The 71,445-nt window shown below is 30.5% G+C and overlaps 5 protein-coding genes across 9 annotated transcripts; 3 read left to right on the top strand and 2 right to left on the bottom strand.

Moving 5' to 3' along the window:
• Nucleotides 1-26,926: 26,926 nt before the first annotated feature.
• On the bottom strand, nucleotides 26,927-34,971 carry LOC112756153 (uncharacterized). Of its 2 annotated transcripts, none has more exons than XM_025804612.3 (11): nucleotides 34,706-34,971; nucleotides 31,989-34,391; nucleotides 31,733-31,841; nucleotides 31,524-31,609; nucleotides 30,939-31,183; nucleotides 30,721-30,807; nucleotides 30,490-30,589; nucleotides 28,019-28,223; nucleotides 27,813-27,942; nucleotides 27,429-27,492; nucleotides 26,927-27,321 (listed from the first exon to the last, which is right to left on the bottom strand). In XM_025804612.3, exons 1-11 carry the CDS (start codon nucleotides 34,784-34,786, stop codon nucleotides 27,208-27,210), a joined length of 3,624 nt encoding a protein of 1,207 aa, XP_025660397.1. In that variant the 5' UTR covers nucleotides 34,787-34,971; the 3' UTR covers nucleotides 26,927-27,207. The 2 variants fall into 2 exon arrangements, with proteins under 2 accessions (XP_025660397.1, XP_025660398.1); XM_025804613.3 differs by having other exon boundaries at nucleotides 27,029-27,321; nucleotides 27,429-27,477.
• Nucleotides 34,972-35,232: 261 nt separating this feature from the next.
• On the top strand, nucleotides 35,233-37,101 carry LOC112756152 (uncharacterized). Of its 2 annotated transcripts, XM_072198436.1 has the most exons (4): nucleotides 35,233-35,662; nucleotides 35,785-35,919; nucleotides 35,994-36,088; nucleotides 36,857-37,101. In XM_072198436.1, the coding sequence occupies exons 1-2, from the start codon at nucleotides 35,259-35,261 to the stop codon at nucleotides 35,801-35,803; spliced, it is 423 nt and encodes a 140-aa protein (XP_072054537.1). In that variant the 5' UTR covers nucleotides 35,233-35,258; the 3' UTR covers nucleotides 35,804-35,919; nucleotides 35,994-36,088; nucleotides 36,857-37,101. The 2 variants fall into 2 exon arrangements, with proteins under 2 accessions (XP_072054537.1, XP_025660396.1); XM_025804611.3 differs by having other exon boundaries at nucleotides 35,785-36,088.
• A 10,221-nt stretch (nucleotides 37,102-47,322) lies between these two features.
• LOC112756151 (origin of replication complex subunit 2-like) lies at nucleotides 47,323-51,374 on the top strand. Of its 2 annotated transcripts, none has more exons than XM_025804609.3 (7): nucleotides 47,323-47,586; nucleotides 47,728-47,961; nucleotides 48,574-48,680; nucleotides 49,146-49,278; nucleotides 49,532-49,826; nucleotides 50,391-50,615; nucleotides 50,877-51,374. In XM_025804609.3, exons 2-7 carry the CDS (start codon nucleotides 47,821-47,823, stop codon nucleotides 51,071-51,073), a joined length of 1,098 nt encoding a protein of 365 aa, XP_025660394.1. In that variant the 5' UTR covers nucleotides 47,323-47,586; nucleotides 47,728-47,820; the 3' UTR covers nucleotides 51,074-51,374. The 2 variants fall into 2 exon arrangements, with proteins under 2 accessions (XP_025660394.1, XP_025660392.1); XM_025804607.3 differs by having other exon boundaries at nucleotides 47,370-47,609.
• An 8,803-nt stretch (nucleotides 51,375-60,177) lies between these two features.
• Nucleotides 60,178-65,415, top strand: LOC112756150 (probable protein phosphatase 2C 12). 2 transcript variants are annotated; one of them, XM_025804606.3, is made up of 10 exons: nucleotides 60,178-60,642; nucleotides 60,843-61,176; nucleotides 62,201-62,372; nucleotides 62,751-62,904; nucleotides 62,994-63,057; nucleotides 63,325-63,432; nucleotides 63,690-63,815; nucleotides 63,941-64,170; nucleotides 64,262-64,461; nucleotides 64,552-65,415. In XM_025804606.3, exons 2-10 carry the CDS (start codon nucleotides 60,970-60,972, stop codon nucleotides 64,581-64,583), a joined length of 1,293 nt encoding a protein of 430 aa, XP_025660391.1. In that variant the 5' UTR covers nucleotides 60,178-60,642; nucleotides 60,843-60,969; the 3' UTR covers nucleotides 64,584-65,415. The 2 variants fall into 2 exon arrangements, with proteins under 2 accessions (XP_025660391.1, XP_029149593.1); XM_029293760.2 differs by having other exon boundaries at nucleotides 60,205-60,389.
• Nucleotides 65,416-68,151: 2,736 nt separating this feature from the next.
• LOC112756148 (BRI1 kinase inhibitor 1-like) lies at nucleotides 68,152-69,887 on the bottom strand. The gene has a single exon (XM_025804605.3). It carries the CDS (start codon nucleotides 69,459-69,461, stop codon nucleotides 68,430-68,432), a length of 1,032 nt encoding a protein of 343 aa, XP_025660390.1. The 5' UTR covers nucleotides 69,462-69,887; the 3' UTR covers nucleotides 68,152-68,429.
• Between the last annotated feature and the right edge of the window lie 1,558 nt (nucleotides 69,888-71,445).

Below are 71,445 nucleotides of genomic sequence, written 5' to 3'. Positions count from 1 at the left end.
GTTAGGGTGTTATTCTCAAATGTGGAGCCGTTTAATTAGAGAAGTAGAAATCGAACTGTCTGATTTATTAGAGGTATAGAAACCGGACCGTCTGATTTGTGTTAAAAAGAATTTAAAAAAATTGATTTATAAAAAGCGGACCTTCCAATTTGTATACTTTTCACAATTTTAAAAAATACAAAAAATTATAATGTTAAAATATATCACTTCTTTTACTTCCATAGCAAAAAAATAGCCTATAGGTGAATTGCTCTTAATTTGCAAAATATGGCAATTCACTTTTTTCATGTGGATATAATAGGAACTATAATCTTTTTGAACAAATTTTTTCAAGCAAAAAGAACTAATTAGAACGTCAAAGTCTAAGTGACATTATTCATGTGACATATAATTAACATCTTCATTCTAGGTGCATTGAAAGAAGAAGAATTATGATTAATTAACATTCAAAGCATGACACCTTATTGGATAATGTCATATTAAGATGATCCTCGATTTACTAACAGAGACATTAAAGCCTTTGAAAGTTTTATATAAACTATAGTACTATGCCTTCCTATCCTAATGGTGAGTGAAAACAATAAAATTTGTTTCTTTCAATAAATTATATGTTGTTAAATGTTAACTTTAATTTTTTTATTCTATTTTATTAAATAAATAATGTAAGACTCAAAATTTTAGAAAATTTTATTATGAGCTGATTTTAAATTTATTTATTTATTAAAAAAATCATTTTTAAAAATTATTTTATTAAAAGTAATTAAATCAAATCTTGATAATTAAAATAAAAATTCTACTTAATTCTATAATAGTTGAATATTTTTCTATATTTAAATTATAGAATTTAGAAGTTATAAAAAAATTATATAATTTAATTTAAATAATTAAAATTTTAAAAATTAATACTTTAAATTTTATGAATAAAAAAATTTAATTATATTATCTTATATTTGAAATTAGAATATTTGATTAAAAATTAATTATTTTTTTAAAACGTGGATTGTTAGGGTGTTATTCTCAAATGTGAAGCCGTTTAATTAGAGAAGTAAAAATCGGATCGTCCGATTTATTAGATGTACAAAAATCGGACCGTCCGATTTGTGTTAAAAAGAATTTAAAAAAAATTGAGGTACAGAAAGCAGACCCTCCAATTTGTGTACTTTTTACAATTTTTAAAAAACACCAAAAATTACAATGTTAAAATATATCACTTCTTTTACTTTCATAACAAAAAAAATTGCCTATAGGTGAATTGCTCTTAATTTGCAAAATATGACAATACACTTTTTTTATGTAGATATAAGAGGAACTATAATCTTTTTGAACAAACTTTTTCAAGCAAAAAGAACCAATTAGAACGTCAAAGTCTAAGTGACATTATTCATATGACATATAATCAACATCTTCATTCTAGGTGCATTGAAAGAAGAAGAATTATAATTAATTAATATTCAAAGCATGACACTTTATTGAGTAATGTCAGATTAAGATGATCCTCGATTTACTAACAGAGACAATAAAGCCTTTGAAAGTTTTATATAAACTATAGTATTATGCCTTCGTATCTTAATGGTGAGTGAAAACAATAAAATTTGTTTCTTTCAATAAAATATATGTTGTTAAATGTTAATTTTAATTTTTTTATTCTATTTTATTAAATAAATAATGTAAGACTCAAAATTTTAGAAAATTTTATTATGAGCTGATTTTAAATTTATTTATTTATTAAAAAATTTATTTTTAAAATTTATTTTATTAAAAGTAATTAAATCAAATCTTGATAATTAAAATAAAAATTCTATTTAATTCTATAATAGTTAAATATTTTTCTATATTTAAATTATAGAATTTAGTAGTTATAAAAAATAAAAATTTTATATAATTTAATTTAAATAATTAAAATTTTAAAAATTAATACTTTAAATTTTATGAATAAAAAAATTAATTATATTATCTTATATTTGAAATTAGAATATTTGATTAAAAATTAATTATTTTTTTAAAATGTAGATTGTTAGGGTGTTATTCTCAAATGTAGAGCCATTTAATTAGAGAAGTAGAAATCGGATCGTCTAATTTATTAGAGGTACAGAAATCGGACCGTCCGATTTGTGTTAAAGAAAATTTAAAAAAATTGAGGTACAGAAAGTAGACCCTCCAATTTGTGTATTTTTCACAATTTTAAAAAACACCAAAAATTACAATGTTAAAATATATCACTTCTTTTACTTCCATAACAAAAAAAATTGCCTATAGGTGAATTGCTCTTAATTTACAAAATATGACAATTCGCCTTTTTCATATGGATATAAGAGGAACTATCATCTTTTTGAACAAATTTTTTTAAGCAAAAAAAACCAATTAGAATGTCAAAATCTAAGTGACATTATTCATGTGACATATAATCAACATCTTTATTCTAAGTGCATTGAAAGAAGAAGAATTATGATTAATTAACATTCAAAGCATGACACTTTATTGGATAATGTCAGATTAAAATGATCCTTGATTTACTAACAGAGACATTAAAACCTTTGAAAGTTTTATATAAACTATAGTACTATGCTTTCGTATCCTAATGGTGAGCGAAAACAATAAAATTTGTTTCTTTTAATAAAATATATGTTGTTAAATGTTAATTTTAATTTTTTATTCTATTTTATTAAATAAATAATGTAAGACTCAAAATTTTAAAAATTTTTATTATGAGCTGATTTTAAATTTATTTATTTATTAAAAATTATTTTATTAAAAGTAATTAAATTAAATCTTGATAATTAAAATAAAAATTCTATTTAATTTTATAATAGTTGAATATTTTTCTATATTTAAATTACAGAATTTAGTAGTTATAAAAAAATAAAAATTTTATATAATTTAATTTAAATAATTAAAATTTTAAAAATTAATACTTTAAATTTTATGAATAAAAAGATTTAATTATATTATTTTATATTTGAAATTAGAATATTTATTAAAAATTAATTAATAAATTAATAATTAAATAATATTTTTTAAAAATAAATTTAAAAATTAAATTAAATTTTAAATAAATCAATATATTTAAATTTTATTAAAATTACTAAACTCTAATTTTAACCCTAAATTTTTAAATAAAAAATTCTAATTTCCAAATTAAAAATCTTAATTTTACCTTAACCCCTACTGCCACTCACTTACCCTCTTTCCCTTATAAAACGCAACACACACGCACAAGAAAAACACACACACGGAAAAGAGAAAGAAAGGGGAGAAGGGAGTGGGGAGAAAGAAAGAAGAGGGAAGGGGGATGCGTGAGGGAGGGAGTTCACAGAAGAGAAGAAGAGCGCGCCTACTAGGGAGGGGCTACTGCCTCGCCGCCACCATGCTCTGCCCTGTCTTGCATCGTCGCCGAACCTGTCAAACCATGTTGCCGTCGTTCATACTCATCACTACCAGCTGTGCCGTCGCAGAGGAGAGATGCGCCAAGGAGAGAGGAAGACGCGAGCCACGCCGTCTCTAAGCTCGTTGCCGTCCACCATTACTGGCAGGAGAAGACGTGCGAGAGAGGAGCAAGTCGCGCGGAAGATAAGACCTGTGTTGCCGTCAAGCTGCTGGAGGCCGCGCCGCCACGCTCCTGGCTGTTGGAGAGCATCACTAACGTTGCCATTCCTCTCCCGCCGCTGTTGCTGGGGAGTTGAGCCGTGTCTCCGTCGCCAAAGTCACTGTCGAGCTGCTGCTGTCTGGTTCAGTTGTTCTTCAGTTACGGTAAGCATCTTCGTTCCAAAATCCTTGAAAATCAATATTCTGTTATGTTTGGTTAGACACTCTGAGATTTTGGTAACGTAAGATTGAGTTATGGTTGTTGCATGTAGCTTTTAGAGTTCCTGTTATTGCTACAAGAGTGGTTTGGGGTTGTGGTTGCGGCTGCCACTAATTGCGGGTCGAGAAAAAAGGGTTTCTTTGACTATGGGTTCAACTATTCAAGAATTGTTACAAGTTGATATTAATGCGAAAAGTATAGTTTTATGATTTTGCAAGTCTTATGGACTGAATTGAGTTGCTCTGGATGATTATTGTTAGAAACATGAGACTAAGCTGAAGAAAGTGTTTTGTGTGTTATTTAGTATGATGAAAAGTACAATATATAAGGGGTATATATAGGTACTGGAAGAATTAAAGTAATAAAAGTATAGAATCCTACAATTAATATATAGATATGCTATATAAATATAAACGATACTAACTGATCTAAATTGATTCTAATGATTCTCTAACATCCCCCCTCAAACTCAAGTGAGAGCTAAAGATACCATCTTGAGTTTGGATAACAAAGTCCAGAAACGAGTCGAGTGATGAGCTTTCGTGAAGATATCAGCAGTCTGATCTAGTATTCCAACAGCAATGAGACGAATAGCATCAATAAGGATACGTTGCCGAACAAAGTGACAATCAATCTCAATGTGTTTGGTGCATTCATGAAACACATCATTATGGGCAATCTGAATAGCACTGTAGTTGTGATAAACCCCATTTGTAGGGTTTATCTTGTATTGATTTTAGGGGATTTTATAACATTTTACCCACATTTATCCATTGAAATAGCATGGTTTTATAACTTCTCCTTTAATTGTGCTTAAGAGTGAAAACATGCTTTTTAGGACTTAAAATAGCTAAATCTAATTCTTCTTGATTCCATTAGATGCCTTGATATGTTTGTTAAGTGATTTAAGGTTTAGGAGGCAAAGCTTGGATCAAGGGAATGAAGAAAGAAGCATGAAAAGTTGGAGAACTCATGAAGAAATGAAAGAACCGGAAAGCTGTCAAGCCGACCTCTTCGCACTTAAACGACCATAACTTGAGCTACAGAGATCCAAATGATGCGGTTCCAGTTGGGTTAGAAAGCTAACATCCGGGGCTTCAAAACGATATAAAATTTGTCATAGTTGCTATACGTATGGTGGCGCGCACGTGCATAGTACGCGCACGTGCCGTTGCTGCCACCTGGTTCACTTAAAGCAAAACGTGGCCAGCGAATTCTAAAGCCTTGTGGGCCCAATCCAACTCATTTCTGATGCTATTTAACCCAAGGAATGAAGAGGAAAACACATGTTAGTTATCATTAGTTTAGTTTAGTAGTTAGAATTAGTTTCTAAAGAGAGAAGCTCTCACTTCTCTCTAGAATTAGGATTAGGATTAGGTTTAGTTCTTAGATCTAGATTTTAATACATCTTCTTCTACTTCTACCTTTCAATTCTTTGTTGTTACATTCATCTTCCTCTATTCTTTTGTTGTAATTTCCTTTATGTTGTTCTTATGCTTTGTTGTGGATCTACTTTTGTTCCTCCTATTCTCTTTCAATTCAATTAGAGGTAATTCATAATAATTGTGTTCATTTGATTTGTTGTTGTTTAATTCCTTGCAATTGAGTAGTGTAGATTTACTTTTCTTGCAATTTTACTATGCTTTCCTTTTATGCCTTCCAAGTGTTTGATGAAATGCTTGGTTGGATTTTAGAGTAGAATTTTATACTCTTGGCTTGGAAAGGTAACTTAGGACCTCTTGAGTTACTAATGTCCAAGTAATTGATGATTGGGATCCCTTAACTCTAGTTCTCACTAATTGAATTAGTGGAGAGTTAGGACTTATGGACTAGGATTGATATAGCTCATTTGACTTTCCTTTACTACTAGTTAGAGGATGATTTAATGAGATTAATCCTTGCCAATTCTCATATTGTGGTTAGTGATTATGATAGAGATCCTTGACCACCAACCCTTGCCAAGATCTTTTTAGGCCTTAGTTTACTTTCTTGTCATTTATCTTTCATGCTTCTTATCAAAACCCCAAAATAACTCACAACCAATAACAAGACACTTTATTGTAATTCCTAGGGAGAACGACCCGAAGTTTGAATACTTCGGTTTATAAATTTTAGGGGTTTGTTTTAGTGACAAACAACTTTTTGTCTGAAAGGATTAGTGATTAGTTTGGAAACTATACTTGCAACGAGATTTTATTTGAGAAATTCTATACCGTCAAAAATCCAAATCATCAGGTTGTCACAAAAATATCAGTAGGGGACGACTGAGGAGCACCCAAATCTTCGAGAAGCCAACAAATTGAGACAACCTCAGCAGTGGTGTCAGCGAGAGCACAGTACTCAGCTTCTGTGCTTGATCGATCAGTGAATGTTTGCTTTTTAGTACGCCAAGAAATAAACAGTAACCAGTAGTTGAATGACGATCAGTGGGATCACCAGCCCAATCAGCATCTGAGTATGCCTGAAGGGACAAAGAGGAATGGGCAGAAAAATAAAGACCATGAAATATGGTGCCTTTGATGTAGCGAAAAATGCGAAGAACTGCCGCACAGTGAGTAGTATGAGGAGCTGACAAGAACTAGCTAAGTACATGAACTGGATAGGCGATGTCTGGTCGAGTGAAAGTTAAGTAGACGAGTCCTCCAACTAGCTGTCGGTAAAGAGTAGGATTATCCAATATAATGTCATCCATAGGAGTAAATCGAACATTAGGCTCAAGAGGAGTAGACTGAGTGCGACTATCTGTAATTCCGACTCGAGCAAGAAGACCTGAAGCATATTTAGCTCGAGAGAGATAGATGTGATGCGTGAGCATCTTTCCTATATTTTCCTAATGAATTTGCATTTAATTTGTTGAATTTAATCAAGAATTAATTGTCTTTTAGCCACTATGAATGCTACTTTGAGTCGTATGCAATTATGTTTATTTTAGGTAGCATTCGGTTGGATTTGATGGAGTTTCCGCAGAAAAAGAGAAGAAGGCGAATGATGCTGTCAACCCTGACCTCTCTGCGCTCAAACCTAAATAACTCGAGTTACAAAGGTCCAATGGATGTGATTTTAGTGGCGTTGGAAAGCTAACTTCCAGAACTTTCCAGAGATGTATAATAGTCCATACTTCTTTTCCACCAAATCAGCAAGGTGGCGCCTAACTTGAGGTTTCTCAAGTTAGGCGCCAAGATCAATTAACTTCACTCACCCAAGGCAGCCAAGGTGGCGCCTAACTTGAGAAAGAGAGGCGTCCAAGGAGTTTTGCCAAGACTGCGCCTAACTTGAGATTTCTCAAGTTAGGCGCAATGCACAACAACAACACACAACCTTGGTGTGAGTCACTCAAATTAGGCGTAAACTATCTTCAAGTAAGGCGCAACACTCAACACTCCACGCCAAGACACGCTGCCCACTTAAAGTAAGGTGCAGCCTTTGCCAAGTTAGGCGCAAGCTCTTCAACTATCAATTGGTCCCAGTGTCCAACTTAAGGATATTCGAAGATTTATTTAGAGTTCTGATTAAACCGTATTGTAATTAAAAATAGGAAAAGATATTATTTAGTTTTAGGAAATATAATTTACATTAATTAGGATTGGATATAAAAGGGAAAAAGAATTATCCCTTTGGGCTCTTCTCCTCTCTTCTACCTCATTCCGCACTTTACAGTTTTTCAGAATTTTAATTTTCTCTCTAAACCATGAGCAACTAAACCTTCACTGTTAAGGTTAGGAGCTCTGTCTATTGTATGGATTGATACTATTACTCTAATTGAATTCTTGTATAACTTGAAAAAGCTCTTTACTTGAACAACAGCTTGAAAACAATTTCTCCTAAACTTCTAATTATCTGGACTTAACGGTATATGTGACATATAATCCTCTTATATTTGGGTAATTAGGGTTTCTGTGGCATATAAACTAGAATTGAACTTAATCCTCTAATTGGAATCAAGTGACCAAGGAATTGGCGGTTGATGAAGGTTAGAGGAGACTAAAAAGGTCTAAGGAATTAGGGTTTAGTCACATATAGTTTGCCATGAATTGAATCTCGCATGATTAAAATAGTTAGTAAGAAAAGTCAATCCAAAAGATAGATATCTCTGAAGCCTTAACTGTTTCTCCCATATACACCAATTTACTGCTTGCTTTTCGATATTCTGAATTATTGTTAATGCTTTTGAACCCTTAAAACACCATTTTATGTTTGTCTGACTAAGTAAATTACTCAATCATTGTTGCTTAGTCTATCAATCCTTGTGGGATCGACTCTCACTCACTTGAGGTATTACTTGGAACGATCTGGTGCACTTGCCAGTTAGTTTGTAGTTGTAATTTCCGCACCAAGATGCCATCATCAGTGGATATGACTTCTAGACCAAGAAAATAGCTGAGAGAACTAAGATCTTTCATCTCAAAATTATGGTGAAGGGACGCCTTGAGATCAGAGATACCATCAACATCATCTCCAGTAATGATCATGTCATCAACATACAAAAGTAGAAGAACAACTCCACATTCGCTTTTACGAATGAATCCTACAATTAATATACAGATATGCTATATAAATATAAACGATACTAACCGATCTAAATTGATTCTAATGATTCTCTAACAATTGTAATTGTTTGTATGGTGAAATTATTGATGGTTTAAAACGATTGATTATTTTGAGTTATTGATTTTATTAAATTGATGTTGCCGAATTGGTTTTCTTGAGATTTGAAAATGTTTTGTTATTGAAAATAAGTTTATTTTTAAAAAGATTTAATATTAAAATTTAGTTTAATTCTAGAAATGATTTGATTTTAGAAAAGATTTAATATTGGAATTGGTTTGGTTTGGAAGAGATTTAATATTAAAATTTGGTTTGATATTAAACCTGATTTGATATCAGAACTTGATTTAAAACAAATTTGAAAAAGATTTGATATTTGAAAACGGTTTGATTATTGAAAATAATTCACTATTTGGAAATGACTGAGAAGAGTTTGAAGAATGTTTGGATGGGACTCGAGAAGAGTCTGAATTTTAGAGGAGATACTGTCAAAATTTTTATAAAAATTAGAGGCTTCGTTTGAAGTGATTATTTAAAGAGATTTGGTTTTAAGGTTTATATATTTTGGGTTTGATTTATTTAGAAAATAATAAATTGATGATGATAATGACATTGATAAATAATGAATTAAAAGCATATGTGACTTACAAAATTGAGACAAATTGTTGACCCTCTGTATATAAGATGTGACCGGGTACTTTAACTCCTCGGATTTCTCCATGGACATGTATATATATATATGAATTTGAGATTGGGATTTTGTCTCTCCCATGGATATTGTTGAGTTTGGGGATGCGCGTATAGAGAAAATGCACAATGGTTAGCTACCAGGACATGTCGGGTTGGCTGTATAACTGACATATTAGCTCATCAGCCATAGGACAGGCATACATCATATGCATTTGTATGTTTTGTTTGAGTGTGCATTATTTTGATTTGCGTATTTGTTTAACTATGCTTATCTGCTATTTGCCCTACTTGCTGTATTTGTATCATATCTATATTTTTCTTGTTTATATTGTATGTGTGTGCAATTGAGAGATCCCTCATGCTGGTGGTGGTGAAGTTGAAGGTTATTTTCTTAATGTGATGATTTGATTGAGTTGGTTGGGTTGGGGGACCGTGATTGATTTCTGATTGAGGTTTTAGTAAAGTATGAAAAATCAAACTGGTTTAGCATAGACTTAATGAACTTATGCTTGGAACAAGTTGGTTATTCATACAATTTAGAAAACTGATTAAGATTTTCTTATATGAAAAATATGGTTTTGGATTTCTGGATAATTAAATATTGGTTTTTGAAAAGGTTTTGGATGATTAGCTTTTGGATTTTAAAAGATCCATAGGACGAACGATAATCACTGCCTTGAAATCAATTATTTTCTTTATACGTATCTTCTTATAACAATTCTTAAACCTTCTACAAAGAACCCTTTCGAGAACGATGTTTTCAACCCCTACAGCTTTATCTTTTCAGAACAGATGAGGAAGCTTGTGGAATTTTTGTTAAGTTCTTAGATATGCTGGTTTTGTTTGTATACATATGTTATAGATTTTTCTCGCCTTTATTATTATATTCTTGTAAGAGTGATATGAGTCATGACTGTAATAACACGTATGTATATAATATTTGTTTGTTTGAGTAAGAGTTTTGTATATATGTATATGCTTATTTGTTTTCAATTAAAAAGTATTTTCATTCTTAAAAAAAAAAAACAGAGATATGGTTTCGAGTCAAAGACTCCTATTTCATTATTAAATATATGAGGTCATCGTAATACTTCTCGCTATCAGAGTGGCGCAATCGAAAGCGTGATATTCTAATAGTAAGAGTGTTATAAAAAAACATAGAAGTTGATGTAGATATGCCTGATATTGTAATTGAGTCCACAAATAGCTTCTTTAAATATTATTTCTGAAGATGGTGGCTTTGGATTACCTATTTATAATGGAGATATTGAAATACTTAATAATGAATATGATTTGTGATGAAAATAGGTCTTTTGTTTTGTTGAAAATATATTTGTTATTGTTGTTTTTTTTATAATAAAATATTATGTGTTTGTTATTTATATGCATTTTGATTATTTTTAGTCATAAACTATTGAACTTTGATATTTAAAATTATTTGTAAATTTTTAATATTAAATTATAGATAATTTATTGTGTAAAATAATGAAATTTTAAATTTTATTAGCATAAAAATATTAAATTTAAATATTTAAAATTATATGTTAAATTTTTAATAATTTTATTTTATATTTAATTACACCCATTTATTGATCAATTAGATTGTTGCAATCTTAGAATTCAGTTTAATTTCATTGGTTTTTTTCAAGAAAGTAACCCGTTCGATTTACAAACCGAACCGGACCATTTTGTAAGAATCCAAAGCTAAAAGCCTATAACGCTTGGTTTATTTTTTATAAATCCCGCTAGGTAATTAAGAGGAATCCTACCAACTTCTGTCAATTTTTAATGAGCTGGACCAAAGCCCACAACAACAAAGAAAACACCCACCCAATTTTTCCAATTCACTTTTACCCTAGTTTAGAATTTCAATTCACCGTTTCACCTACTTTTTTTCTACCACCGTCGTTCTTCTCTTTTCCCTATACACTAAAGTTGCTGAAACACCGTCGTAGTCGTCGTTTTCAAGGAAGCTGATCACTGCTGCTTGTGAGCTTTTCTTGTGCAGCTCGTTGGTCTCGTCACCACTTGAACGAATGCAATCGTCGTCAACGTCACTTCTCATCGTTGCCGCCACAAGCTCAGGCATAGGTCAACGTAGTCGTTGCGAGTACAAGACGCTGCTGGTTCCCCATCCCCATACGTCGAGCCGACAACTCAATCTTCTATCGAGCACACCTCCCCTTCCATCAAACACGTTGCTGATCTTCCATCTTTCCTATTGTTTTTCGACATGTTAGTAGATTTTTAGTGTTTTGTTTTGTTAGTAGCGGATATTCTTGCATTTTTGTAGGATTGATATAATTAATAGAGTAAGTGGTTCATAAAAGATGTTTTTGGATTTTACTGAATGAATGAATATTGTTTTTAATTAGGAGAAAAAAAATTTAAAAATTAAAAAATAACTAGATTTACGGCATTTATCTTTTTTTATTGTCATTAATTTATTAGAGAAAAAAATTTAAAAATTTAAAAATAACTAGATTTAGGGCTTGTTTGGAGAGCTTCTAAAAAAATATCTTTTTTCGAGTTATCTTTTTTTAAAAGATCTTATTAAAAAGTAAAAATAATTTTATGTTTGCGTATTTCATACAAAAAGATATTTTTATTTATCAATTATATTTGGATATAACAATATAAAAATATTTTTTTGTTTATTACATGAAAAATATTTTTTTAAAGAAAAAAGATCTTTTTAAAAAAAGATGTAAATTACATCTTCTCAAAAAAGATATTTTCTTTTATTTTTCTAGTGTTTTTACTTTTACTACTAGAAATTTATCAAATACGCTAAAAAATAATTTTTTTATTAAAAAAAAAAATTTTTTTTTATCAAAATAATAATACCTAAACAAGTATTTAAGTCATTTCTCTGTGTCCATTTTCAAAAAAAAAAATAGAAGACATACGCCAAAAATACATGTTGCGAGTCAATGTGGACCGTGGCATATCCCAGCAGCTGATCATGAGTTTAGTGTTTTACAACAAATTCAGAATCGGAGATTTTCGATTTTTTGTTTGAGGGGAGGAATGGTGTTGAATGAAAATGTTAAGTGGAAAGACCGAAAGATAGTAGAATAAAAATTTATATACACATATTTTTATATAAAAGTAATAATTAAAAATTATTAATAATAATTTGATAAATATATTAAATTATTTAATAATTTTAAATTAATAATTTTTTATAAAAATAATTGTATATGAATTTTAATTTTAAAATAATTATAGGCGATATTTCAAAATTTTTCGATTTTCATCGTCGTCACTCTTTTCAGGTACATTCATACGTTTTTTACACCGAGAATCTTCCACCGCGAAGAGAGGTTATGAGAATCACAGAGGTTTTAGTTCATATATAACCACTTAACACATGCACAATACCAAAATTCGAAAAAACTAATAAAAATAGAAACTTTAAAAAAGATCACGTTCTTAAATTTTATGTCAAGCTTTAGTTTAGAAGAAAGTTTAAATTTTATGATCAAAGGAAGATTTTCCAATGCCATTGAAAGAACGAGAAAGAGAATGATCACACACTGACTTTTCAGTTTCAATGGTTTAGCTGTTATCGCCGCAAACAGGACTTTTGTAGAAAAAGAAATTTAATAAAAAAATATTACTAAACTACTAATAATGTCAAGAGTTCAAATAAAAAAAATAAAAAATCCAATTTTTCAAAATTTCTTTTCTTCGCAATTTCTATTTTTTTCTCTCTATCAATATATGCTTTGTGTCCAAGACAAAGGGATAAAATACGGTAGATAATTACTAATAATTAATGATTGTTGTCAATAGTTAGCACATTAATAGTTGGTTACCCATATTTTTCTTTGCGTTAATGGTTGTAAAACAGTAAAAGCATTCCTATTCATTTAAAAACTACGTGTCAAACAACTGCCCAAAATCTTTACAAAACCACGCATCCGGGCCACTCACACGTCACACCCATTATAAAACACCTCTCTTCTTCATCTTCTACTTCAATTTATATAGTCCAACCCCAAAAATCTCCTTAGCAAAATACAAATCCCTTGGGAGTTTAGGATGATTTGCAACGTCCATGCTTCTAAGTCTTCTTCTTTGGTACATGAAGGTAATTTCTATGCATAAAAAAAATTCATTTATTTCTTGTTGTTGCTTAAATACGAGATTTGTTGAGTGGGTAGCAAAATGGATGTTGAAACCAAGGATCTAAGTTAAGGGAGTTAAAAAGTTCAAATTTTGTGAAAAAATGAACTGAGTGTTGAAATTTCATAGTTTTAGTTTGGATCAAGATGTATAGTTTGAGGTTGGATCTTTATATAACTGCAAAAAGAATTTGAAAGTAGAGTTCAAACAGATGTATGTTAGACTTGTCTCCATGGAAGCAAATGTGTTGCACATGAGGTGTTTGAGAAAATGTGTGAAAAATTGAGTTAAATGAAAATAGTTGTTTATCGAATAACTTGGTGTTCGATAGTTACCAAGTAAAAATATTATTTGGTAATGTTGCATTTTTTCATGATTTTGATTGCCACTATTTTTGAATCTACTTATATTTAGTAATGACACTTTATTATACTTTTATGGAACAAAAATATTGAATGTTTATGGCATATTTGTGTATAAATATATGTATAATACTAAAATATAAAAAAAATTATAATGTTGATAAATTTGACCATAAAAAAATTAAAACTAACTTATAATCTTTTTCATAAAAGATGGGTAATATGGACTCCCTGACATTGTAATTCCAAATCTTCAAGATAATGAAATGAGTGTTAGCTTGTTGAGGAAGTTTGCTATTTAGTGTTGTTTGTTTTTGGGCCTTGGGTCCTATTTCTAATAAAAAGAAAAGATGGGCTTTCATAGATAAAGTTATCTAAACCCTAAAAATTTGTTATAAATTTTCAATCTACTCTTTTAAACTAACCTAATTATTCTCAATTCCTTTTCCAAATCCTCTCTTCTCTCATCACTCCACTTCCTCTACTTTTACATTGGTTTTCTTTTCACTTCTACTTTTTGGTTTTCTATGGTATCTTTCCGTTCACAAAGACTAATTCGTTGTGGTACTGAACTCCATTTAAGGATTTGTCGTTGACCAATGAATTACTGCATGCACAGGATACAGCAATGCCTCCTTCAACCCTTGAATTTCCCAAAATTCAACTCTAATTCTGCCATGAAGAACACCACCACCAATGATACCAACAATTTCAACATCACCTGGCACTCTCAAAAAGCTGACAACAATGACCACCACTCCTTCATGGTACAAGTTAATTTTAATTTTCTTAGAGATTTGTTAGCGTCTTAATCTTTTATGATTAGTTTTGATACTTTAGTCTATATATAGTTTAATTTATTTTTATTGTGTATTTTATTTTTTAATATATATTATATTGATTTCAAAAGTACACTGTGCTAGACTTTTATTGATCGTTGGCTTTTGTTTATGTGAAAACGGGTTGAATGTTTAAGCCTGATATTCTTATAAGTTCATGACGTGATTGAGTGATTATTTTGAATTTTGGATGTCACCATATACACTTAATTATTAGTGTACATGATGAGATAAAATAATAGTGTAAAATCTTTGTGATTTAAGTCTTTGATGATTAATTTTTTATCACTATATATACATATTATAAGGGAAAGATCTACACTTTTGTGTAATTCTCTTGATAGTTAAAGGATCCATCATGTGTCACCTTTGAGAAGATTAGATAGGATGCATGTTTTCAAGTACCAAAGCCTCACACAAATATTATCCTTCAACTATATGACCTCTTGAATTTGAATTTCAGAGGTACATATATAGTTATATTCTATTTGGTGTTCTAATTCTTTGTCTTGATCATTATATATACATATTATAAGGGAAAGATCCACACTTCTGTCTAATTCTCTTGATTGCTAAAGATCCATCTCGCCACCTTTGGTTAATAGGTGGAAAGAAAATAAGACATAGATACAAATAGACATAGACATAACCATACATAAATTTTTTTGTTTGTTTGGTAAATAATACATAACACAAGACATAAATCACAATTATATTAAAATATTAATATTATTCTTCTCTTTTCATCAACACCATATCACCGTAATACCACATCCACTATCTCCACTTTAATTTATTACTTTTCTTTAAACATTGGTGCAATCACTACCAATATTTTCAACAATTCAAATAGAGAAATAACAAAACTCATACATAGATTATTATCAAAAAAATTAAAAATAAAAATAAAAAAAAAGAAGAAAGTTATGGAAGGGAGAGAGAGAGAATTGTTGTCATGGGAGAGAAGCAAAAGACAGCATGTTGGTGAGAGTGAAGGAGAACAAGGGGAGGGCTGGGGAAGGAGGGTAGATTTGGAGAATTCACAAAATATTAATGGTAAAAATGAATAAAAAATTTGTGTCCAACATAAAAAAATCCGTGTCTCAACTTCTCCATGTCTCAATTTCTTGAAGAGACATTTAGGCTTCGTTTGTTTGCTGTCTTAACCAGCAATGGACAGAGACACAGACACAACAGCACATAAATATGAACATACACAAAATTTTTTATCATGTTTGGCAACATTATACATAACAGTACACTGGTTTATATAAATTTATCAAAATGACAAATTTATCCTTACTAATAACACCAATGTATCCACAACTACCACAATCCATAGCCACCATCACCATCTACTACCACCATCCACAGTCACCATCACCATCTACTACCACCAGCACTACCATTATCAGATTGATCATCTTCATCATCATCTAATTACTAAAAAATCACTGATAAATTTTTTAATAATCACCATTTGTCTCAAAAAAAATAAAAAGAAAAAAAAATAGAGAAGACAGAGGCAATAATCACATTAACCATAACCAAAAATAAAAAAAATCACAGGAGAATGAGGGAGACGGTGAGAGAAGGAGCAGAGGAAGGTCCTGCAATTTTCTGGGTCACGAGCGTTGGATGACGACATTGACTTGTTGTGTCGAGAGGGTTGGACGATGCTGCGACTCACTGTGGGTTGGACGGTGCTGTGACTCTGTGTCGCGAGGAATGGACAGCGAGGACGACAGATCTGTACAAGTGGCGGCAGCGATGTAGAGGCGGCATAGATCCGAGAAAGCCAACGACAGAAGAGCGCGGAAGAGACACAAATTTAAGAAAGCAAGAAAGAAGAGTGCAGCAATGGAGAGAGAGGACCGTCGGAGGCGGCATAGATCCGAGAAAGGCAACGACAGAAGAGCGCGGAAGAGACACAAATTTAAGAAAGCAAGAAAGAAGAGTGCAGCAATGGAGAGAGAGGACCGTCGGAGGATGGAGGCATGACGGCGGCAACGGGATCTTTGGCAGAGGAGAAGAATCTGGAGAGAGATAGAAGACTGACGGAGAAGGAAGAGGGAGTAGAGAAAGGGGTTAGGATAGGGTTGAGGTAGGAATAAGGTTGGAATTTTTGAAATTAAGTAGGGATAAAAGTGAAATAAGTTGTGTCTCAATGTCTTAGCTTTAAGGAGAGACACTAAAAACATGTATTCTGTGTGTATCTGTGTACCACCGTGTCCATTCAAAAATCGTGTCTTAGCAAACAAACAAACAGTGGACATGTACCACCGTGTCTATGTATCAGTGTCCATGTCTAAGCAAATTTTGTGTCTATGTATTAAAGGATACACAAAACAAACGCAACCTTAAAAAATTGTGTCTCTTCAACCAAACGATAGATGTGTGATAGATGTGTGCCACCATGTCTATGTACAGGGGTGTTCATGGATTGGATCCACTCCACATATCCGCGTGTTTATCTAAATCCTAACCAAGTTGGGTTGGTCTAGTGGTTAGCTCACTAGTCCGCTTAAGCAAGTGTCGGGGGTTCGAATCTCGCCTTGTGCATGCAGCAACCCATTGGCCAGCGGCAAACCCTTAAATGGAGCTCAGTACCGCGACGGATTAGTCCTTGACCTGCCGGGTTGGGGGATACCGTGGGAAACAAAAAAAAAAAAAAAAAAAAATCTAAATCCGACCCGAAAATTGCATATATGGATCCTATCCGCAAGGCTATCGAATCGGATCGGATCTAATCCGCACACTAACAGGATCAGATTGCGGATTTTGGGTAGGTATCTGCATATCTACATATTCGCGTATCCGCAAAAATAAAGAAATAAATAAATATTATTTTTATATTTTATTTTAACTAATACTTATCATATATGTTGTATTATTTTAATTATTTAAGAAAAATATGTTTAATATTATTTTAAGAGTAAACATATTTAAAAGAATAGAAAAAATGAAGACAAACAGAACACCCAGTTAGGAAGTGGATGAGATGGAAGATGGACAAAAGGTGAAAGACAGAAAAAGATCTAAGAAGACTATCCATGAAGTGGTCAAACGAGATTTACATGTAAATGGTTTTTCTATAGACATGATAGAGCTCAATGACGTCGTTTGATTCATGTACCCGATCTCATCTAGTGAGACAAGACTTTGTTGTTGTTGTTGTAGAAAAAATGAATTTTATTGATATTTTTTTAATAAAAATAAGCTTTTAAAAATATTTTTATGTTTTACGGATATATCCGATATCTGATATCCGATCCGCAGATCGGATCCAAGCTTAAAAAACTGCGGATATTGGATCCGATTCGATGATTTTAGTGCGGACCGGATCGAAATTTTGTCCATATCTGATTCGATTCACGTTCACCCCTATCTAAAGTCTCCCACAAACATTATTCTTCAATCACTTGGCTTCATGAATTATAGAGGTACATATATAGTTATGTTTTATTCTAACTCTTAGTATAAATTCAACAAGTTCTAATTCTTATGTTTTCTCTCTCATTGGCACTGAACATATATATTTTGTATTTGGTGTTTCTTTAGATAGCAAGCTATGATTTGCTTAACTTTCTTGTGGTATGTTTAAAATTTTAGGATAGCAAGTTTTTACTTACTTAACTATAGCTTGCTTGACTTGATTTTGGTATGTTTAAATTAGATGACTATGTTCCGTTTAAGTTTAATGGCAATTACTAGTTTGATTATATCTGGTATGTTTAAAGTGGGCGATTGAATATGTTCTATCTGATGATTTTACTAAACTTTGAGAAGGTGGTTGAATTAAAATGGTTTTAAACTTATAACTTTTTTTTTTTTATCAGAAATACAGAAATGTATTTATGTAGGAGACTTTTTGCGTTTTGTTTCTAATATCGGTAAAGAATAGAGAAAGGAAAGAGAGACATGTATCTTGAATTCTTGATTTAGTTTTCATGTCCAATGAAATCGACAACCAATCTCTACAATCATGGTAGAATTTCAACTATAATTAAATTGATTACCTGTTCCAAGACTAATGAATACAATACTAAGTGTTTTTTTTCCTTTTAGGTTTTAGATTATTTTTTTAATAGTTTTAAATGTTCATTTTCTTAGTTTTCGGATGTTCTCTGAATGCTTGTTTTCATTTTGTTCTAGATGTTTTTTATTTTTATTTTTTATGTTTCTTTTAATTTGGTTTTGAATGTTTCTCTTGATAATTTGAATTCACGTTTGCTTCAAAGAGAAAATTCAACAAAAAAGGACCCGAATGATTTTGAGCGAAAGATGGTGGTGGGCGGCATGAATGACTTCTGAGCGAGGGAAAGTGGTGGGCGGCACGGCGCAGCAGCATGATTTTGGACTGTGGTGTGTGGATTTAGGTTTTTTTTTTGAACTTCTTTTGCAATCCATATACTAGTTGGCTAGTATCCCAATCAGTTTCCTTGCAAAGTTGTTATTTATATTATTTCCAAAAGGTTAAGTTCTAAGAGAGTAGATATAGGTTTTGTTTGTGACAGAGGAGAAGAGAAAAAATTCAAACTTTTTCATAGGAGAGAAAATATCTCACAATGTTGCAATATTTTTTTATGTAGATCTCAAAACTAAAAAACTCAAATTTGTCTATTCAAAATTCTTTGTAGTCTGAATATTGACCCGACTTTTAGGTTTTAATTCAGCATAAAGAATATTTGTTTGTCTTTTATGAAGTGAGTTATAATTTTTTAGGGTAAAATATATTTTTTAAGCCTATGAAATTTGTCAAAATTTATAAAAATAATCCTAAATTTTATTTTGCTTCAATTTTGTCTCTAAGTTTTCGATTTGCATCAAATATATCTGTGGCAGCTAAACTTTTATAAAGTTTAGGACCAATCTAATAATAATGCATGATAATTATGTCTAATTTACTTGTGTTAAAAGTTGTTATTGTGAAAAGTCGTCAAGGATATATTTAATGCAAATCGAATTTTTTTAAGACAATTAAAACAATAAAATTTGAGAATATTTTTAAAATTTTTAACAAACTTTTAGAACAAAAAGTATATTTTACCCTAATTTTTTTATATATATGTAAGTATTATATAAGTTTTCCTCAAATGAAATATTATCTTCTGTAAAATAAGAAAAAGAAAAAAAAATGAACCTTAGTGATTATAGCCACTATAACCCTATTCCATTATTCAACAATTAATTTTTGGTATAACAACTAACTTTGGTTTGCCTTTTGTAGGTACCTGGAATGATGTGCTCCATCTTACCTAGAAAGCTCTACTCAACAGAAGAGAACAGAAATTTTCTTAGATACCAACTCAAGAAGTACATAAGATGTAGGATGATTTCTTAGAACATTTCACTTCCATCGATAAATTTCTTATAGAGATCTAATTTATTTCGACTATGTTACGTGTTGAAATATAAATACATGTTAAAATATAAATACACATTGAAAATAAATTAAACTACACATGTATTTATACATAAATACATTAGCAGTTGATTTTAGTAACTAATTTTAGTGTATTATATTTGTCCAAAGATTTAACTTTTTATTCTTTTTGTTGCTCATAGGTTTTACTCCTAGTGGTGACATCCTCTTCGAGTACCATGGGGTTCTTATTTTAAGGACGATTCTCATAGCCAAGATTGGAATTTTGGTTCCCTTTGTTGCGGTGGACTAGACACTTTACTACAAGAATAAACCTCAATTGGTAATTAACCATTCTTTTATTATGATTGAAAAAGCAATTTCATCATTTAGGTTGTTTGGAACACCATGGAATTAGAATTTTTTTATTTCAAAATCAAATTCTTTGTTTGGAATTAATGCGAAAAAAATTGAATTGATTTGTGAATTCTATAGATTTACATTATAATCAAATTCAAATCTCTTCATTTTTGTTTAAAGAATTTGGTTGAACGTGAAATAATTTGGTGTATTTAAAATGTAAAAGGTCATTCAGCTGTCCCTAGCCGATCGCACTGGCCGGCCCTGCCCTAGCCCTAGTTGATTGGACAAGCTGACTTCGTCCAATCCAGCCCACTGCGTTTATTGGTAGTGATGAAAAATTGTGTGAACCAAGTTGGGTTGGTCTAGTGGTTAGCTCACTAGTCCGCTTAAACAAGTATCGGGGGTTCGAATCCCGCCTTGTGCATGCAGCAACCCATTAGCCAGAACCTGCCGGGTTGGGGGATACCGTGGGAAACCAGAAAAATTGTGTGGTAAGTAGATGATAAAAATGTAAAATTAAATTATTTAAAAATATTATATGCATACAAAAAATCAGTAATGAAATATAAGCTATTATATATTTGTGTATAAATACATGTTTAACTCATTTTTAATGTTTAATATGTATTCAATACGCATTTAGTGACTGATTTTTGGCATACATATAACTAGTTGCAAATCACTATATCAATTTATGAATTAAATTAACAAAAATGTTATTTTCATACTGAAAAATCAGCCACCATATACACATACATGTGTATTTTTTTTTACAAAGATAAATGTCATTTTATTATTAAAAAAATAAAAGTATTTTCATAAAGAAGTACAAAAGAAATTAGGTTTCCAAAATCATCACCAAACGTGATTAGAAGACAGTTTAAGAAAGAGTAAAGTAAGAATAAAAGAGAAATAGTATCATCCATCAGGTATGGCTATGGAGTTCACATTGCCGGCTTCTTGCACTATCTTTGGTGCTGGGCTTATTAACTTCTCAAAGACACACTGATTTTTTGCTTTCCAAGTGTTCTAACATAACGCCGCAATGAAGAGGATCTTTTGTCTACCATCGATTTGAGTCGCTGCCTAAGATAAGTCTCGTTGCTACCAATTGGGAAAGGTCTCCTCTTCTCTCTGCCATAGGTAAGGGGTTATTAAGTTTAGTTTCCATATTATTGAAGACAGAGGCCATTGGACCAAAGCATGAGAAATTGATTATTTTTTAGCATGCATCTTGAGCAAGTGGCAGGGCTAGATGCAAAACAGCTATGGATTTGTTGCAACACAGAAAGCTTTTCATGAAGACTTCCACAAAAAAAAATCTTAATTTTATGAGGTAATTTGAATTTCCAAATGCTATTCGATACTCTATTATTTTGTATATTCTGAGGCCTCAGTGAAGTAGGAGAATGAAAGAACTCATAAGTAATCTTCTATCCTGACCCAACTTCATATATATTGGATTTTGTCCAGTATCAATTAACTTCATCCTCCTCTTTTGATGGTTTGATTGAAAAAATTTTATTGCATATATTAACCGAAAAAATTGACTCAATTAGGTTTCTGTTCTAGCTTTTATCAAGATTTAGTAGCACACTAACATAATACACTTGTAGGTTCGGTTGGATTGTGATTGCAACTTGAGGGACATTAAAGGAAAATGATGGTGGGAGCCAGGGATCTTGGAAGATGCGGACATTAGCATCAGAACCTATTTTCCATAACAAGCATTTTTCAATCACCTTGCACCTTTCAAGAACAGGTCTCCAGTCCCACAACGGTATGCTACCTATCTCTGCATGTAAGAAATCTCTATATTTGAAATATTTAGCTTTGAGCATTTGTGAAAGTGTAGATTACTTGCCCAATAAAACCAAATTTTGCTCTCTTAGGTCTTTGATCCCCAGTCCTCCGTCATTCTTCGGTCTCGTCATTGTGCCCTATTTAGCCCATACCATTCTTCGCTTTGTCTTTTTGACCCACCAAAATTACGAGAGCATGCTATGAATCTCAGTCAACATCGTGTTCGGGAGCTTGAAACAAGAAAGTGTATAAATAGGAATCGCTTCCCCTACCGTTCTCAATAGCGTGTGTCTGCCACCTGAGGTCAATAAACTTTTTTTTTCCAATCCAAAATCCTCTTCTGAACTTTATCCTTGATAGCTCCGAAAGTTGTTTTCTTTGATTTTTGAACTATGGAGGGCAGCCCCAAATATTTGTCTTGGGATCCAATATGTTCAATATTTAGTGTCTGCACAATAGCTAGTCTTGTGTCCCGAAATGTGTTGTGACTGAAAAAAATGGTCAATTTGTTCAAGTTGACTTTTTGTCCATTAAAATCCTCATAGATCTCTAACAATTCCAAAATGCTTTGGCTTGTATTAGGTGAGTTCTTGCAAAAAAAGATTGAATCATTAGCAGACAAAAGGTGATTAATTGTTTTGCATCTTCGATTAACTTGAACCCCTTGAATTAATTTGTTTTGCTCTGTCTTGTGTAATAAGAAGGATTTCACAAAAAAAGAAAGAGATATGGAGATAAGGGGTCACCCTGTCGGATGTCCCTATTTGGCCTAAAAAAGTCAAAAGGTTGACCTTCCACAATAACAGAGTAAGAAACAGTTGTCACCAATTCCTTAGTCTAGTTAATCCATTTAACGTCAAAGCCCAGCTTATTCATGATATACCATAAGAAATTCCATTCAACCCTATCATAAGCTTTGCTCATATCTAATTTAATAGTCATCTCATGATCTGCCCCACTTATCATATTTTTCAAATAGTGCATACATTCGTGGGCAATTAGGATATTATCTAAAATTAGTCTACCCTTGAGAAAAACACTATGATTTGGAATTATGATTTTATTCATAATGCCTTGAAATCGGTGAACCATAACTTTAGAAATAATCTTATACATAACTGAGGACAAACTGATCGGTCTTACTTGAGTCATGTCACTGGCATCTGCCACCTTTGGAATCAAACAAATTTGAATATGGTTGAAATTTTTTAAAATTCTGCCACTGTGAAAGAAACTTTACACTGTCTTAAAAACGTAAGCTCCAACTATATCCCAAAAAAGTGGAAAAACTTAGCCGTAAACCCATCATCACTAGGAGAACTTTGAGCATAAACACTGAGCGTAGCTTGTTTGAACTCGTCCATAGTTACCGGATTTTGGAGCCTACGGTTCATGGAAGCTATAATTTTAGGCTCCAAATCCTCTAAATATGGATTCGAATCCACAGAACAAGAAGAAGTAAAAATATCGTAAAAGTAGTATTCAACTACCTTTGCAATATTCTCCGGTTTCGATGTAATTTCATTGTCCCTCCCAACTAATCTCCAAATTATGTTCCTTCTCACCCTTGATTGAATTTTCTGGTGAAAGAATCTGATGTTCTGGTCTTTTTTTAGCCATTTGACTTTAAATATTTTCTTGCCAATAGCTCTCTTCTTTCATATATGCCAGCTCCAGCTTCTCTTCCAATCTAGTAATCTCCTCTCCCCATTGATTCCAGCCACCCACAACTTATCTAAGTTAGCTTGAAGATCCTCAATTTCTTTCTGAGAGTTTTCTTTGTGAGTTATCTACCATTTGACTAATCTTTGTCTACATTCTTTCAACTTTTGGGCCAAAGAGAACATAGCCGAGCCTACTACTTCCATTCGCCACACTCCACCAACAATTCTTGACATTCTCTTCTCCACACCAATGTTCCTGTTATTTAAAATGCCTTTTACTTTGCTAGGATTGGGGTTCGATTTCCATTAAGATAGGAGCATGATCCGAACCTGATTCTGTGAGCCTGTGCACCACTACATTCAGAAACTTCAGCTTCCATCCCTTCCCAATTAAATAGCGGTCAAGCCTCTCCTTCACCAACTCCTCTCCTTGTATTCGATTTGTCCACCTGAAAGGCCGCCCCACCATTCCAATATCCACTAATTCGTTGTCAATAAAATTAATGAATGTCAAAACGGTGGTTGCTGATTTTTGGACAACTTCTGAACAACTCAAATGGACACCAATGAACCCCATACCTCATTGCTTTCGAACCTCTTAACTTCAGCTGCCACAAAGAATTCTCCACTATTTATAATTTGAACATTGATGTTGTCCTTCCAAGCTAGCACAAGTCCTCTTGTCACTCCTGACGGGTTAACAATATGCCAGTTTTCGTAGCCGCATACCCGAAGATTTGCTTCCACCTGTCGAGATTGGTTCTTTGTTTCACTTATGAACACAATCTTGGAGGAGTGAGATTTACATATTCTTTTTAGGGGGTGAATTGTTAGGGTCTTTCCAAACACTGACAATTCCAAACTATAGTTCTCATGGCACTTGGATGCCATTTGTAGGCTGACACTACGGATGGCAACAGGTCCCCATGGGGGCGGGGACATGCCCCCCGCCCCTTGCCCCCAATATCTGTCCTCGTCCCTGTCCCGTCCCCACGACGGATAACAGGGACCTGGGTTTTTGCGGATTGAAAAAAAATAGAAAAAATTAAAAATAATTCTCAATTGTCATTACAAACATAATATCCAGTCCTTAAAGACTTAAATAACAATAACAACAAACATGAACATCCAACCATATTCATAAGCAACCAAACAAAGTTCATCACATCATAAAACCATAATTCCACCATCTCAATCTTCCTTTTATCCTGTAATGGTAGTGATGGTAGATTCCGACTTACTTGAATCCTACATCGACAAGAAAACAATTTAAAGCTAAAATCATATAATAACTCAATAAGTCAATAATATAAAAACATAGTGTGTTATATGCAATTTAATATTTACAGCAACATCTCCTTCAATGTTATGAATTGTGTAGCACTCAAATCCTATGTTAGTTCTGGTGCTAAGTTCGTTCCAAAGCCAATCTTGATTACACATTAGAGTCTCTAATGTGTCCGGGCGCATCCTGCTACGATGTGGCGTAACAAATCAACCACCCGTACTAAATGAAGATTCAGAAGCAACGGTAGAAATAGGAATCACCAAAAAATCCCTAGCAATAGCTTGCAAAGTAGAAAACTTCGCTCCATTTGACTTCCACCAGTTTAAAATATCAAAATCATGTTCAGTTTGTGGTACCGGTCTCTCTTCAAGATAATAATCCAACTCACCCTTTGTATCAATAAATGTGGATTCCTCCCTTACATGCGCAGCAAAATCAGCTTGTCAATCTTCATGACTGAATTTCCTCCCCTTTGAACTTGAAGGAATTGATAGTGGTGGTGGCATATCTAATTGAGCAATTTGGTCTCTCTCTCTTTCCTTTGTTGCATATTCTAAAACTAAATCTTGCACTACCTTTTTCAAATCAACCCTAATTACCCTAATTCAGAAATTCAGAATCAAATCAACCCTAATTAGAAATCAGAATAAGAAAATTTTGAACTCAGAACCTAATAATTACTATAATTCAGAAATTTAGAATCAAATCAACCCTAAATAGAATTCAAAATTAGAAAATTTAGAACTCAGAACCTAATTACCCTAATTCAGATCTTCATAACTCAAAACCTAATTACCCTAAATAAGAAATTCAAAATCAAATCGACCCTAATTAGAAATCAGAATTAGAAAATTCAAAACTCAGAACCTAATTACCCTATTCAAAAATTTAGAAATTCAGAAACCACAAGACTGACTTACCTGACGGAGGAAAGGGGCAGAACTAGTGAAGACTAGTGATTTGATGGACGAACGGTGAAGAGGAGATGACGACGACTGGCGACGAGTCTGCCGCGACGAGGAGAAGTTGACGTAGCCGCGACAGTGAGATCGAGACCTGCAGTGAGCGACCGAGCCACTTAGGGGTTGGAAGGCGGTGCTGAGGGACCCAAAGGGTGAAAGGTGGTGGTCGGCAGTGTTCGAGAAGGAGACAGGAGGGGCTGCAGGTTTGAACTTCGAGGAGAAGTGGAGAGAAGAGGAGACGAGACTGCGGCGCTGAAGACCCAGAAGGTGGGACGCAGTGGCCAGCGGTCGGCGGTGTTCGAGAAGGAAAGGAGAGGAGACGAGACTGATGGTTTCACCTTTGAGGAGTGAGGAGGAGAGGAGACATCTCGTCTCTATCTCTGAAGCAGTGAACTGAGTAAAGCATGTGAGTATGTGACGATTAGGTTTTCTCCAACAATGGCTCATATATATATATATATATATATATATATATATATATATATATATATATATATATATATATATATATATATATAAGGTTATTTTAGTCTTTTCATGTAAACAGGGATTTAACAGGTCTCCACGAGGCCCCCGCCTTATTTATTATACAGGCCCTGTCCCCCGTCCCCGCAAGTAGAAATTACCCTCCATACCTGCTCCCCGGCGGGTAAATGCCCCCGGATACCCGTCCCGCCGGGATTTTTGCCATCCCTAGCTGACACCCTTCACCCTGTAGCTTTCGAAACCCTAATAGGCATTGTTATTAGAAACCTTACCAGAGCACTATGTAACGAGCACTTTGAAGACAGTCTCTCCTATTAGTATATTCATTCATAAATACATGTATTATTTAATTTATTTTTAATATGTATTTTATACTACTAAAAGCTGATTTTGCTTGTTTATTTTAATATACACCTAATATTACCCAAAATAAAAACTGTCAAAACATAAAAAAAAACCCCTTAATTTCAGATTATCTAAAACCCAACAAAATTAACCCACTGGATGACATTTTAAACTAAAGAAATCTCCAAGATCGTCTCTAACAAAAATTATTCAACTTTTTTGAAATTAAGTAATAATAAATTCTTCATTGTGTCGCTCTTATTGAACATTTGAGTGTGTAATAAACAAAAACCGAGTGTTGCATCATTTTAATAAAGCATTGATTACAAGACTCTCCTATTCATATTTACATTCTTTACTCCCAATAATTATATTCATCCTTAGAGAGAAACATGGTCAAACTTTCACATTTCCAGACCCATTCAAAGTGGCATTTTTTTGCACCTATGAGGCTCATGTTTATGCAATATGATGCATGCAAGGAATGCACATAGTTACCTAAATTTACATTTTTGTACCCCTAACTTTGAAACGAAAATACTCCCAACCACCTCGTTAAATTCTAAAACTTTGTGTATTTTCTTCTTTTGTAGTAGCACTTATATGGTGAGCCATTATTACTGTCAGCTTGTGTTACAATAGAGCTCGGTGGATCCTCAGGACTTGGTTTATTCACCTAAGAGTCCAAATAAAATTCAGTGTTAACACTGAAACAAGATAACAAGATGAAAACAAGATGTGAATGAATCACTTATACAATTAAGAAGACAAAGATGAAAGTACCGGTGTGACTTGCTCAATGTCAATGGCACCATTACTGTAATGATCATTGCTTCCAGCACAATTACTGGAAAAATACAACATTCATTTAGATACAATACTATCATCATTTCTCAAAATATATACTTATTGGCAAGAATTGTAATAATGAATATTAACATATATCAAATCCACAAGACCCCATCAAAATTTAAGCCTAGTGAGGAACTTCAATTGAATGAATGCAACTAAAATTCCAAATTTCCAATAATATAGAGGGTATAGTGTTATGCCGAATGCAACTTCTTTGATCTCCTTCCAACTTGTTCTCCACAGAGTATTTGATGGATCTAATGCCATTATAATCTCATTTCATGTTAGGAATTAATAAAAAGAGATGATACATACTTGTGGATTTGTGAATTCTTTCTCTCTCCTTTGTCAGTTTCTTCTGCTTGGTGTAATACTTCAGATATCAGATCAGTGTCAAAATTTAACTTGTTTCCAGGCAAAACATGCTGTGTCCTTTGTTGGGACTCTGCAATATGAAACTTAAGGATGTAATCACTGGCACATACATTGCTATATAACAAGACACTTGGAAAGTTACAAACCTATTAACAAAACCGATTCTGGAGATGGAATCTTCAGCAGCTTCTGACACATGATGGTATCCTGAAAATCTAAAAAAGTATTGTCCAAGAATTGCGACCTCTCGAACTCTGTCATCTTTACAAAGCCAAAAGAACCAGTCCATGTGTCTACAACACTAGGAACAGCAGGCAAAACGAGCCTCTCCACTCCCAACTGCATGAGCGTCTAATAAAAGAAAATTCAAGTTAGAAAGAAGGATTCAATGGAACTTCAAATAAAGTGCAAACTATTACAAACAATAGATATGAAAAGATTATTTTTTTTGTTATTACGACAATACGTGATTAAATATCTGTAAAATAACTCAGCTCATTTTTGCACTATTGTCCTCTCCAGAATCATTTTGTGAAATTTAATAACAAATATAGAGATAAAGACTTAGAAAATTCAATACCAAAAAAAGAGAGAAAATTTGTTTCTTCCCTTTGTCCTAGGTTTAGACAGATCTAGAAAATACACTGTCCTTTATATCAATCTCCATATCCAAACACACTCTAGTTTCTCTGTGTTTCTATCTTTGTCTTCCCTAAAAACAATTGCAGCCATATAGATCTAACTCAGTGCCAAAGCATTCTTGTTTTCACAATTCTTGGTCTACTTTTTAATTCAATTATCCCTAGCCCAATTTTATTATCCAAAAATCTATCTTGATTCCACAGGGTGCTCTTCTGCATTAAAAGATTAATAATGAAGCATGATTATTCTTAACTAATGGGTTATGATCAATTCACAGTTTACTTTAGGTGTAAACTACAAATATTGTTTTCAAGTTTATTTATTTGTTAATTATCGTAATATTCTTTCCTATTTTCTAAAGAAATGCTATTTTGACTCATTGGTGAAGTTGGCCAAATCATAACTCTGCCGGAAAATCTTGTCATTTTTTACTATTTTGTAGCAACAGAAAGCCAAGGGAATAAGAGAGAAAGACAGAATAATTTTATCACTCAATTGGATTGTCTACACCTGGGTAGAAGTCAAAATAGCATTACTGAATTTTCTACTACTGTAATTCTCTATTATTCATTTTATAGATTCGCATATCTTGATTAGGGATGTACAAATAGGATTCCAATACGTCCAACCTAGATCGAATCTATATCAGATCGAATTTTACGGATAATATTCGATTCACTAGGCTATTGGATCTTTATCCAGTCCGATCTGCAAGTATATAGGATCGAATATCGGATATTGGTATATCATTTTCAGAAAACTTATTCCTTTTCCCTTTTTTATATTGGTTATCTTATCTCTACTATTTAAGAAAATAATTTTTGAAGTAAAACATATCCAAAAGGGAAAAAAATTCATGAAAAAAATTAAAAAACTTTTTTTATTTTGAAAAGCCTGCATATCCAATCTGATGTAGAAGTAAAAACGTGTATATTTGATCTGACCTAATATGATTTTTAGAGCAAATCAATCGAAATTTTGGCACATCTAATCTAATATAAAATGTGTACACCCCCTACTATTGACTCTTTTCAGCTTCCCTCATTATTTGGAAAATGAAAATTTTGGATACCAAATGAAACTTCAAGGAACCACCCTCCATTACTCCCTATCATTAACCACCTACTCACATCACACATTTTGGTCACAACCACCAAGAAGCATCATGACCTGCCATCAAAAACCCAATGCCCCGACACCAATTGAATGCATGCAATTTCGTTTATCCATCTTCTCCGTGCACCAAGGCAATCCAAGGGGTGGTTCAACTTCGACTGGCCAGTTCACTCCAATTTTGACCACAGTTGTCCAAGTTAATAACATTTCTGGTCCAACTAAAGAACCAAACTGACGAACTCATAACCATAAGAAAATCTGTACCCCCATCCAACAGAGTTTCTAAGTTGCCTTGTGCCAATAGTATTTTATGGAGTTGATGTTAATTTGTGTAGAGAGATCAATTTTGATGAGCTTAAAGCTTTATATACTTTAACTAAAGGTGTTATAAAGAAAAAGAACCAATATAGAAATATGATCATATCTTTCATGAGTCATTATTCTCTCTTTTCTGTTTCCTTTTTACCTAAAACCCACAATCTTAGAAGTGCCAGTGTGAAATTGTTTGTTTGGATCTGTATCACAGACCCAAATTATAACTAATGATTTACATGGTATTCAAAGTAAAATCTTCAATGTTTTTAAACAAATTCATCAGGATAGTTTATAAACCAGAAAGCTAAATGGATAAAAATGAGCATGGTATATCATCATGAGTAATATTTTTAGATTGGAATGAATCATAAAGTAATATTTGAGAAGTTATTCAAGTCTTGAGCAGTTATTTCCAATTTAAATGACACAATCAATCATAGGACAATATATTGTAGTGTTTTCTAACAAACAATAAAGGCTTTGCAATGAATGGAGGAGAGGAGAAAACTGGGGGTAAGGGAAATGTAGGTGCCTTGTGGCTTACCTTTTCAAGCTCATTCATCAAAATGCGGCACATTCCATGTCGACGATACTGTAATCTGGTACCAATAAGAGGCAATTCTGCTACCTTCTTTCCGTAAACCCTAAAAGAATTAAATAACAAACCAGATGACCAAAACATGAGACAGGATAGGTACTTGTAGTTCAAGATTTCGAATAGCAGTCATCAACCAAGCAAAGACTAGTAGTTGCGCAATACAAATCCCGTACTCACCTAACAGTTGCTGCACTTATCAGTTCTTCATTTCTCTCCAGAAGTACGGTATAGAAACCATGGAAATTCAATCGATTAAGTGTTGACCTATAAAGTGTACATGTTTACATATCAGGTATTGGCACAGAACTATAACAATGTAGCACAATTCAGTGGCAGATATCTAGTAATCAACAAAATTGAATGATACAAAAACGAACACAACGAGAATAACTAACCATCGACTGAATAAAACATCTTCCATGAGATCTCTGGTAGACGAAGGATCCTTTAGGGGCTCAAAACATTCATGCATCACTGAGAGTGCAACATTGAGTTTGCTGTAACTTTCTGGCAATAAGTAACCTTTAGTAGTACACGGATCACTACTCTCAGAGTTTATATATTTCACCAATGTCCAAGTTAGATTGTTAATGCCCACTGAAACTGGCTCTCCTAGTAGCTTATGGAGACCAAAATATATCTACAAAAAGTAGAGACAAGTATGTAAGGCAAAAGGCCTTTCCAGCACCACACATTTGATCATACAAATCTGAAATGATCATTAACTTGCTACTAGTAACTGATCATGATGATGCAGGCATTATGAGAAGATGAAGTTGAAGCAAATAAGTTTACCTAGATTAAGAAGTATTACCATAAAATCTAACATAGAAGTTAGAGAAGTTTACTAGGATAATTTATGCAGCATATCGATGACAAAATGCAATTTTTGTTTGAATAGTAAGAAGTAAAACAATGCTTCCAGTTAACATAATAGCATAGCATTAAAAAAATAAACAAATGACCTTTGATTAGTATACCTTTTCACAGTCCCTTCCGCAGAACCAGTTTTTACTATATCTTTTCGAGTTAGTTGCATATTTAGTTCTGAGGCACTTAAAGTGATCTGCATAAGGTTGGCATTGATGATAACAAAGCATTGCATCATTCATTTGCATAAGAAGGAAATATCAATGCATGACTATATGGGCAAAAATGGAAATTTAAGTAAACATAAATATTGGCTTACATTTATGTTCACACTGAATGCAAACAAGGAAATCTCCCTCCTCTTCTTCTATTTCACCACAAACTGCACATCGACATGATGGGCAAAACCAGTCATCTTCAGGAATGTTCTGTACAGGAAAAAAAATGAAGGCAGCAAGAGGAAACAATTCAGTTCCAAACAGCAATTGTTGAATGAAAGTGGTGAATTGAATTAAGATATCAATAACAAGATGCAACCAAATATGATGAGATTGAGGAAGAATATTATTAGTTACCTCCACACCTAGACATGTCACATGAAATGAAGATGGACATTGATCGCATAAAATTAGATTCCCACCATAGTGGCAAACAGAACAAATATTGTCATTCTCGCCTTTAGGAAAATATTTCGGTGGTTTTGCCATAGCTTCCCTTGTCATATGATCTTCCACCATTTTTATCAGGCAATCTAATAGTGATCTACCATCTTCTAAAATAATACTTGCAGCCGGTCTGCGTGTACTACAGCCACTAGCATGACTTTCAAAGCCAGCAAGACTATATACTTTCGAACAACAATTACACTTGATTCCATCTCTGCTTATTCTCCCTTCAGCTGAACAGAGCCTGCCTTTTGGCTTGTAAGAAACCTTAGACCTTGGCAACAGAATGTTGTTGTCTATCAACCAAGAGAGTACATTCTGAGGTTTCTGGTGTGACAAAGAAGGGGTAGACACCTTTTGCACCCTTTTATTTGATCGCAGCACGCGTCGAGGTAATCCATTTCTTTGGTGCTTAGATAAGCTGGGCTTTGTATTGTTCAAGAGTTTCCGCTTCCGACTATGGTTTGATCCACTTGAAGTTATGACTTCTGTGGGAGGTACCATGCGTTCCTCTCGAAGCCATTGGGACGCTTTCTGCAATAAATTGGCACTCCAAACCTGGTCAACATTATCCTGTGCATTCAAAGGTTGCATTCCGAGCTTGGTCCATTTATCAACATTTTGTTCAATACAATAATGGCAAGCTGCATGGAGTGTTGGGAGATTTCTTCCCTTGTCTGGAGGGATATACACAAACCCTTGTCTTTTATTTCTTGGGTTTGCATAGTGATAGCTCCATCCTTCAGCCAATAGATGCCTCTTTGCTTTGGACCTACCCACTTTCATGTCAGGCCCTCGCATTGCAGATCTATTCAAGCTATATTCTAAAACAGCTTGAGGACAAAACTCAGGTTCATCTGCAACTTCATCCACAGGAGACGACACAATTGGTGGCAAAATATTTAGATCATGACTCTTTTCTGATTGATCAATACAAATAGGTGCAAGATGATTGTCATCTCTAAGTTGCATCGCACTCTGATCCTGACTCTTTTCTGATTGATCAATAAGAATAGGTTCAAGATGATTGTCAGCTGTAAGTTGCATCATACTCTGATCATTTTGGGACGGCAAAGGGTTCTGTGCCACATACTTACAAACCCGACTGAGAGAGTAGTAAACACCCTGTTTATCAGGCGACCTATATCTGTACCTATAGCAAGTGTCGCTTGCTTTATGCTTTCTCCATTCAATTTCCCATCCAAGATACGCAAGATGTTTTCGTGCTTTTTCCGGGCAAGCTCTTTTAGGTGCCTGTGCATATTCTTCAATAGCATCAGGACATAACTCAACGTCAGACAATCTGAGAGGTACCCAATGTTGAGTTGAGCTGCGAAGCTTTCTATGTTTTCTTCCATTAAATACATCGCAGGATATTTCTTTGTGAAACTGAGTTGAGACCTCTTGAACAGGAATAACTGGTTCTTTCTGAGGGACAGTTTTGACCCCTTGATCCTGAATGGTAGGCCACTTTTGATCCATGTTCAACAAATTTGATGACTCACCTTCTTCCATAGGGAGTTCAGCAATCCCATCATCAGAACCAAATGCATTATCCGCAACATCCAAAGAGTTGGCCATATCAACTTCCTGATTGAAGTCAACATTAGCCGTAGATTCAACAGACTCCATCTCCGGTGTTTCTCTCAATAAACTCCTTGGAAGATCTAAGGAGGAGCAAACTTCTCCTAGTGTAAGCCTTAAGTAATCATCAACTACCTCCATTACCATTTCTTTCCATAACTCTTTCTCATTAAAAGTCCATTCCCTAATCTTGGCGAAGTCCTTTTTGGTCCTTACATCATACCAAACTTGCTTCACTGAAACTGAAATAAACATCTTCCTCTCATACTCCTCAAGAACTTCAAGAAAAACCCAGTTCCCTCTCGACTGCCACTCCCCAGTAACCTCATTCCAATCATAAGTTATCCGCATTTGATGAACTCCAATCTTCATCTCATCACCCAAATCCGGAAAATATACACTCCTCTCTGGCTTTTCATCACAGTGATCAAATATAACCCCTTCCCACCAAGCTTCTTCATGGTACACATCAACACACAGACCAAATTTAAGTTCCCTACTTTCAAATTCCCTCTTAGGAGGCACCGGCCTAATCCAACCACGAATGTTGCAATTTGAAGAGTCGCTATCGCCATCCAATACCTTCGGAACACTCACCTTTTCCACAAGGTAATTCACCTCATCATCAAGTAATATGTTATCATATTTGACATGGCGCTGCAGCCTCCCAGAATGGACAACTTTCCCCGGGTGCCATGATCCCTGAAAGCCTTCCTCCATGCTCCTGACCTGGAAAGAATTTAGAATTTTTTCAATCTCTATAAATCGAAAATTTTCAAACAAAGACAGAGTCATAGTCATGTTTCACAACAAGTAACTAAAAAAGAAAAATAGGCAAGTGATCATGATGAGAATTACTTTGCATGGAACAGCAAAATAAGAACAATGCACAGCATCAAACCTTCAATGGGAATATAATCATAAAAGCAACAAAATATGACAAATGTAGCTGAAAAAACCAATAAAAATAGAAACTTTAAGAAAGATCACGTTCTTAATCAAAACAAAAAAAAAGAAAGAAAGAATTAGGAAACCGAGTTCACCTCGACGCTTTCATTTACATCAAGCTTTCGTTTGGAAGAAATTTTAAGCTTTATGATCAAAGGAAGATTCTCCAATGCCATTGAAAGAGAACGAGAGAGAATGATCACACACTGGCTTTTCAGTTTCAATGGTTTAGTTGTTATCGCCGCAAACAGGACTTTTGTAGAAAAAGAAATTCAATAAAAAAAATATTACTAGACTACTAGTAATGTTAGGAGTTTAAACGAAAAAGTGGGAAAACCCAATTTTCCAATTTTTCTTTTTTTCGCGGTTTCTATCTTTCTTTCTCTATCAATATATGCTTTGTGCCCAAGGTAAAAGATAGGGTACCGTAGGTCAATTCAAAATTGAATAGTATCATTTATCTTTATCATTATCAATACATTTTTATTTTAATTAAAAAATAATAATTAAAGATAATTGTTACTAAAAATTAAAATTATTTTTTTTTTATTTCTATTGACAACAATCATTAATTATTATTTTTTAATTAAAATTAAAAATGTATTTATATCCATTAATTAGGATTTTGAATATTAGGAGTGTAACCTAATGAATATTTGCAACGTGAATCAAGGAGTCACGCCCCCCAAATTCTCTCACTCTTCTCTGGCTATCTTTGCGTCTGGAACTTACACCGTCACCGGAGCGCCGCCAACCACCGCCTCCCTCGTGATTTGCAACGCCGCCGACCGCCACAGAGCCGTTCTTGTCACGATTCGCAGCGATATCGACCACCACAGCGCCCTCCTCGTTGCGATTTGCAGCCTGCCACCACCGTATCGCCGTTCTCGTTGCAATTCGTGGCGTCGCCACCACTGCCGCAGCCCTTTCCCACATGATCCGCCACCACCACGGCAACTCTCCTCCCCTCGCGATTTGCAATTTACCGCCGCAGTCCTTCTCCTGGCGATTCACAGATCACCTGCTCTCCCCGAGGCATGCCCACCAACACGGTAACCAACGAAGTCCCTACAGGGTTGTTTCAGTTTTTTTATTTTTTTTTTTTTAAATTTTTCATATTTGAATGTTTTGGGACTTTTTGATATTTTGATATTTTTTTCCCGTAAAATTGCAGGTCTTTTTTACTTAAATAGGATGATTTGTAGGGATGGTATTATGCAAGTTACCTAACATATTTATTTCATATGAGGATTTTTCTCAGTGGTTTAATAAGCCATTTGAGAGTGTTTGAGATAACTCAGTAGATGAAGTAAGTTTTGGATAATGTTCTGATCTATTGATATTATGAAGTCTTCATATTTAATTGTCAACTTTATTATGAAGTCTTATGACAAGGCCTTATTATCCGAGGAGGAGAACCTCTTGATCATGAATCGTCTGCACCAAGGTTCATTAATAAGTTCAACTGCCTAAGATTAGTAAGTTACTGCTTCTAAGTTTTGTTTTATTTTTGCATACTATGATCTGCTTGTTCTATTCCTTTAGAAAAAAATAAATAGAAAAGAAAAAGAAAGACTTATGTGGCGTCTTATTTTTTGTCATATTTCATATACTTATTAAATTCATTTTAATTGTTTCTATTAAATAAAATTACGAAGATTTACATATTCATATTTTGGCTACTTATATATTTATCTTTTTTTACTAATTTTTAGTTGGTGTCTAGTTGTCAATTTGTCATTATATATATTCTTTCTTAAAAATCCAAAAAGTTAAAAGTTGAGAGCACTATAGTTTTTTATTGGTTGAGGACATATATAGAGTACAAGAATTATATCATGCTTTTACATTGTGACATAAGCACCAAGATAAAACCAAGTTCCTTAGTTGTTCTAGTTGTTATGTATTTTAATTTATATATTATTTTTGTTTTGGTGAATGCTTCTTTTACATTCAAACTATGTTTGTGGTTTTAAATTAACTCATATTTCTTTGTCTTAATTTTTGGTTTGTACTGCTGAAATTAGTTTATGGTAATTGTTAGATATAAAACCAGTTAACCTAAGAAATTAAACTATTGATAGTGCCATTTTGTATACTGGATGTGTCTATATTAGTAGTGAAAATGGAACTGTTTCAGTTGTTGTCTTTATTCGCTAAACTTAGATGATTGTGTTTGCTTTAGGGATTGTTTGGGTTTAGTTTTGTGTTTTCTGATTGATGTTTATTGTTTTTGTTTTTGGCAGATTATGAGAATTTTTACAAGAATAAGAAAATTTCGAAGGAAGAGGATAAAAAAGCACAAGTCCAAATAGATGTGTCTTTAATAGTTACAGGATTACTATAACCAAATAGATGTAACAAATAATGAAACTTACATTGATGTTAATATGTTTACATAGAAATTGAGTAGCTTGAAAAAATGATGTGCACATTCATATATACTTATAAAGTTTATTGAAGAATAAATTAGGTTCTTTGACATTCAAAATAAGAATTTAATAAATTTTTAAGAGTATAAATTACTTAATCTAAAAGATGTTGATAATCCAATAAAAAAAATATTCGAAAATTTAGCTAAAAATTTAAAATTTAATGGCAACTAGAACTACGATGACTATCTAATTAAAACCATCCAAATCCAAATCTCCAAATGTGATCATCAAGGTTTGATTGAAATAAATATATGCATAAGAACAAAAGCATATATTGACCCAAAAGCATATATTTAAATGACACTATTTAATTTTGAATTAACCTACCATATTCTATCCCTTGTCTTGGGCACAAAGCATATATTGATAGAGAGAAAAATATAGAAATCGTAAAAAAAAAATGAAAAATTGGGTTTTTCACTTTTTCGTTTGAACTCTTAACATTACTAGTAGTCGAATAAACGTTTTTTGATTGAATTTCTTTTTCTACAAAAATCCCGTTTGCGGCGGTAACAGCTAAACCATTGAAACTGAAAAGTCGGTGTGTGATCATTCTCTCTCTCGTTCTTTTTCAATGACATTGGAGAATCTTTCTTTGATCATAAAATTTAAAATTTCTTCTAAACTAAAGCTTGACGTAAATGAAAGCGTCGAGGTGAACTCGATTTCCTAATTCTTTCTTCTTCTTTTTTTTTTATTAAAAACGTGATCTTTTTTAAAATTTCTATTTTTATTGGTTTTTTCGAATTTTGATGTTGTGCATGTGTTAACTGTTAATGTATGAACTAAAACCATTATGATTCTCGTAACTTTTCTTCACGGTGGAAGATTCTCGATATAAAAAGTGTATGAGTGTACATAAAAAAAGTGGCGGCGGAGAAAACTGAAAAGCTAATTTTTTTCAAGAGCCTTTAAAATATAAGAATTTTTTATTTTTTTCTATTTTTGGTAAAAAGAGTTTATCTTTTTTCCCCTCGTGTCTTTGCCCTTATTGATTCTTTAAAATGTACTTAATCTTTTGTTTGTGATAACGTTTCTACAATTGGCTTGAATGTTTTCAACTACATTTGTCATATTTTGTTGCTTTCATGATTATATTCCCATTGAAGGTTTAATGTTGTGCATTGTTCTTATTTTGCTGTTCCATGATTATATTCCCATCAATAGATTATATTTATATTTTAATGTTTTGTACAAAATACTTAGGATAAAGTATATTTTTCGTTTTTAAAGTTTATAAAAAAATTTAAAAATATCGTTAAGTTTTATTTTATTTTAATTTTGTCCCTAAAATTTTGTATTTATATCAATTATACTTTTATCAGCTAAATTTTCAAAAAGTTTAGGACTAATACAGTAATAAACTAATAATGCATACTATGTCTGGTTTGCCTATTTTAAAGATTCTTGTAAAATTGTTACTAAATCGTTCTTACATTTTTTGAAAAATTAGCCGTTATGAGTATATTTGATGCAATTTGATAACTTTTTGGACAAAATTAAAATAAAATAAAATTTAGAAATATTTTTTAAATTTTTAACAAATTTTAAGAATAAAAAATATACTTTACCCAAACACTTAATATATATTTTAATGTACACTTTGGCTACGTTTGATTTTGAGAATATGATAAGATAAGATACTAAGAACAAAATATAAAAGGCAGGGACACAAAAATTAATATTTTTGTATTTTATTTGGTGATAAACTAAAATAAATTATAAAAGTCTAATTTATTTTTTTTTTATTTAAAAATTTTGAAAAAAATATAAGAATAAAAAATTAACAAAAATAATAAAAAATAAAAAATAAGTTATACCTTTTATTAGTATTTATAAACATAATATTTCTGTCAATATCTCATTTATCAAATATAATTTTATATTTTTTTATCTCTATTTAAATATCTATATTTATAAACAAATACACCCGTATATACTAATGTGTCTATAAAAAATTAGTGTCTTAACTACAGAATGATATGATATGAGCCACTTTTCATGACACTATCAAAAAAATATCCCTAATAACTAATTAACTATTATCTTATTATAAAAACTTTATCTAAAATAAGAAAAGTACATTATCTTATTACAAATACACAACTTAATTCAGTTTTCAGCGTTTGATTGTCCTATAAGCAAAATATCGCCTATAATTGTTTTGAAATTAAAATTTAGATATAATTATTTTTATAAAAAAATTATTAATTTAAAATTATTAACTAATTTAATAATGCATAGAAGGTTGTAAATATCGTTCAGCTAAATTTAGAAGGTTTAAGAAGCTTTATCATTTACTTACCGAAGTTTTTTTTACAATCTACATTTTCTTTATCTGGTTTGGAAAAGAAATATTCAGTTGATTTTAATATTTTTTTATATTAAAAAGAATCTAATTATAAAATTAAATCAGTCTAAGTACTCAATTGAAAGAGAAAAGAAAACAGGGATTTAATTATAAATTTTATAAAATTATAGGACCACCAGTATTGTGTTTGTTTGTTCAGAGACTGGTACTAAAATTTCTGTCGCTATTTCTAAAATTTCAGTATTTCAGTACCTCCAAAAAGTAGGGACACAAGAGACTGAAATTTTTAGAGATGGAGACTGAAAGTTTAATAACATTTTATACCTAAAATACTTTCATTTCAATTAATTAATTCCAATTTTACCCTTTGTGCAAATTAAATTAAAGTTTCATTCTTGTTTCAATTCTTGTCTCTCATTTTACACCAAATAGAATACTGAGATTTATTTCAATCCCTGTCTCTTAGTCTCTGTCTCTCCAACAAACGCTACCTAAGAGTTGTTCTAGTTGTTATGTATTTTAATTTATATATTATTTTTGTTTTGGTGAATGCTTCTTTTACATTCAAACTATGTTTGTGGTTTTAAATTAACTCATATTTCTTTGTCTTAATTTTTGGTTTGTACTGCTGAAATTAGTTTATGGTAATTGTTAGATATAAAACCAGTTAACCTAAGAAATTAAACTATTGATAATGCCATTTTGTATACTGGATGTGTCTATATTAGTAGTGAAAATGGAACTGTTTCAGTTGTTGTCTTTATTCGCTAAACTTAGATGACTGTGTTTGTTTCAGGGATTGTTTGGGTTTAGTTTTGTATTTTCTGATTGATGTTTATTGTTTTTTTTTGGTAGATTATGAAAATTTTTACAAGAATAAGGAAATTTCGAAGGAAGAGGATAAAAAAGCACAAGTCCAAATAGATGTGTCTTTAATAGTTACAGGATTACTATAACCAAATAGATGTAACAAACAATGAAACTTACATTGATGTTAATATGTTTACATAGAAATTGAGTAGCTTGAAAAAATGATGTGCACATTCATATATACTTATAAAGTTTATTGAGGAATAAATTAGGTTCTTTGACATTTAAAATAAGAATTTAATAAATTTTTAAGAGTATAAATTACTTAATCTAAAAAATGTTGATAATCCAATAAAAAAAATATTCGAAAATTTAGCTAAAAATTCAAAATTTAATGGCAACTAGAACTACGTTGACTATCTAATTAAAACCACCCAAATCTCCAAAGGTGATCATCAAGGTTTGATTGAAATAAACATATGCATAAGAACAAAAGCATATATTGACACAAAAGCATATATTTAAATGACACTATTTAATTTTGAATTAACCTACCGTATTCTATCCTTTGTCTTGGGTACAAAGCATATATTGATAGAGAGAGAAATATAGAAATCGTGAAAAAAAAAAGAAAAAATAGAAAATTGGGTTTTTCACTTTTTTGTTTGAACTCTTAACATTACTAGTAGTCGAATAAACGTTTTTTGATTGAATTTCTTTTTCTACAAAAATTCCGTTTGCGGCAGTAATAGCTAAACCATTGAAACTGAAAAATCGGTGTGTGATCATTCTCTCTCTCGTTCTTTTTCAATGACATTGGAGAATCTTCCTTTAATCATAAAGTTTAAAATTTCTTCCAAACTAAAGCTTGACGTAAATGAAAGCGTCGAGGTGAACTCGATTTCCTAATTCTTTTTTCTTCTTTTTTTTTTATTAAAAACGTGATTTTTTTAAAATTTTTATTTTTTATTGGTTTTTTCGAATTTTGATGTTGTGCATGTGTTAATTGTTAATGTATGAACTAAAACCATTATGATTTTCGTAACTTTTCTTCACGGTGAAAAATTCTCGATATAGAAAGCGTACGAGTGTACATAAAAAAAAGTGACGGCGGAAAAAACTGAAAAGCTAATTTTTTTCAAGAGCCTTTAAAATATAAGATTTTTTTTTCTATTTTTGGTAAAAAGAATTTATCTTTTTTCCCCTCGTGTCTTTGCCCTTATTGATTCTTTAAAATGTACTTAATCTTTTGTTTGTGATAACGTTTCTACAATTGGCTTGAATGTTTTCAACTACATTCGTCATATTTTGTTGCTTTCATGATTATATTCCCATTGAAGGTTTGATGTTGTGCATCAGTGCATTGTTCTTATTTTGCTGTTCCATGATTATATTCCCATCAATAGATTATATTTATATTTTAATGTTTTGTACAAAATACTTAGGGTAAAGTATATTTTTCGTTTTTAAAGTTTATAAAAAAATTTAAAAATATCGTTAAGTTTTATTTTATTTTAATTTTGTCTCTAAAATTTTTTATTTGTATCAATTATACTCTTACCAGCTAAATTTTTAAAAAATTTATGACTAATACAGTAATAAACTAATAATGCATATTATGTCTGGTTTGCCTATTTTAAAGATTCTTGTAAAATTGTTACTAAATTGTTATTACATTTTTTGAAAAATTAGCCGTTATGAGTATATTTGATGCAATTTAATAACTTCTTTGACAAAATTAAAATAAAATAAAATTTAGGAATATTTTTTAAATTTTTAACAAATTTTAAAAATAAAAAATATACTTTACCCAAACACTTAATATATATTTTAGTGTACACTTTGGCTACGTTTGATTTTAAGAATAGGATAAGATAAAATATTAAGAACAAAACATAAAAGGCGGAAACACAAAAATTAATATTTTTGTATTTTATTTGGTGATAAATTAAAATAAATTATAAAGTCTAATTTATTCTTTTTTTATTTAAAAATTTTAAAAAAATATAAGAATAAAAAATATAATTATAAAAAATACAGTTATAAAAAATTAATAAAAATAATAAATAATAAAAAATAAATTATACCTTTTATTAATATTTTTAAATATAATATTTTTATTAATATCTTATTTATTAAATATAATTTTATATTTTTTTATCTTTATTTAAATATCTATATTTATAAATAAATGCAGCCCAATATACTAATCTGTCTATAAAAAATTAGGGGTAAAAAACCCAAATAAACCAGGCTGAGAATTTTTTTACCCAAATAAGCCAAAATGAAAATTTTTTCAGTAATCAACCAATGACCATTTAAATGTAATTCGAATCAACATGATTCGAACTTGGATTGCATGTAATTCGAATCATATAGATTCGAATTACTCACTGACACTCAAAGCAACATAATTCGAATTCAGCTAATTCGAATTAGGCAGCAACATGTAATTCGAATCAAGTTGATTCGAACTACTTCCATGCATGCCATTCAACGTAATTCGAAGTGGATTAATTCGAACTACACCTGAATATTTTTTTAAAATTTTTTTAATAAATTTATTTAAATTATACCAAAAAAATATTTTATTATATACAAAATAATTTTAAAAAATTGCTTAAAAGATGTTAGGAGTACTATAAAAATTTGTAATGTCCTAATGACTTGGGATATTAAAGAAATACTCTACATAGTCAACAATAATTTAAAAATTAAAATAAATATAGTTATAACCACTATTTACCTAAATTACAAGAATATTACAAACTTTTATAGTACTCCTAATATTTTTTAAGCCATTTTTTTAAAATTGTTTTGCATAGAAAATGGCTTAAAATGGCTTAAAATACCCTTTGTTCTATGGAAAACAATTTTTAAAAAAATGACTTAAAAAATGTTAAGAGTACTATAAAAGTTTGTAATGTCCTAATGACTTAGGATATTAAAGAAATACTCTACATAGTCAACAATAATTTAAAAATTAAAATAAATATAGTTATAACCCGTATTTACCTAAAATACTAGAATATTACAAACTTTTATAGTACTACTAATATTTTTTTAAGCCATTTTTTAAAAATTGTTTTGCATAGAAAATGGCTTAAAATGGCTTAAAATGCCCTTTGTTCTATGCAAAATAATTTAAAAAAAGGCTTAAAAAATGTTAGAAATATTATAAAAATTTGTAATATTCTAATAATTTAGATAAATACTGGTTATAATTATATTTATTTTAATTTTTAAATTATTATTGACTATGTACAGTATTTCTTTAATGTTCTAAGTCATTAGGACATTACAAATTTTTATAGTACTCATAATATTTTTTAAGCCATTTTTTAAAAAATTGTTTCGTATAAAATAAAGGGCATTTTAAGCCATTTTAAGCTATTTTAAGCTATTTTCTATGCAAAATAATTTAAAATAAAATGGCTTAAAAAATGTTAGGAGTATTATAAAAGTTTGTAATATTCTAGTATTTTAGGTAAATACGGATTATAACTATATTTATTTTAATTTTTAAATTATTATTGACTATGTAGAGTATTTTTTTAATGTCCTAAGTCATTAGGACATTACAAACTTTTATAGTACTCCTAACATTTTTTAAGCCATCTTTTTAAAAATTGTTTTCCATAGAATAAAGGGCATTTTAAGCCATTTTAAGCTATTTTCTATGCAAAACAATTAAAAAAATGACTTAAAAAATGTTAGAAGTACTATAAAAGTTTGTAATATTCTAGTAATTTAGGTAAATACTGGTTATAACTATATTTATTTTAATTTTTAAATTATTGTTGACTATGTAGAGTATTTCTTTAATATCCCAAGTCATTAGGACATTACAAATTTTTATAGTACTCCTAACATCTTTTAAGCCATTTTTTAAAATTATTTTGTATATAATAAAATATTTTTTTTGGTATAATTTAAATAAATTTATTAAAAAAATTTTAAAAAAATATTCAGGTGTAGTTCGAATTAATCCACTTCGAATTACGTTGAATGGCATGCATGGAAGTAGTTCGAATCAACTTGATTCGAATTACATGTTGCTGCCTAATTCGAATTAGCTGAATTCGAATTATGTTGCTTTGAGTGTCAGTGAGTAATTCGAATCTATATGATTCGAATTACATGCAATCCAAGTTCGAATCATGTTGATTCGAATTACATTTAAATGGTCATTGGTTGATTATTGAAAAAATTTTCATTTTGGCTGATTTGGATAAAAAAATTCTCAACTTGGTTTATTTGGGTTTTTTACCCAAAAATTAGTGTCTTAACTACAGAATGATATGATATGAGCCACTTTTCATTACACTGTCAAAAAAATATCCCTAATAACTGTAACTAATTATACAACCCTATGAGGCAACTCCACCTTGCTCGTCCTTTCATTCCTTTTTTAGAAAGTTTTTTTATTCTTTACCTAAAATGAAAAAAGTACATTATCTTGTTACAAAGACACTCCTTAACTCGTTTTCAACATTTGATTGTACTATAAGTAAAATATCGCCTATAATTGTTTTGAAATTAAAATTTATATACAATTATTCTTATAAAAAATTATTAATTTAAAATTATTAAATAATTTAATATATTTATCTAATTATTATTAATAATTTGTAATTATTAATTTTATATAAAAATATGTGTATATAATTTTTTATTCTATCATCTTTCGATCTTTCCACTTAACATTTTCATTCAACACTATTCCTCCCCTCAAACAAAAAATTGAGAATCTTCGATTCTGAATTTGTTGTGAAACACTGAAAATCATGATCATCTGCTAGGATATGCCACCGTCCACATTGACTCGCAACATATATTTTTGGCATATGACTTCTAAATTTTTTTTTGAAAATGGACATAGAGAAATAACTTAAGTACTTGTTTGGACGTCATTTTGATAAAAAAAATTAATGAAAAGAAGATTTTTTTTATTTTTTAGCGTGTTTGATAAATTTCTAGTAGTAAAAGTAGAAGTACTAGAAAAATAAAAAATATCTTTCTTGAGAAGGTGTAATTTACATATTCTTTTAAAAAGATATTTTTTTCTTTTAAAAAGATATTTTTTTTCTTTAAAAAAATATTTTTCATGTGATAAATAAACAAAAAATTATTTTTATATTGTTATATCCAAACATAATTGATAAATAAAAAGATCTTTTTATATGAAATACACAAACATAAAATTACTTTTACTTTTTCATAAGATCTTTTAAATGAAGATAACTCTAAAAAGGATATTTTCTTAAAAGTTCCCAAACAAATCCTAAATCTAGTTATTTTTTAATTTTTAAATTTTTTTCTCTAATAAATTAATGACAGTAAAAAAAAAATTAATACCGTGAATCTAGTTATTTTTTAATTTTTAAATTTGTTTTTCTAATAAATTAATGACAGTAAAAAAGAAAAACATAAATGATATTATTCAATTTTGAATTGATCTACCTATTCAATCCCTTGCCTTAGGCACAAAGCATATATTGATAGAGAGAAAGATAGAAACCACAAAAAAAAATTAAAAAATTGGGTTCTTTTTTTTTGAACTCTTAACATTATTAGTAGTCTAATAGCGTTTTTTATTGAATTTTTCTTTCTACAAAAGTCCCGTTTGCGGCGGTAACAGCTAAATCATTAAAACTGAAAAGCGAGTGTGTGATCATTTTCTCTCTTGTTCTCTTTTAAAGATGGATGTTCTAAAGAAATTGGATATTGAGTAGATGTATATTTAAAAAAAAAACAATGAAATTTTTTATAATCAAAGAAAATGATACACGATTTTAATGGTGGGATTGAATAATTAGTGATGGATTATTCACCAATTTATAATATTAATATTAAGAAAAGATAAGATTAGAGTATCTAAATCAAAATAAAACTGCAAAAATTGAAGATAGAATTTTAAAGATGAGATAGATGAATAACAAGATAATTTCTAAAAACGAAAACAATATTGAAATAGGCGTAGTACACATTTCAATCGATTGGATAGCACATTTAAATCGATTGAATTTGTCAAATCCATATTGTTTTGGTAAATTCAATCGATTGAGTAACAAAAGCAATTGATTGAATTGTGAGAACTCAGGTTGTTTTGAACAATTCAATCGATTGAATTATAAAAAAAAACCACATTTAATTCACCATTCAATCGATTGGTTAATATGACCAATCGATTGATTTATGCGAAAACCATGCTTCCTTGCAATTTTCAATAGATTGTTCAGTAATAAACTGTAATCCAATCGATTGGATTTCAAGGAAACACGATTTTATGATTACTCACGAATGTCACAGATCAATTTTAATCTTTTAATCGATTGGAATAGCCAAAAAATTTATTAGGATCAATGGAAGATCTAATTCGTTATTGTTTTTGTTCTTGATTGTTAATAAATATGATAGATTTATGATAAAATAATTATTTATAAAATAAAAAATTATTTTTATAATTAAATAAAATATACGAAGTTAATTTGTAATTAAATTTAAAAAAAGACTATTTAGCAATTATTAAAAAAACTTAAAAAATATATTTTGTTATGAGACTATTTAATGGTCCAAACATTCTGAGACCGGTGAATTCGGTGCCTACTAAAATAGTATTCTATTGTAGTAAATAGTCATGAAAAGGAATAATACGAATAAAAATAAAATGAATAAAGTGAGAATTAGCATAACATAAAAAAATATAATGTAAACTAAATAAAAATTTAAAAAAGTAATCGCCAAATAATTTCAAATAATTAAAAGCAGTGTCAAATTCAAGTAAAAAACATATCCCTAATTATAAGCGAGTATGAATTGGGCACCATATCCCTTCCACTACTATGGAATCTATGCCATCATGTTACGAGCTGGTGAACCAAAAGAGAGGGCCATTTCTCAATATTCACAAATTTTATAAATATAAATCGTAATTTAGTATATATTTTTTTATTAAATATAAAAAAATTTAAATTTGTGACCTCTTAAATAAATGTGAAAAAATTATGCTATTTAAACTATAATTCATTGACAATCGTAATTTAATATTAATAATTAGTTAGTTTAGGTTTTTAATGGAATAATTTAGTAATTAATTTTAAATTTAAGTTTTTAATTAAATGATTATTTAACTTATTTAAATTTTTATTTAATTATGACTGAATTCATTGGTTTAACGAGTGATCCAATAACCCAGCATTCGGGCCCGACCCAGCATGCACTCCTGAGCTACTCAAAGTCTCAACTAGTCAAATGGAAACAAGAAAAACGGCGGGAAAATCCCTAGGGCACAAATAGCATCTCTGATTCTAAAGCACGTATGTACCCGCCAAATCTCGAGCCTGAGGAAGACCAAACTAACCCAACAGCATTTCATCTCCGGCCACCGACACCACCCACCAAATCGGCGGACCCGATGGTTAGCGTTTCATTCTACGTTCCGTATGTTTTCGCAAGTTTGATTGTGATTTGTGCTTATATAATGGTATACTTGTTTTGAACAATGCTCTAAGTTCTGCAGTTCTCTCTCTCTCTTTTTTTTTGTGATAACCTGCAACAGAGATTGCAATTAACGAAGAATAGACTAGTCAACAAGCCACAACAACTATAAAAGTTTTCCCTTTGTTTGATTTTTCGTGTCTTGAATTCAACCATGAACATGGATGAAATTATGGATGAGGAAGAAGAGGAATTCGAGTTCTCCAGAAATTATTTCCTTGCTAAGGAACACGGCAGCTCCTCCGCTAAGAAATCCACTAACAAGCTCACTGACATCAACCTTGTTGATGAACAGGTATCATTTCTTAAATATCTCAAATGTCAAGGTTGTTCCTTTTTCCTCCTTTCTTTTGAAATCGCAGTCCTTTAATCTAATGTTACGTTCTCTCACACAAGACTCTGGCAAACTCCAAGTATAATCTGAAGTTGGCACTAAAATAAAATTGATAGATTTATATGGGAAGTCACTTTCAAGATTTAATATTGTATGCACTCTTGAGTAAAAATATTTGTGGCACACATCCAATCATTTTATTGCCGCATCAGCTAAAAAGTAACTAGTTTTCACAATCATTACATCAATTGTCATCCAAAAGAATCGCTTGATTAGAGTATATTGTAAAACATTTGATAGAAATTGCCATTTAGTGCATCAAAATTAAACTCTAGTATAAATGTTTTGTATTGTTAGTTAACACTCTGTCATTACATGATTAGATTTTATAACATAATAATTTTTCAATTAATATTGTATTAAATTAGAAACTTAACTATGCATAATTGTAAATCATTTTATAACAAATTGTGTATTTCTCTCTAGAACACTTTCTTGTCTGGTGACATAAGAGGACTATGATCCTTTATTTCTTTATGGTTGTTTCTATTTAACCATGTTTGCCACTTGTAGGAACTGAGGGAAGCTTCATTGCACATTCAACCAAAGCATGAAAAAGAGATTGCATGCTTAATGGATTCCTACAAAAACATGTACCCTGAATGGGTTCTTGCTTTAAGGTTTGTTTCCCCCTTACCACAGCTGTTATGAAGCTTCATTGCTGTGTTGTTACTTGTTCGAGCTTGATCTGATCATCTTTCAGAAGAAAGTGCTTTTAAGATATGGGGTTTTCTTGGGCAGACTAGCAATTTAGTTCCTAAAGCTAATTATCTTGGGAGTTAATACTTATGTTTACAGAAATAATATGTACTCAAGTTTTCATGGGACAAAATTGAAAAAAGAAATAATAAATAAAACAGAGTGAATTTCTGAGTTTTGTAAATTTGGATTAAATTGTAAGTTACGAATTATTTCAGGGATTAAATTCCTAATTTACTTATATTTTTCCTGTAGAGATTCGTTGAATAGTAGATGCTTCCTTTAGTAACTTGTACTCTATGAATATTCTGTAAATCATTCATATTATAGATTGGAGTGGCATATTCACTATTTTCTAATTAATTTTTTATCATCATTTTAAACAGATCTGGTTTTTCCCTTCTGATGTATGGATTTGGATCTAAGAAGGTGTTGCTTGAAGATTTTGCTTCAACAGCTCTGACAGAATATTCTGTAGTTGTAATAAACGGTTACCTTCAGACCATTAACTTAAAACAGGTTTGTTTCTCTCTCTTACCATCATGAATTTCAAAAAACACACTTGATGGTGGCACCATTGCCAATTTAGTGTACATTTTGGTTTGCATAAGTAATCTTTGTGTTTAAGATGTTTGTATGGTTTTGGTTTTAAGCTACTACAAACACAAACTTTGAAAGATGCAAGTAAATGTCAACGAGATCTGAGTGTCTTGTGCTTAAGCTTGTCTTCTTAATGAAAACTATTTTTCCTTTCATACTTCTCTTGCTATAGGTTTTGATAACTCTAGCGGAATTGCTGCATGATCAAGTGAAAGCTAAACGAAAGGCTTCCTCTCGGGACTTGCCCAAGAGCCAGCAGCCATCCAATTCTCAATCCATTGAAGATCTTCTTACATTTTTGGATGAAGCTGAAATAGAAGAGGATGGTTATGTTATTTGTGTTATAATTCACAATATTGATGGACCTGGATTAAGGGACTTTGAAACTCAACAGTATCTCGCTCGATTAGCTGCATGTACCCATATTTGCATTGTTGCATCAATTGATCATGTGAATGCGCCCTTATGTAAGTTCAGTTTATACCATATATCTTGTTGCAGAATATATTGTTCCTTGAAAGTTGGAATTATAGCTAAAATATTCTCCAATTTTATCGTTGGCTATTTCTCAAATGTATGTCTATGTCTATTTATTTTTTTTAAAGGATTTGAATTGTTTTCCTATCGTTTGTACGAGATCTTTTTGAGGATATGAATTGAAACATGAAAATGCTTTGGTTAATTAATTTGTGCAAAATAAGTTAAATTGAATGCCTTTGCAAAACCAGGAATAATTTAGTTATTTTTTTGTTTATTCAATAGTGTGCATTTCTTTGGGTCTTCAGATCTTGTATCCTTGTCTCTGTTTAAAGTTGAAAAAATGGCTAAGGGATATTACCCTTTCATAAAACCGAAGAACCAAAACTTCTGTCTTGAAACTTGAAATTGCTATTATATTCATTAATTATTGTTCTGTTTTACTGTAGTTTGTTGGGAAATTTTGAACGTTAAAGGATACATGTCAATTTGTAATATTTTTGGGGAAGCCTTCTACCTGTTGCATAACTATTTCATCTTGGTTCTGTTGCTAGATTGGGACAAGAACATGGCTCACACACAGTTCAACTGGTGCTGGTATCATGTTCCTACATTCGCCCCTTATAAGGTTGAAGGAATGTTTTATCCTCTGATTCTGGCACACGGTGGTGCGAACCAAAGTGTCAAAACAGCTACCATAGTTTTGCAAAGTTTGACACCAAATGCGCAGAGTGTATTCAAAGTTCTGGCTGAGCATCAACTCTCTCACCCTGAAGAAGGCGAGTTTTTATCAACTTCTTAAATGTTGCTTGTTTGATATATGACTTCGTTATTTGGAATTTGGATAACCATAACGTTGTTCAACGATCTTTATTAGTGTGATTATGGTGTGGTCCTTCTCATTCTCTCTCGACTTTATTTCCTTCCTGCCATAGAAACAATTGCCATCATTTTCAAAATTCACTAACTTTTTCACTACAGTTAACTTTTTCGTTTCATATATCGATGTTTTGTCTTAAGGCTTTTTGTTATGTTTTCAGGAATGCCAATCAGTGATCTCTACTCGGTTTGTCGAGAACGTTTCCTTGTTAGCAGCCAGGTTACATTGAACTCTCATTTGACTGAGTTTAAGGACCATGAGCTTGTTAAGATTAAGAGGGATTCTGATGGTCAAGATTGCTTGCACATCCCTTTGGCAGCAGAAGCACTTCAGAAAGTGCTGCTTGAGATCAGTTAGTAATGGGGATTGGGAGATTATGATTCAAATTAGACTGAATGGTGAAAGAGATACAGGTTTTGACCCTTTAAAGCGAGGTAAGTTGTAAAGTGATAAAGTATGAAGCAATTACTGTTAGATCAATAACTTTTATTGCGTGTGGATCCTACTAAAATGATATAGCTGAGCTTGGTTAATCACTTAACTATCCTCACTTGTGCATTTGCAAAATGTTGATGACAAACAGGCAGTGTTTGTAAAAATCAATTTGGCCAAACACTTGGGACATTTTGGAACTTCTAAACTAATTCTTTGCAGAAAATTTCATTCATTTATAAATTAATTTTACATATTTACTAGATTAGTTTTTGGGCTTAGTTAAGATCAGATTGGATTACGTTGTAATAAAAAGATAATAAACTCTAATAACCTATGAAATCTAGGCCTTTATGAAGGTCAAAATGGACTTAAAAGTTTGCATCAAAGCGAGTTTCAATTCAAGAAAAAAAAAATACAATTCTGAATTTCTGATAGCAATATAAGTAAATAAATAAAGTTATGGATATGAATTAACACTTAGAGAAGAGAACCAAAAAGCGTGACTCCAATCCAGATCATACATAACGTGAGGGTAGATGCAATCATTTAATGAATTATTTATAATGAATTCTCTAAATTTTGAATTTTATGATAAAGTGTAATTTTTTATCCTTGAATAATTTTTCTTTCATATTTTTTCTTGGTCTCACCTATGAAATAAATAATGAGAGATTATACTTTACCTTTTAAAGTGAAAATTCAAAATTTAGATGATCTAAAGTCATAAATGTTTGTTGACATGGTCAGAGTCTATTACCCAGCATGAGAACCTTAATCACTACTATATATATATATATTTTCTCTTGCAAGACAAGTATTACTACATTGTATTCTATATATATAGTTTGAATTGAATTGAACAACAATAATATAGGAAGAAGAAACGTTCACACAAAATAACAATTTTATTTTGTGGACAAACATAATGCATGCATGCCTCAAACATGAGAGGTAGCGCAAGTAATGGAGGGTATGTAGTGTAATGAGCTGTATATGAATACGCGTATTTTGATTTAATATTTGAATATCGTTTTATTTATTTCATATTTATATTTATTTGATAGCAACATTAACTTGTGAAGGTGGATGTTACAGCTCATGTATGTATAAGTTCTTCTGCCTATATATAGAGAGAGTAGTTGGCTGTGCATCTTATACGCCAAAAAGGAAATGAGAAAATAATCATATTTTTTTTAAAAATATATATATATATAGTAATATCATATGTAAGTATTAAACGTTGGCTACAACCCATCTCTATCACATTGTAATGCCTTACCGGATACCCACTCAACATTAGGATATGTCATATACGTATGTTTAGATATTTCATGTGAAGAAGTAGAGTCAAATATAAGTGAGAATAAAATATATAAGTGAAAATAAATTGGTTGAATCAGATATTATAGTGTGTACTTCTTCAATCAAATAAAATGGTAAGATATTTTTTCTACAAGGTATATCTTTTTTGTGTAAAGACCGGATAAAACATCCTACAAAAAATTAAAAATTTTAAGTATTTTGGGTGCATTATACAGGATAATGGAGAGATTGAACAGGATGTAAATCATAGGATCCAAGCAAGTTGGTTAAAATGGCAGAGGACATCTGGTTTTATGTGACAAAAAAATGTCTTTAAAATTTAAAAATAAAATTTATTGCACTGCTATAAGACCGGCTATGTTTTATGGTACGGAGTGTTGGGCGGCCAAAAGGGAACACGAACATAAGTTGAGTGTGTCAGAGATGAAGATGTTGAGATGGATGAGTAGTCATACGTGATTGGATAAAATAAGGAACGAAGATATAAGTGAGAGAGTTGGAATAGCACCCATTATGGAAAAGATAGTTGAATCGCGTTTAAGGTGGTTTGGACATGTGAGAAAAAAACTGACAGAACACTTAGTCAGGAGGGTGGATGAGATGGAAGATAGATAAGGGGTGAAAAGCAGAGAAATAATCATCCATGAAGTGGTCAAACGAGATCTACATGTAAACGGTCTCTTTGTAAACATGATACATAACAGAACATAATGATATCGTTTGATTCATGTAGCCGACCCCACCTGAGATAAAACTTTGTTGCTGTTGTTGTATATCTTTTTAGAGAAATTATAAGTGGCAAGTTTTGATTCTTCCAATTTGCCTACATTCTCTAGGTTTTCTTGATTTTCTTAACTCTCATGGGCTATTAAATTTCCTTCTCCCTCCCTTCTTAACATGGATTAAGACTTCTAAAATAAAAAAGTTGATAAAATAGAAAATAAGAGTTTAATTATTCTTGAATTTAGATAGGAGGATTCACATATAAAAAAAAATTATAAATTTAATAATGATTAATTTTTTATTTTATTATTTTATAATTTTCTTCACTTAAAAAAAATCTTTTTTCATATTAGAACTACTCATACACTCTCTCTTGTCCAAAATATAATTTCGGATCAGTTCTCACATTTTTGTATCTCTTTTTATATACGGACAGAAAAAAATTATGCATACATGAGCTATAACATCCATATTCCCAAGTTAGTGTTGCAATCAAATAAATATAACAATCAACATTCAGCTAATAAATTAGTAGAAATCAATTTATTAGTCAAATGTTGATTGTTAGAATGTTGGTTTTTTAATAGGATGATCTCTTTATGATAAGTGACAAAAAAAAACTTATTTTTATAAAAATAGTCATATTTACTATATTAATTGATAAAATTTTAAAATTAGAATTTCAGGTTTTTTTTTTCTAGAAATATGCCAATATTTTTATTAGTATCCATAGAATTTAATAGCTTGTAACAATATTCATGCATTTTCTAAAGCCAATCAATTCTATTCACCAAAATATATATAGCTTAGTGGTACAATTGTATTGGTTTAATTAGAGATTTTGAATTCAAATTTTGAATATATAATCTGTTAAACAAAAAATATATGCATTATGCATATTTTTGAAAGAAATAAAACGTTCTTCAAACCCTACCACTTTTCATCAATGTAAACCTAGCTAGTTTAGCAATCTTGTAGGTTGGTTTTCTCAGGTCAGTTAGAAAAATGACACTTGTAAAAAATAAAATAAAATAAAATAAAATAAAAATAAAGTTAAAGTGTTGGACTTGATTAATATAGTTGACTCCTTCTAAGAAGTTTGATCACAATATTATGCATAAGATTAATTTTAGCCGTCACGCGCCTGCAAGCAAATATTATTCATGACTTACTCTTAACTCATTCCAATTCAATGAACCAATTAAAACTCACTCCCTCATGAGATAGAATCATGCACAATAATTAAGTTAACTACAAAGATTTGGTCATACATACGACATATAATCATGTTTTAAATCACATGAAAGAAATCACCATAATCTAAGAAAAATAAAAAGAAGACATACTCCTTCTTCTTGCTTCTTGAACATTGACTTTCATTCCCTTTTTTTTTTCCCTAATCTCATAGGGTTATTAATAGTATATTGTAAATATTTTAGGATTAAAAAACATCAAAGGATAAAACATAATAGTTATGTTCTTATTTTTCTCTTGTGTATATGTATTAGTTGTTGTCCTAACAGAAAATTTAACAATTTTATTTTGTAACAAAGATATTTGCTTCTTTTTTTTTTCAAATTATATAGTTTGTGTATTTCGTTAAGGAAATTGAATCGAAATTAATTGAAAAATTATACATTAATTTTGGTAGGATTATGAAAATTATCAATTTTTTCCAAATAAAATCTATATACATTAAAAACCAACAATCAAATAATTCAAATTAGCTATTATACATTTTTTATATTTATATATAGTAATTTACATATTTTTCTAACTAAATAATTAACTACTAAAATAATCAAATTTATTATAGTAAAATAATTAAAATTGTAATAGATGAATAACTAAATTTATTTATAATAATATAATGCAAATTTTATATGTATTTTACATGTAATAACTAATTGTTGGTTGATTTTTTTTACGTATTCATAATATAATTATTTTTTTATTATATTGTAATCTTAGCTAGCATTATTTGGCAGTGATAAGCACGCACAAAGATAGTGTTTGAAGCAATAACTATAATAACTGGCGGCGTTAATTGCGGGTCCTTTCGATTCAAGTTTCAAAGATTTAGGTTGGATCAATTCATAAAAACAAAATAATAATATAATAATAATAATAATAATAATGCAATATATAAGGTCCACCATGACCCATCTAAACCATTTAGAATTTTAGACCCATCAACCACGGCTATGTTATTTCATTTCATTTTATTTAATTTCTTTCCTTTTCTACTTACACAAGAAGTTTTAAGATAAGGGACGTTGATTCTCTTGTTCTACTAACATATTAATGTGGATTTGAATATTTTGAAAATCAATGATTTCTTTAATTTGTTTTTTTCTTTTTATGTCCTGTCATAAGAATGATTGACTTGACCTAGAGTGATGAATGGGTAAAGTCTTCTCTTGATAGAGTCACTTTAGATTTTAGAATTCAAAGTTTTTGTCATACATTGTAGAGAGAGAAAAAACAAATTATTCAGGATAAATCATATGATGAGTATGTTAAATAAAATTTAACTAATTAATAAATATTATAATTTTATAAATTTATATATACATTTTTATGCTTTCCCTTATTGTATTGTCAATCTGATTATGTTTTCTTTTTTTCCTTTAAAAGTTTCTTATATAGTGGTATATGATTGGTTAATAGAATATAACATTAAAAAAGTGATATTAAAATACGTCATTTTTTTCACAATATTTATTTGTATTTATTAATATTAATAATAATTAATGAATATTAAATAAAATAAATTTTAAATTTTTTTATCTTCTTAATATTATCAAAAATAATATATATATTTATATATAAATACATCACGATAAATTTAGTGCATATTTTTTTATGTATACTACTATGTGTATTCGTATCCTAAATGAGATAATATACAACAAATATATAAGTTTTTTTGAATTTTTTGAATAAAAACATACATGGTAATTTTTTTATAAAAAATTTATGAAGTTAATTGAATGTGAAAATTTAACCCTTTTTAATATTAAAAATAATGAAACTAATGAGTAATAATTTTATTTATTTTTAAAGTATAATAATTATTTATTCATAGTCATATATAGTTTGTGATTAAATTGAAGTATTTATATTAAAATTTTATTTTTTTAAATATTTTTGTTTAAATAATATTAGTAGTTAAATTTATAGATATTTTTTCATGATTCATAAGTAAAATTTTTAAATTTTTTTATTCTTATGTTAAAACTGATTTAAACAAATATAATATAACATGAGATAAAAGGTAAATTATTTAATTAAATTGTTTAAAAATTAAATTTATCATAATACAACTTTTAAATATTGAAAACGTTCTTATAACATTTTCATTTATATAAGAACGGTTATAGAGTGCAGTGAATTTAAAATTGAACGTTCTTACCGTTTTTTCACCCTTTTTTTTAGAAATTGCTACATTTTATAGTAATTTTTGGCCAGTGCGAATTTTCGCGCAGTATAGCGATTCTCATAGAAAAAAAAAATTGTAAAAATATCTTTAATATTTAAAAATTTTATAGTAATTTTTGGCCAATGCGAATTTTCGTGCAGTATAGCGGTTCTCATAGAAAAAAGAAATTGTAAAAATATCTTTAATATTTAAAAATTATATTCTGGTAAATTTGATTTCTAAACAATTTAATTAAGTAACTTATTCTGAGATAAAATTTATTTTTAGAATACCTTCTTTAATATTATAACAAAAAAATTATTATAAAGAATTATTTTTATTAAAATTTACCTAAAATTATTTTATATTTATTTTACTATCATATTTCTTGTTGAAACTCACCAACATATTTTATTTATTTTTTAGTAGAAGTAATTGTATTTATACCCAGAAATACTTTTATATAGACACCTTTTATATAGACACCTACTAAAACTGCTAAAAATAAGATGAATGTACAACTGAATACATAATAGCTTGTTACAATGATTGGTCCAACTTAATTTACAATGTTTTCTCTATTTTAATTTGGGTAGAAGTGGGCTCGGCTACCCAACGAGAACTCGTGGCTCAGCTCGTTTTCAGCTCGACTCACCTTGTTTCATTAAATATGTTATGTTTGGACTTTTTATAAAGTCTATTAGTTAAAAATATTAGATCAAAGGCTTTAAAAAAAGTCTAAAAAACTCGTTGGTCTAGCTATCAATTTTTCATTGTAAAAATAAATTATTATTAGTTTATACTTTTAAATATTCATTTATATTAAATGCAAAACAGAAATAAAAATAATCATAATTAAGTTTAAATAAGATTATAGCTTTTTTTTCAAAGAAAAAAGTTTATAAATTACAAGTATAGTGATGATGCATGACTAACTATTGATATGTAAATAAATTATGCTTTATAAATTATGAATGGTAAATTTTAGAATACATTTAATGCCAATTAAAAATTTTTAAATTTATTCTTTTGGGTTATAATTTATGAAACAAGCTTTTAAAATTTCCTCTTGAGCTTGTCGAGCTTTAAATATGTCCGGTTTGAACCTAAAAAAACCTATGAGAGATAAGAGTCTAGGGGTGACAAATGGGTTTAAACTCGCCAGGTTGGCTCGTGTAATCCGTCAAAAAAGGCGAGTCGGGCTGAAAAATTGAGACCGCCAAATAGCAAAAGTCCACCTAATCTACACCGCTTAAAACTGCGGGCTTTGCGGGACAGGGTGGGCTTCCCTGTCGGGCTTAGTGTTTTTTTGGCAAGGGAGTATTTTTACAATTTTTTTTGCCAAAATCCAACTTTCTCCAACTCAACTTATAAGAGAAAATGAAGATGAAAATTCAATGTTTGGGATTATATTTATTTTGTTTTGGAGACAATATTTATAATTACAAATATTTTAATGTTTGTGAATATAAAAATTATAATTTATGTATACTTTTAGAAATTATAAATTTATTAAAATGATTATAAAATTATATATATTATTTAATAGTTAATAGTAAAAAAAAAAAAGTCCGCTAACTCACAGTTAAATGGAGTGAGGTGAAATTTTAGGACCGTTTTATTAGGCGGGGCGGGACGGGGTGGGCCAGCCCACCAAAAGGTAAAGTTCAAGTTTGGATTATTAATTTACAATATGGGTTAGATTCGTCAAAATTAAAGCTCAGATCGGCTTTGCCCATTTATACCCTTATTTTTAAGATAGAACTAAAAAATTTACTAAGAAAAAATAGGATACAATTATACTTACATTTTATGCATAAACACCGTTATATATAATTACTTATAATATCTACCAAAAAGAAGGTAAGCCAAAAAGACGAATAAGACAGAAGGCACTGCACAATAGTCTTTATCGATATTATTTTATCATTCAATTCTCTAAATTAGAATTGAAATTAAGCACGTAAAAAATATAATTTAAATATTAAAAAGACTCAACATGTGAAGATTTTGTTATAAATTAGCTTGTATTAGATAGAAATGATAAAATTTATAAAAAAATATAAAAATTTAAAATAAACAAAAATAAAATAAAAAAAACAGAAAAGATAAAGTACAAGAATAATAATGTTTTATAATTTATAAAAGAAATAAAAAATAAAAATAGTATATCATAGCAAGGAAAAAAACGTATTAACGAATAAAAAAACAATTAATAAAAAAATTAAATTTTCCTTTAACATGTATAACTTTTTACCGTAAATAAATTATTAAATATAGAAATAAGTAAAATAAAAAAGAATGAATTAAATTATATTCTTTTACTAAATTGAGAAAATATTCACAACTATATAATTGATGAAAAATGTTGGTAACAAAAGAATTAGTCAAAATAGTCATAATTTACTTTATTTGATAGAAAAAGTATAGGTAGATAATGAGAACACTAAACAATATGAATAATAAATATGTCGGATGTTTAATTCAATAGGCATTGAGATGATTATATTGATTATTTTTAATTGGATGATTATTTTTAATTCGTTTGTTTATGAGAACAGGATAAGACAAGACACTGAGAACATGACAGGACAAGATACTCAGAGACACAAAATTTTGTATTCTTGTATTTTGTTTGGTAATAAATTAGAACAAATTATGAAAATCTAATTTATTCTCATTTTTTTCATTCAAAAAATTTGAGATGAAAAATATAATAATAAAAATATACAATTATGAAAAATTAACAAAAATAATGAAAAAAGAATGAAAAATAAGTTATATCCCTTGTTAGTGTCTCTGGACACACTGTCTTTATCTATGTCTCCTCTGCCAAACAAACATGATTTTGTGTCTTTGTGTTTATGTCTCAGTGTCCTGTCTCTCTGTAAACAAACGCAGTCTAATTGTACATGTTATCCTAATGTTAAGGTTTAGGAGGTAATTTAGAAGTGGAGTGTTTTTTTACTTTATTGAGTCAATCCTAAAATTCATTATTCACATTGTTTACAAAAATCATTATTTACCTAACAAATTGTATTTAATATTAAATGATTGTTGCTAAAATAAATAAATACTAAATAAAATAAATTTAAATTTATTTGTCTCTCTAGTATTGTTGTAATTGATAATGGACATATAACTATCAGATAATAAATTACAAGAATCTATTAATAGAAATATTAGATTAAAAATAAAAATAAAAATATAAAATTAAAAATTAAAATATTTAATATTAAAAAAATAAAGAAAAATTTTCAATAAACAATAATTTAAATATTAATGTACCAATAAATTAAATATATATTTGAATTAACTAAGTTAAATAATTTATATAGTAAATTAATTATAATTATTTGGTTTAATAAAGTAAGTAAAATAAAAAAATCATATAAATATGTTATAATAAAAATTATAACATTTTTAAAAATAATTAATAAAAATATATAAGACGAAAAAATTAATGTAAATTAAAACTAAATCAATTTATTTATTTCAATGAGATTAAATAGTTAATATAATTGATATAGTCAAACAAAATATTAAATAATTTAATATTGATCTTAATTTTTTGAAAGAATATTTGGGAAAACAAAAATGGTAAGGAGAATATTTTGCATTATGCTGAAGCAGAGCAAGCTGGGAAGAAAGAAAGTAAAGAAAGAAACGAAGAAAGATCCGCGTTTTTCGATCACACAAATTCATTCTCCATTTTTTTCCATTTTCGCGCGCCTCAATAACAATAACCTTCTTCAATTCTTCATTCTTCACGTAACAAACTTTCTCTTCTCTCTCTCTCTCTCTCTCTCTCTCTCTCTCTCTCTCTCTCCCCGTTTCCATTTCCATTTCCTTTCATTCACTTCTATGCTTCTTTCTCTCTCAACATTTTCCCAATCCTGTGTCACTTCCGATCTCGCTAATTTCTCGCAATCACCACCACCATAATAATAATAATATTTTTATTTTCGGTTTTTTCCGTCAAATCGATCAACAACATTCAATGCTTTCCCCTTCCGCTAAACCGGTATTGTTTACTTTCTCGTCAATTACTTTTTTTTTCTTTCAGTTTTTGATTTACATAATTGATTGATAATTCCGCTTTTCGATGAAAAATATGCGTTAGCATTGCAGAAACTGGGGCAATAGTATTAACTTTTTTTTCTTTTAAGATAATTGATTAATTAATTAGTTAATGTGTTGATTGTTTTGTGCTTTCAATTTCAGGATTCGACTGCGGAAGCAAGCGATAGAGGATTAAAGTGGAATTAGTATTTTAGGGATTTGTTGAATTTTGTGAGGGGTTTGTGAAGAAAGTGGAACACAAGAGAAGAAGAAGAAGAAGAAGAATACAATGTCTGGTGGTACGAAGGGCGAACACCACCAAACGGTTCCCCTATCGGTGTTGTTGAAGCGCGAATTGGCGAGCGAGAAGATCGAGAAGCCAGAGATTGTTTCAGGCCAAGCAGGGCAGAGCAAGAAAGGGGAGGATTTCACCCTCATCAAAACTGAATGCCAGAGGGTGGTGGGGGATGGGGTCTCCACATTTTCTGTTTTTGGGGTATGTAGTGTTTCTGCTCTTTCTCCAGATTCATGGTGCTGCATTTATTTGTATGTGCTTTAGTTTTGATTTTTGTTTTTATTGATTTTTTTTGTTTTTGTTGTGTTTTTGGATTTTTATTTTTTGTGTGTAGTTGGTTGGGTTAGCTTTTTAGATTATATATAATTTGAATAGAGAAATGGATTTGTTTCTGCAGTTTATATTGTATAAAATGGTATTTCTTTTAGAAGTTGACACAATCGAACCCTCGGTTACATTTATGCTCGGTAAAGGGGTAAAAATGGGATGAAAATATTCATGGTAGAGCTGTATGAGTAAAACTACTCATGAAATTCATCCAAAGATACTCTCCTCCATTTTGGGGAAAAGTTCATTTGGGATATGTGAGTACTTCTGAAAATTGTGTAGCCCATTTGGATAAGCTAAATGGAATAGAGAGTTACTTCTGCTTTTAATCTTTTAGAAGTAGCTTGTCCTAAGCCCTCGGGTACTTCCATTTAACTTGTCAACAGATTTTAAAGTGATGTAATTTACTTGCATGATAACTTATTATTACATGGCATGTCATATAATCAGTGGGAGAAAGAAGGGATTAGTTATCTTCTTGTTGCATTGATTGTCTCATTGCAAGGATGGCAGATTCTAATGATTAATGTTGTTGGGTGAAAGCTATACTTGGAGAAGATTGATTTCAGCATGTGGGTTCGCAAGTTTTCATAGATTTATAAAGAATTATACAATCCGTTTCTCTTGTGTTTGATGTGCTTGACTTTAGTTTGTAGCCGACTTAGACTGTGGAAAGAGTTTTTAGCAAGTTGAATTTGACATCTCCATCAACTTGGATTAGTAACTTTATCATTCAGTTGATATCAGCAGTTCTTTTTTTCTTTTTGCCATAGCTGTAGTTTTCTTGTTGTGGTTCTTGTTCTTATTCAATCTGTTTTGTTTAGTTGTTCTTTTCCTAGTTTCTGCCTTTTTTGCCCCCTAGTTAGTAGTTACAGATTCTGCTTTGCAATTTCTACAGCTATTTGATGGACACAATGGAACTGCTGCTGCTATTTATTCTAAGGAGAATCTTCTAAATAATGTTTTAAGTGCGGTTCCTCCTGATCTTAACAGAGATGAGTGGGTAGCAGCATTGCCTAGGGCATTGGTTGCAGGCTTTGTAAAAACTGACAAAGATTTTCAGGACAAAGGTATGCTTAGTTCATTCCTTGTATTGTTTGCTCTGTTCTTTGCTCTGTTCTCTGTTAATTTATTTATTATTTGCTTAGTTGGTGAATATTTGATATCTCCAAAATTATTTGTACATATTTCTAATTTTTCTCGACAATTTTCTGCCTTAATTCCTTTTTTTTAGCATCTTGATGTGAATGTTCATGTACTTAAAAGTTCTATACCAAAAACAAAGAAGCCTAACTGTTTAGTTATTTAACTCTTTTCTTCATCATGTATGTAAGTCTTTTTTAAAAATGGGTATGCAAGTGTTTATCCTGTTAACCAATGCTGTTAGGACACTTTTTAGCTAAATCCTTTTTATTATTTATTATTTATTACTATTATTTGCATCGCAGGACAAAAATCTGGAACCACTGTAACGTTTGTGATTATAGAAGGATGGGTTGTAACTGTTGCATCAGTTGGTGATTCACGTTGCGTGCTTGAATCTGGTGAAGGTGGGCTTTATTATTTGTCAGCAGATCATAGGCTAGAAACAAATGAAGAGGAGTAAGTTGTTGATGGAATTGTTTTCCTTGAACAGTTATTATAAATTATTCCAGTATAGCACAAACTGACCTTTCTTTTACTTTCATCAGGAGGGTGCGAATCACCTCTAGCGGGGGTGAGGTTGGTCGGCTAAACACCGGGGGAGGCACAGAGGTAATCCTACTTTCAATTGTGATCCCTTTTCAGCCTAGGTTTTACCAACTTCGTAACAACTAACAAGCTTCAACCACCACCAGAGAAAAAGAAAAGAGAACTGCTTCTTCATTTAAACTGATGCCTGTAGTGATACTTTTTATCTTTTGTACACAATGCCTGGCCATTCAGACTACATTATCGTGTCATTAAAATATAGGGTTACTTTCACTTTACCCCCTAACATATAGACCATGTGCACTTTACTGGATTATTGGCTGTTTGTAGGTTGGGCCGTTAAGATGTTGGCCTGGTGGCTTGTGTCTTTCACGGTCAATTGGTGATATGGATATTGGCGAATTTATTGTCCCAGTGCCGTATGTAAAGCAAGTGAAGGTTTGTCACTACTCTAACCTGTTGTCTTCTAAGCAAAATTTTATATGTATCTTGTTTCAATTGAGAAATCGCCTCTCCCCCCAATGTCCAACAAAAAAGTATAAAGCAAGTGTTCCACTAATGCGATGGTTTAGAAATTTCACTGGAGCTAATGATTTGATTTACCTATATTTTATGTGAATTTGTCATTTGTTTTCAATGAAATCCCTATGTAAGATAGTTCCTGCCTTTCTTCCCTTCTTTATCTGTTTATTCAGTTGTCCACCGCTGGAGGCAGGCTAGTTATCTGCAGTGATGGGGTCTGGGATTCTCTATCTGCAGAAGCAGTCTTAGATTCTTGTCGTGGCATGTCAGCGGAGACAGCAGCATCACATATTGTTAAAGTGAGTCTTTTGAATCTTATATAAAAAATATGTTCATCTGTTGTATCATAGTGAGTTTCATGTGATTCCGGCAGTATGAATCATTACGTATTAAACTTTATTCACTTGTTTCTTTCTATCTTCAGGAAGCTGTAGAAGCAAAAGGACTTAGAGATGATACAACCTGCATCGTTGTTGATATATTACCACATGAGAAGCCACCTGCTCCTGCACCACATAGAAAGAAGAAAGGAATAATGAAGTCCATGTTTCGTAAAAAGTCATCTGAGTCATCTTCTTATAACGAGAAAGACTACTTGGAGCCAGACGTGGTAGAGGAATTGTATGAAGAAGGATCTGCTATGCTTTCAGAGAGGTTTGGTTTTATATAACCATTTTTCAACTTAGCAACTAGCCATTTTCTCGTTTTCTCTCATGACATGGGAAATGATTTATCTTAAATGCAGGTTAGATACAAAATATCCTCTCTGCAACATGTTCAAGTTGTTTATGTGTGCAGTGTGTCAAGTAGAGATAAAACCAGGGGAGGGTGTTTCAATATTTGAGGGTGCGCCCAACCCTCGTAAACTGCGTCCATGGGATGGACCTTTCCTCTGTACAAGTTGTCAAGATAAGAAAGAAGCCATGGAAGGAAAAAAAGCATCAGGTCTTTTGTCAGAGTAGTTCATCTCTAACCATTTTTGTGCAGCTTTACATGTCCATAATCTAATCAACTCCCTTGAAACTTTCATTTCAGGTAGACATAGCAGTGGAAGTGATGATGATTAAACTCTCGTGTATATTTGCCTTTGAGAGTTATAAAGATTGTTGATATAACTAGAAGTTCGAACTTCCAGGCAACTGTGACTCCCTATCATCACATGGGCTTCGCGTAATTTGGATCTAAATTGGAATTTAACCTGAATATCCATACCAAAACCAATACCATTTTGTTTTGAAGTTTTCTGACCTGGAAGTGTTGAATAGCAACCACCCAAGTGTTGTGAAAAGGTTGTACGTAAAAGCTGCAGTGCACGATAGGACGTCCGAGGTAATTCATTCTTTCCAATATAATTTCTTTTATCCAGGGTCCATTCATTTGTATATGGATTCTTTGGAATCACTAAATAGACCTTCAAAGGAAAGTGAGCTTCGTTATTGTAATGTGATATGATATATAGGGAGTTCAATCAATTAGAATTCATAGATCAATTCTGCTGTAGGATAGACCTGTGTTTATGTTAAGCCTTTTGAATGATTCATTCTTGTAGCATTTGATTTTTTTTATCACTCCCTTTTTCTTTACCATACAAACAATATAGGCCATTTGTAATATACTTTATTAGATACTTTCCTCCTCCATCTCCAAGAAAAAGAAAGGTACATGTTACTTCCCTCCCAGTTTTGTTGTTTTCATGTGTTAAGACGCATGAGCAGCAGGAACAACAGACCTGAAATCTTGTCTACCAGGTTGCCGCAAGTTCAAGTGATATGTTGTGTTATAAACTTCAGTTTTGATGATGTTACTACTTACTATTATTGTGTTGAATTGTCATATTTGTACTCAACACACATTTTTCAAACCCCATCAAATCCACTGGTGAAAGCACTTTTCCTTGTATTTCCTCTTTTCTTTTATTATTATTATGGAGCTAACTCGAGCGTGGCTCAATATTTTCATTAATGTTTCAATGAATTTTTTTAATTATTAGTTTAATATTGACTGGGTTCAAAGTTCAATTTGGGTTAAGCTAGCGTTTAAACATATATAGAGTTTAATTTTAATGCACTGACAGTGTAACTTGCAATCACATTCGTATTTTGGATATTTTGGATGACCGTTCATACAGTCAATGAAAAAGGTATTTATACTAATGTAACATTACATAATTAGATGTGTAAAATTACAGTGCATCAAAATTAAAGTGATATATATATATATATATATATATATATATATATATATATATATATATATATATATATAATATGTTGAAAACTCAGATACAGTCAACTTTACGTGAAGTTGATAGTTAAGAGCTGTTAAATGATTTAATTGATTTGACTAAAATTTCATCTAACAGTTCTCAATTGTCAACTTCACGTGAAGTTGACTGCATCTGAGTTTCTACCATATAGTATACAACAAAATTTTAGATTGCTAATAATCTATTAAAATAAATATATTTCAATTAAGAAGATAGTATTCTATATACTAAATATGTTAAGTACATTGTTAGGAAAGCACTTGAAAGATGTAGTTTTAGAGAATTATATGATTTAGTGCTAGGTTAGTCTAACTCGTCGAAAAAGTAGTCAATAAATACATTACTATTTTTCTTCTTTTAAATTCAATACTCTCTTTTTTTCTTCTAAAGCAACTTAGATTTCAAGACTCGAAAAAAACTTTATATAGGTAAGGGATAAGAAATCCACACGACAACACGTGTCTTTGTTTAATGTTCTTGTCAGCATAGGCTACATTAGTTTACCCGAAAAGAATAAATGAAAAATGTTAGTAAAAATGTTTAAGGATGAATTTTTATTAAGTGATTTCATTCGTTAAATCTAAAAAAAGAAGAGAGAGAAGAAATGAAAATGAAAAAATAAATAAATAATGTGAACAAAAAATACCATTTATTTCGTAAAATAAATTAGAATTTCTTTATTTATACATGAGAATTATAAGAGGCTAAGAGCTATTCTCTGTATATAGCTATGAGACATGGTTTTGGACACTCTATTCCTCCAATAGTTCAGTGGTCACTTCCCCTGCCAAAAAGCAGGACATCGAAGAATGTCTTCATTAGATTCACTCTCTGTCTAATAATAACAAGATGAATTATATGGCACCTATAACTTGATGTTTAACTTTTGTCTAACTTATTTTTTATGATAACTTTTGAATATTTAATAATTATTTATTTTATATTTTTAAAATTAAATATTAATTTTTAACTTTTTTTAATAAGTTAGACAAATACTTTTAGGCACCGTAACAATCACTTAATAATAATTGTCAAATAGTAAATATAACTAGATACATTAGTAATTTGTCAATTCAACTCTTAATATTGATTGGATGGATAGAGTAATAATGATCATATTCTAACGAGGAACGATATTTAATTCACTCTTTTATATTTTTTTATATAAAAAAATTAAATATTTTACCTTCTCTCATTTTTTATCGATCACTTTCAATACCAAAAATAAAAAAATACATAAAAAAATATACAATATAAAAAAATATACATACAACATTACTCTGTTCTAATTCTGAATGTGTCATTTGTCAAGAAGCATTTGCTCGCAACCTTTATGGACATATACATATGCCACCGACAGTTAGAAGATGCAAAGCCTAATTATATGAGAAATTCTTGGAACTTGTAATCATTGAAAAGTTCTGCTTTGTACCAGCTCATTATTAGCTATTGTATTATAGTCCCATATCACTTGGAAATAACATTCCTTAGATTCAATTACTTTGATTTATTTAATTTCAATATAGTATTATTCATTCTTGAACATAAAGCGATATCAAGGTATTACATCGTTTAAAAATCATAGGTTATTTTTTTCTTTAATTTTTTAGTTCAAGAGAAGTGTACTAGTGTCTAAGAACTAGTGTGAGAGTTGGATACAATGTTCCTTGACATGCATGATTGTGACATGGTAGAAACGATTGCTTGGCAAGGAATCTAGCTTATGCATATATGGTCCAAATATGACTCAATTGGACTCGTGTTATATATGATTTTGAAGTGTACCATATGATATGATATGATTTGATATAATATAATAGCCGCATCATCACAAACTCTTTAAAGGGTCTTCATTATTGATCTTCTTGAACAAAATTTCAAGCGTAACAATCAAATTGTATTAGTTTAGTGGTTAGTGTATTAATCTACTTAAATAATTTTATTTTATATATATAATAATTTATTAGCTAGAGACAAATTTTTAAATAAAATTTTGATATACGATCAATTAATTTTCAATATATCAAACTAAAAAATATTGTAAAAAAAAAATCAGGGATAACATTGGGCTCTAGCTTTGAGAGATGAAAAATGCTCTGACACATCACTGTCTACTATCTATGTGTTTGTTCATCTCAAACTTTCCTATGTAAAAAAAAAGAGTAAACCTTAAAAATTGTAATATAAGGTTAAAAAATTTAGATATAAAAGTGAGATGTGTGATATATTTTAACATTATAATTTTAGATATTTTTTAAAACTGTAGGATGTGATATAATTGAAATCTTAAAAGAGTTAGTACAATTTGTGGTATATAATATTACGTATTAAAAATGATGAGATAATGTACAAATAATTGCACTAGTACATGGCAAAAGTTATTAATCTTTTCAGATATTATTTCTAGCTGTGGTTTCTTTTGGAACTCAAATGATTGTACATTATGTACAAAATGACTCAAATACCACATAGAATCAGTCACATAAGACACATACTAGGAAACCAAACATAATGGGGAAAAAAAATCTTATCCTATACGAGTGTATTATATCTGAGCCTCCCCTTGAACTTTGAGAATGAAAAAATATTTTTATTTAAAATTATTTTATTTTTTTTCGTAAATTTTTACTCGTACCAACAGGTCAGGCTAGATCAGACCAGATCGAATATCTGAACATTTGAGCTTCTTCTCTTCTTTTGCAATTGAGTTCTTACAATGAGCAATTGCAGCTTGAATTGCAGCTTGTAACTCTTCCATGGTGCTATCTCTAGCACCATGAGAAGAATGAAGAGTTGTTGGTGTTGGAACAAGAAGGCCACTATTTGTTGGTGATGTTCTCATTGAAGCTGGTGCTGAGTATTGATTCCAATAACCTCTGAACAAATCTTTGTTACTATTTGGTGTAACATTCCCTGAAGAATAAGAATAAGAACTCTTTCCATTGATCCTATACTTGTCTCTACTAATACTATTACTTCTCCTTCTAAATAGTACTAATGGTTGTTGAACCATTCTCAAGTACTTCTTCATTGCATCATGGATCACATCAAAATTCAATCTTTTCTTCTTGTGATTCTCCTTTTCCTCTTTTTCTCTAACTTTTGATGACCCTTTTAGCCCTTTTTTCAATCCAAACAAAGAGAAAGAAGGTTTGAATAGCTTGTTACCTTTACTATTCTTCTTGTTGTCACCACCTTCTTCTTTGTTGTTGTTGTTGCAGATGATGTTGTTGCTGGTGCCATTTTCTTTGATGGGGTTAACGTTTTCATCTTCTAGAAGCTCTCTTGTGGGGAGAGTGAAACTGTCCATGGAGTTTGATGAAGAACGAGGTGATTGAGGAAGGTGTGAGAGGAGATGAAGAGGGAGCAAGTGACCATGGAAGAAGATTTCATCAGCAGGAGATAAATCAATATTGTTGTTATTGTTCTTAGTACTATTGAATATGTTGTTGTTGGTGTTGGTGAAGGAACTTTGATGATGATGATGATGATGATGATGATGATGGTGATGAGAGTTGAGAGAGATTGTGAAGGAGAATTCATGAGATGGTGATGAAGATGATGAAGTATTATTTGAAGGTGGAGAAGAACAACTTTGATTTGAATTTGATACTAACTTTGATGATGCTACTTCTTCTTCTTCTTCAACTCTATTCCTTTCTTGTTGAAAAGATGCCATTTAGAAGAAGCTAATTAATTAGATTTGGTGTAATGTTTATGGAATTGTTAGGTCTAAAAATTTTTTTTTTTCCCTTTTCTTTCTCTCTTTTTGGTGACCAGAAGGAGAATATTTTGGAACCTTTTTTTTCTTCCTTTGAATGAATGAGAAGAGGAAAAATAGGTTTAGATTAGAAAGGGATAAAGGGAGTTGAAAGGCAGGGAAAGAAAGAGAAAGAGAAAGAGAAAGAGAGAGAGAGAGGGATTTAGTAGATAGTATTTGTCAAAGAGAAGAAGTTGGTCATTTTGGAAACATTTTTTTTAATTGTATGTAAAGTGTAAACTCTGACCGGGTCCTAGCTTATATTATATATAGTAAAATCATTGTGACATTATTTGAATGAATATATCATCATGTGAATGAATAAAATCATTGTGACATTCTTATTTCTTAGTTTCTTGTTAACAAAAATACATATATGTGTATCCATGTTTGTGTATATGATACACTCGTAGCGTGTTTAATGGTAAAAATTCAGGTACAGTCGACTTCACGTAAAGTTGATATCTGAGAACTGTTAGATGAGTCGACTTCACGTAAAGTTGATATCTGAGAACCGTTAGATGAACTCATCTAACGACTCTCAGATATCAACTTTACGTGAAGTAGACTGCACCTGAGTTTTTACCGTGTTTAATTTCTTGTATAAAAATTAGACCAATCTCAGTGCATAGGTCAAACTATTACTAAATTTTACATCGGAAAAAGGAAAAAGAAAATTTATTTTAATTATGAATAAATATTTTAATTTGGGCTTTTTATCAAATTTCTGGAAAAACACAGATTCAGTTCTAAATAAAATTGGCAAATTAGTTCTTTTTAAGATAAATTAGTAAATTTTCATTTAAAATGACATTATTTTCATTTACTATCAATATGTCGTTTGTCATTCTATTACATGTAGTCAAATAATATTTTAATGTGTGGTACTGATATCATGTCTGTATGCCATTAAGGCATTAACAAAAAATAATTGAAAGATTAATGTAAATTATGAATACTAAACTTAGAGATTAAGTTTAGTAAATTAAAATTTTAGAGACTAATTTAAAAAATTAGTACAATTTTAAACATTTTAATAAGATTTATTTACAAATTGCATATTTGAGCTATGTAAATAATAAATTTTTAATAAAGAGAGTTTATATACATTATTAATAATATTTTATCATCACTTTGATTATATTCACTAGGAATGTGAATCTGATGACATTTTTTGAAAAAAAAAATAAAATGACAATGTTAGTAAAATAGTAAAATAATATTTTAATTAATTTTAAGTTTATAATATTTATTATTTGTGAATTTTATTATTTTAATATATAAGAGTAATTAATGGTGTAAATTGTTTTTTTTTTAAAATGACTAAATAACTTTAGAGAAGCTGGATCCTTTTTCATGACATAAAAGTGTGGTAAGCTTGGGTAATAAGAGATCTATTCTGTGTATTCATTATGATGATTAAATAATAAAATATGAATATAATGTTGGTTTAGTATTTCAGTATAATATATAAAACAATTATTTTGATTATATAATACTCAAGAGAAGGATTAATTAGATGATTGATAATGAGATGTTGATATGTTTAACACTCGTGTGTGTAGGGAAAAAAGTGTTGGTAATTTAATCTATTGGGTTATTGTCAATTCACACAGCAAATCCGGTGCTGGTTTTGGAAATGGGGTCACAAAGATCCAAATTTGGCCACCAAAAGAAGATGGGATTGGCATGGCCAATTTTCACTTTAGAAAATATTTCAAATTTATTTTTTATTTTATAATAAATAATATATTTTTTCAGTGATGATTTGAGAAGAAGGTCCCCAGAAAGAGAAATTTGCACGTACGTACAATAGAGATTTGACAATTAAACAAGCTAAGCATGCTACAAATATATTAAAAATTAGTCACAAAATTAATTATTTATATAAAATATATATTAA

This window comes from Arachis hypogaea, chromosome 6 (assembly GCF_003086295.3).
Source record: "Arachis hypogaea cultivar Tifrunner chromosome 6, arahy.Tifrunner.gnm2.J5K5, whole genome shotgun sequence".
Lineage (NCBI taxonomy): Eukaryota > Viridiplantae > Streptophyta > Magnoliopsida > Fabales > Fabaceae > Arachis > Arachis hypogaea.
This window is presented reverse-complemented; position numbering and strand designations above follow the sequence as displayed.

Coding starts and splice junctions, on each gene's coding strand:
- LOC112756150 (XM_025804606.3), top strand. CDS start 60,970: ATGTCTGGTGGTACGAAGGGCGAACACCACCAAACGGTTCCCCTATCG. Junction 63,816..63,940: donor CAGCATCACATATTGTTAAA/GTGAGTCTTTTG, acceptor TTCTATCTTCAG/GAAGCTGTAGAAGCAAAAGG. Junction 64,171..64,261: donor TCTGCTATGCTTTCAGAGAG/GTTTGGTTTTAT, acceptor TCTTAAATGCAG/GTTAGATACAAAATATCCTC.
- LOC112756153 (XM_025804612.3), bottom strand. CDS start 34,786: ATGGCATTGGAGAATCTTCCTTTGATCATAAAGCTTAAAATTTCTTCC. Junction 31,842..31,988: donor TGACATGTCTAGGTGTGGAG/GTAACTAATAAT, acceptor TTTCCTGTACAG/AACATTCCTGAAGATGACTG. Junction 27,322..27,428: donor ACATTGAGCAAGTCACACCG/GTACTTTCATCT, acceptor TTGGACTCTTAG/GTGAATAAACCAAGTCCTGA.
- LOC112756148 (XM_025804605.3), bottom strand. CDS start 69,461: ATGGCATCTTTTCAACAAGAAAGGAATAGAGTTGAAGAAGAAGAAGAA.
- LOC112756152 (XM_072198436.1), top strand. CDS start 35,259: ATGAATATTTGCAACGTGAATCAAGGAGTCACGCCCCCCAAATTCTCT.
- LOC112756151 (XM_025804609.3), top strand. CDS start 47,821: ATGAACATGGATGAAATTATGGATGAGGAAGAAGAGGAATTCGAGTTC. Junction 47,962..48,573: donor TCAACCTTGTTGATGAACAG/GTATCATTTCTT, acceptor TGCCACTTGTAG/GAACTGAGGGAAGCTTCATT. Junction 48,681..49,145: donor GAATGGGTTCTTGCTTTAAG/GTTTGTTTCCCC, acceptor CATTTTAAACAG/ATCTGGTTTTTCCCTTCTGA.